This window comes from Coregonus lavaretus, assembly GCF_964263955.1.
Source record: "Coregonus lavaretus genome assembly, chromosome: 25".
In the NCBI taxonomy this organism is placed as follows: domain Eukaryota; kingdom Metazoa; phylum Chordata; class Actinopteri; order Salmoniformes; family Salmonidae; genus Coregonus; species Coregonus lavaretus.
Genome location: NC_140012.1, coordinates 37419001 through 37478491, shown reverse-complemented (window position 1 = coordinate 37478491; position 59491 = coordinate 37419001). Strand labels below are relative to the sequence as shown.

Genomic DNA, 59491 nt, shown 5'->3' with positions numbered 1-59491 from the left:
TTTTGTTGAAGTTTTCTCCAGTGCTCCGCTTAAATCCAATGTCTCACTGTCACATGTTTCAAAACAGGCGCATCACATGTGGAATTGTGACTTTCTCTCGCACCTACACAATAACATGCAGGTACGCCCATAAAAGTCGAAAAAGCCCAACGCTTTCATTGAATAGGAACATAAAAGCCCCTTTGAGTGGAAATCAGTAGACTATATAATAGCACCCGTTGCCACTAGTTGCAACGTTTTTTGGAAAATGTGTTGAATCTTGTTTTCTATCCAATGAGTCTATCCCATCCAGGAACAAGTTTTTGCATCTACCTCTAGCGGCCGCAATAAAACTTAACCGACATGAAGATGAATGTGGCAGCTCAAATGTGTAAGGGGAGACACTTGAAATCTGAAACCTGTCTTAACAAGTCAAAGAATAACGACACGGCCATTTAATTACCACTACAGGTTTGGCCATATCCGTGCGATTTAGGAGAGGACATTTGGACAAATGCGTAATTTTAGTTTCCAAACTCAAATCTGTACATTCATTGAATCTAGAAATCTATCAATCAAAGTTCATTTTTGACCACCTACAACATTATGTTGATGGTGTTTTTTGGATAGGCCCATCTATACCGAATAAAAATATAAATGCAACATGTAAAGTTTTTGTCCCATGTTTCATGAGCTGAAATAAAAGATCCCAGAAATGTTCCATACACACAAAGCTTATTTCTCTCAAATGTTGTGCACAAATTTGTTTACATCCCTGTTAGTGAGCATTTCTCATTTGTCAAGATAATCCATCCACCTGACAGGTGTGGCATATTAATAAACTGATTAAACAGCATGATCATTACACAGGTGCACCTTGTGCTGGGGACAATAAAAGGCCACTTACAATGCCACAGATCTCTCAAGTATTGAGGGAGCGTGCAATTGGCATGCTGACTGCAGGAATTTGTTGCTAGTGAATTGAATGTTCATTTCTCTACCATAAGCTGCCTCCAACGTTGTTTTAGAGAATTTGGCAGTACGTCCAACCGGCCTAACAACCGCAGACCATATGTAACCAAGCCAGCCCAGGACCTCCACATCTGGCTTCTTCACCTGCGGGATCGTCTGAGACCAGCCACCTGACAGCTGATGAAACTGAGGAGTATTTCTGTCTGTAATAAAGCCTTTTTGTGGGGTAAAACCTATTCTGATTGGCTGGGCTTGGCTCCCCAGTGGGTGGGACTGGCTCCCAAGTGGGTGGGCGCAGCCATGGGTGGGCATGGGCCCACCCACTTGGGAGCCAGTCCCACCCACTGGGGAGCCATGCCCACCCATGGCTGCGCCCCTGCCCAGTCATGTGAAATCGAGAGATTAGGGCCTAATGAATTTATTTCATTGACTGATTTCCTTCTATGAACTGAAATTGTTGCATGTTACGTTTATATTTTTTGTTGAGTATATTTCCAAAAGGTTAAAAAAAATCTGATTCCCTGAAAAAACAACAGTGATTCTCGTTTTAGCTCCACAAAGTTGCGAATAATTTTTTACTTAATGAGAAGACAATAGCCTGGTGAGGTGTGACATGCGCGAGTTATCCTAACGCTTCACCGACACCTGAGGCTGTATGGTCGTCATCATTGGACAATGGTGTTCTAAGGGGATTTCTTCATTTAGCAGACGCTGTTATCCAGAGCAACTTTATAGTGAGTGCATTTTTTATATACAACCCTGTCAACCACCATGCTCTATCAACTGAGCCACATAAGCCCCAGGCATGTGTTAGCCTATGTATGCAGGGACGAATGGGCTTTTGATATTGCTGCTAAGCTCTTTTGCCAGGTTTACAATAGTATATTGATTGGGTATATAATTATATAAATATCCTATCATTCATTTACTTCAAAGGCAACACAATTGCTTCTACAATTATGTTCAGACCTTATGGAGGACTAAAAGTGCCACAATTAAATAAATAAATACACCATTAAATAATTACTTAAATGTGTCATTAATTAATTAAAATTAGAATTAAATACATAAATGTGTTATTAAATGTGTCATTAATTAATTCAAATACTGATTCATTTTATGTAAAATACATATATAATAATTTCACTATTTACATTTACATTTCATGGTCCTGCGTTGGAGTGCTTCCTGAATTACTTAAAACTGTCAAACTGACCCATCAAAAGTTGGTAGGCGGAACCTAACGCCTGATTGGTTACCCTCTGCATCAAGCCAAGACAAATCAATTCCGGCTAATGTCAGCAGGTCCTGCTTCTACATCCTCTGCTAAGTTTAAAATGTCTCTAACCAACTCCCTGGAAAGTTCACGGAGATCCTCCATTGTCTCTATCCAGGTTGGCCTACTCTACTTCAGACCAAAGCAATGGATCAGACTAGATTCGCGTTAGCCCCGCCCACTGACTTTGATGGGTCAGTTTGACAGTTTTAAGTAATTCATGAATCACTGCAATGCAGGATCATGAAATGTAAATATAAATAGTGAAATAATTATATATGTATTTTACATAAAATGAATCGGTATTTGAATTAATTAATGATACATTTAATTACACATTTATGTATTTAATTCTAATTTGAATTAATTAATGACACATTTAAGTAATTATTTAATGGTGTATTTATTTATTTAATTGTGGCACTTTTAGTCCTCCATAAGACCTAGCCATACACTACTAAAATGTTAACTTTTCATAGTTACATGCAAGAACAACCTGATGTATTATCCAAGTGTCCAAGCTATCAGTCATTGGTTGGCTCAGGTGCAGGTTAGCTGTGCTGTCAATATTATCCTCAAGACATGTAGCAGCATAAACTGTCCTTCTCTATCTTTGGAGGATGCATGCACTCAAAGATTTGGCCTCTATTGGTTGACTTCACTATAGCTAGGCTACTTCTGATGGTGTATTGCTTGTTTGTTTTTTGCCTTTGAAGCTGAGATTCTTCTGAAAAGCGCTATAGAAATTGTATAAATTATTATTATTATTATTATTAGGAATCTATAAAGTATTTATTTTTCATTCAATTGACTAAGCATCCCCATTGATGAAATTATTTCACAGTTCAGTTGCAGAGTTGTAATCCCATTGCGCCATCTAGTGTAAGATGTGTACATCACCTGTTAATGCAGACAACCATAGACAGACACACAGACATGCACACGCACACGCGCGCGCGCACACACAAACACACACACACACACACACACACAAATTCAGGCTGAGTCATCTGGCAACTGTGAAAGGACAGTTGATCAAGATCGGTCAAAGATGTGAGAGGGTGAGAGTGTTAGGACCATCATTTATCATCCCCAACTACCCCAATGACAATTCTGTACTTAAAGGGAAATTCCACCACTTTTTAACCTGATGTTATCTCCAGAACCATAGAAGTGTCTACATATGTGAAAACGGCACATTTCTACATGCTGTATGTAAAAATATAAGAAGAAAAGCTCCCATTATGATGTCATCAAAAGTTATTTTTGAAAACTGTTATTGTGAAACAGAGGGAAATTAATAATATGAGGTAAAAAGTGGTGGAATTTCCTTTTTAATTTTCATGACAAACACACACACACAAAAAAAACTTCACGTCATAAAAAAGTTGTAATTAATGATACCAAAAGTCAATACAAAAGTCACAATTACACATACAAAATGTAATAAAATTAGACACAGCAAAAAAACGACCAAGCTCTCACAGGTAAAGCCCATCAATACACAGTAAATTAGTTCCGTTTTATAAATAACCAAAAATACTTAAACTTGATAGGCTAAGGTAAGATAAGGTACGGTAAGGTAAAGTAAGGTACTCAGGCACGTAAATGTCATATATGCGCAAACAGCAAATCATTTGAAACAGAGCAAACTTCAGATTAAGTCAAGATGTCAACATGTTTCTTTTAGCCCTCACTCTTTTGACAGAAATTTGCTAGGATTTCCCAGGTTTACATTTGTTATAGTAGGTAGGCCTATCCTCTACTCAAGTTACAAAAATACTTTTTTTCTGTATTTTTCATACAATACATGAACTAGTTATTGTAAAAAAAATAAAAAATAAAGGAATATAAGCTGAAATAGCATTGCAGTAATGCGCACAAGGTTTTAGATGATGGCTTTAATATGTTTATTCATGAAAATGAAAATAGCAGCCTCCATTATAGAGATAGCAAGCTCACAGATTTGCCCTGAAATTTTGTAATAATTCTTTAGACGTTGTTTACAACAACTTTTTTTGTCAAATTACAAATTATAATACATTACAGGGTCTATAAACATTTCATAAATAACTACAAACAAATTTGGTAACAAATTGAGGGGTGACCAATGAAAAAGTATGGTGCAAAAAATCAACAACAGGGGGCAGTATATAGCAAGAAAATGTACCATCAGCATTGTCTAAGTGGAGCGCCAACCATTCCTGTGTACTTGTGTGAGCAGTGCAGAATTCTTTACATTGGATGCTTTGTATTGATATTTGGCCCAGAATCCAACCAATGCCAACCAAAGCCATCCAAATGTAGGAGCAATTACTATCATTCTTTAAAGGGACAGTGCACATCTTTTTCATGCTAGCTGTTCCTGTAGCTTTTCCTGTAGACTTCCAGTCATTGTGCTAACGCTAGTTAGCAATGGCTCCAGAAACTACTTTCAAACTGCCTGCAGAGACATACAAGTGGTATCCATGAGTTCATCTGACTCTGGGTAAGTACAAAAAAGCCAAAATGTTGCACTATCCCTTTAAAGCAAAATGGAGCCCATGACATAACAATGCAGAATGTGAGAAGAACAGAATTAATATGTTTTTTTCCACTCTAAAGCCCGGTTTATACCTGGCGCTAATATGGGTCCTGTGTCCTGATCTTGTCCACATTTTAAGAAATGTAATCTCTTATCCGTCCACTGTGCATGCATTGTGACTGGATTTCCTGGCCCCTACCTGTATGCAAATTATTTCACAGCTATTCTTTCAAAATAATATTTATTTATTTATTTTAAGACACATATTGATGACATAAGTCAATGGTGCCATCTGTCCAGATCCGTCTACACGTATACAGTGGGGAAAAAAGTATTTAGTCAGCCACCAATTGTGTAGTTCTCCCACTTAAAAAGATGAGAGAGGCCTGTAATTTTCATCATAGGTACACGTCAACTATGACAGACAAATTGAGATTTTCTCTCTCCAGAAAATCACATTGTAGGATTTTTAATGAATTTATTTGCAAATTATGGTGGAAAATAAGTATTTGGTCACCTACAAACAAGCAAGATTTCTGGCTCTCACAGACCTGTAACTTCTTCTTTAAGAGGCTCCTCTGTCCTCCACTCGTTACCTGTATTAATGGCACCTGTTTGAACTTGTTATCAGTATAAAAGACACCTGTCCACAACCTCAAACAGTCACACTCCAAACTCCACTATGGCCAAGACCAAAGAGCTGTCAAAGGACACCAGAAACGAAATTGTAGACCTGCACCAGGCTGGGAAGACTGAATCTGCAATAGGTAAGCAGCTTGGTCAGATGAAACCAAAATAGAACTTTTTGTTAAAAACTAAACTCGTCGTGTTTGGAGGACAAAGAATGCTGAGTTGCATCCAAAGAACACCATACCTACTGTGAAGCATGGGGGTGGAAACATCATGCTTTGGGGCTGTTTTTCTGCAAAGGGACCAGGACGACTGATCCGTGTAAAGGAAAGAATGAATGGGGCCATGTATCGTGAGATTTTGAGTGAAAACCTCCTTCCATCAGCAAGGGCATTGAAGATGAAACGTGGCTGGGTCTTTCAGCATGACAATGATCCCAAACACACCGCCCGGGCAACGTAGGAGTGGCTTCGTAAGAAGCATTTCAAGGTCCTGGAGTGGCCTAGCCAGTCTCCAGATCTCAACCCCATAGAAAATCTTTGGAGGGAGTTGAAAGTCCATGTTGCCCAGCGACAGCCCCAAAACATCACTGCTCTAGAGGAGATCTGCATGGAGGAATGGGCCAAAATATCAGCAACAGTGTGTGAAAACCTTGTGAAGACTTACAGAAAACGTTTGACCTGTGTCATTGCCAACAAAGGGTATATAACAAAGTATTGACAAACTTTTGTTATTGACCAAATACTTATTTTCCAAAATAATTTGCTAATAAATGTATAAAAAATCCTACAATGTGATTTTCTGGAATTTTTTTCCTAATTTTGTCTGTCATAGTTGACGTGTACCTATGATGAAAATTACAGGCCTCTCTCATCTTTTTAAGTGGGAGAACTTGCACAATTGGTGGCTGACTAAATACTTTTCCCCCCCACCGTATATCCAAACCCAATGTGTGCCTGACTACCTAAGGAGGTGGTCAGGAAGATCCGATCACAATCAGATCACAATGCATCTTATAAATGTCTACACCTGTCTAAAACTGTGGCCGCTATCAGAATGTGGAGAAGATCAGGACAAATGACCAGGTTATAACCAGGTATAAACGGGGCTTGAGAAAGGTCATGAAAGGATGCACATGGGTATCTTTGCTATATACATGTTTAGAGGTACTTCCTGTTTCCGTGACTGATGGGAAACACTGTAAAATGTGATCTTCCTGAGATTGGAAAGATTTGCTGTTTTTCTTTGAGATTTACGCATCAACTCCAGACTGTTTGATTGCCTGCCTGCTGCCATGTTGGGTCAATAGTTTGGTCCTTTACTGAAAGGATCCCTGCTCCTCATCATGACACCGTAACACATGGATAGATGACACACCCCCGGCTGGCCCGGGACCCCAGGGTTACCTCTCTTCCCCTCCTCCCCGTTTAAGCCAGGGGGTCCTGGCTTCCCTGGATGACCTGGTTTACTATACCCCTGGGGACCCATCGGACCTGGGAAAGTAGACAATTACAAATGAGGTGTATCTCTTGTGGTTCCAAAACATGTCCTACTGGTTTGCCAACAATTCCTAATCCTGTTATTTGATCACTTTTGATTGAAAAGGGGTAGCTAAGGTCCCAAAAGGCTTACAATGTGTTTATCTGCAGAAGAGGGAAAAATGGTTGCAATAGTTCTGAAATGAATCCCAGAAAGTATTCTCAAACAGCTTGGACTGAGGACATGATTGGATTACTGTGCTGTGACCCAGATGCATCAATCTTAAGAACATTTTCCTGATTCCATTTCTATCTTGACTAAATAACTGAATAGACATAGTTACACTGAGTGTACAAAACATGAAGAACACCTTCCTAATATTGATTTGCACCCCTCCTTTTGCCCTCAGAACAGCCTACATTTGTTGGGGTATGGACTCTACAAGGTGTCGAAAGCTGTTGATTCCATTGCTTCCCACAGTTGTGTCAAGTTGGTTGGATGTCCTTTGGGTGGTGGACCATTCTTGATACACATGGGAAACAGTTGAGCGTGAAAAACCCAGCAACGTTGCAGTTCTTGACACAAATCGGTGTGCCGGGCACCTACTACCATACCGTTCAAAGGCACTCACATATTTTGTCTTGCCCATTCACCCTCTGAATGGCACACATACACAATCCATGTCTCAATTGTCTCAAGGCTTAAAAACCCTTCTTTAACTGGTCTCCTCCCCTTCATCTACACTGCTTGAAGTGGATTTAACAGGTGACATCAATAAGGGATCATATGTCATGGAAAGACTAGGTGTTCATAATGTTTTGTACACTCAGATTAGATGTACAGTAGCGTACCATACATAGTAAACATGTTTTATATTCCTATTATTACCTGGAGGCCCTGGTGTTCCCGGATCTCCAATCTCTGTTCTTCCTTGACTCCCCTTCTCACCCTTTAATCCTGGATCTCCTGAAAACACAAATAGAATGCAGTGTGTTCCAGACAGTACAAATAGAATGCAATGTGTTCCAGACAGTACAAATAGAATGCAATGTGTTCCAGACTGAACAAATAGAATGCAATGTGTTCCAGACAGACAACTAGAATGCAATGTGTTCCAGACAGTACAAATAGAATGCAATGTGTTCCAGACAGTACAAATCTATTTTTACATTTAACTTGACTACAGGAAAAAGCTAGGCCTTTGTTTACATTTTACTGGTACAGTGTCCTGGAGAAGATCTCAATTACTCCTCTCTCCTGCAACACCACCACTAGAGGCAGTGCTGTAACACCACCACTAGAGGCAATACATTCTACTGTTTACCTGTACATACTGCACAGATGAAATTAGTCCTAAAGCCTATTTATTACCTTTCAAGCCAAGCATCCCAGGATGCCCAGGCCGACCTGGATGGCCCGGCTGTCCACTGGAACCAGGGTTCCCAGGAAAGCCTGTAGATCCCTTGGGCCCAACCGGGCCTGGTGCCCCCGAAGTCCCATCCCTGGTCTGGCAGTGGTCACAGTTACTCAGCTGCTGGTTACTGAGGAGTAGCGAAGGCATCTCCACTGGGATGAAAACACAATGGAGAAGGCTCAGATAATGTGTACTCTACAGAGTACAGCAATGATCAAACATAATCAATACTCACATCTAAGTACCTCTCTGCATATTTCCTGAATGATTTGCTTGGACATCTCCCTTCCCTGTGGAAATGTGACATGATTGATGGCATCATGCAAAATGTATGAGTCAATTAATACAGACGGCATAGACATTGATGGAACAGTTAACGATTGTTGTTGAAAAGTGACATGTTGGGTAGTTGTTGGTGACCAAGCATGGTCAATGTACTGGTGGGGTACTGGTGAGTGTACTGGTGGGGTACATACAGGTCTCCCCTCTAGTCCAGGTGGCCCAAGAGGGCCAACGTCCCCGCTCTGTCCTCGAGGCCCAGGCGGGCCAGTCTGCCCTGATAGTCCTGGCTGGCCTTGGTGACCTCCCAGTCCCCTCTGACCGGGGTCTCCTGTTGTTCCTTTCTGGCTTCCACAAGAGCATAGTATAAGTACACACACTGCTCTAGATGGGGACGTATGCTTGGCTATTCAGGGCTACAGCTACTTACAGTAGTCAATGACAGACTTACCTCCCCTTTTTGTCCCGATGAGCCAATAGAGCCCTGTCAATCAAAGTCATAATGGCTGAGTATTAGTCATGTTGATTAATTATAATGTAATTGGGTTTGAATGAGATGGAAATACAACTAACTTCCATATCCTCTGGATGTGGATAAAGGGAAAACATGCTGTTTAAATTGATATTCTCAATGGAAAAGTGATAGTCAGAAGTCAATTTGAGAGTTGTTCCGACACTTCCAAATTCACAATCCAACTTCTGTACATGAATGTATTAGAACAGGGGTGTCAAACGTACGGCCCGCGGGCCGGATCAGGCCCACAAACGGGTTTAATCCGGCCCGCGAGATGATTTAAAAAAATAAAAAAATAAAAATAAAAACGTGATTTTTTGACTTTTCACTGTATTTTGCACCAGGAGGCTTTGTGTTGCAAGTCATTAAAGATGGATAACGTCATGAAGGTGGTCATCCAAACTGTTAATTTCATCCGATCCAGAAGCCTGAATCACCGTCAGTTTGACAGCCTTCTCAGAGAGAAAGACCACATCTATGGCCTGCCATACCACACAGAGGTAAGATGGTTAAGCCGAGGTGCTGTGCTGAGGCGTTTCTTTGATTTACGAGAAGAAATTGAACAGTTCATGGAAGAAAAGGGCAAACCAGTGTTAGAATTTCATTCCGCAGAATGGATGCAGGACCTTGCATTTATGGTGGATGTTACAGAGCACCTGAATAACTTGAACAAACAGCTGCAAGGGCGCAACAAAGTTGTCACGCAGTATTATGACAGCATACGTTCTTTCAAGTTGAAGCTGTCATTGTGGGAGACGCAACTTGCCGGTGGTGATGCAGCTCACTTCCCCTGTCTGAAAAATGTGTGCGTGACCCAACATGTGGCAGACATGAAGCGGTTCAAAGATAAAATAACGGGACTGTTACGGGAGTTTGAGCAACGCTTTCAGATTTATGTTTATATGTTTTTATGTTGATGTGCTATTGTTTTTAATTGATTTTATTTTATTTGTATATTTAACCTATTCTTGACTCTGTGGTTCTTGCACTTGTTTGGGGAACAGGATTTCATTATTTTTATCTACATTTCTGCCTGAGAAATGACACCCTGATATAGTTCTGTGATCTGTGATATACTTCTGTGAATCACTGAGGCATTGTGTGTTTGTGTGTTCTTTGTCCTCAGAACTTTCAAATAACTTGAGGTGTTTTATGATTAATAGTGATGTTGTGCTTTTGGACACTGTCCTCAGGCTCCAGCTTTATGTTTATATGTTTTTATGTTGATGTGCTATTGTTTTTAATTGTTTTTATTTTATTTGTATATTTAACCTATTCTTGACTCTGTGGTTCTTGCACTTGTTTGGGGAACAGGATTTCATTATTTTTATCTACATTTCTGCCTGAGAAATGACACCCTGATATAGTTCTGTGATCTGTGAAACAGTTCTGTTAATCACTGAGGCATTGTGTGTTTGTGTGTTCTTTTTCTTTAGAATTTTCAAATAAACTTGACGTGTTTTATGATTAATAGTGATGTTGTGCTTGTACTATTTTGGACACACTGTCCTCAGGCTCCAGCTTTATGTTGTATGTTGATCGTATTAAAACAAAGAAAACAATCTGAAGTTGTTGTTTTTAAGTTATATATACCATGATTTTTCCGGTCCGGCCCACTTGGGAATAGATTTTCCTCCATGTGGCCCCTGAGCTAAAATGAGTTTGACACCCCTGTATTAGAACATAGTTGGACTGCAAAATTCATATCAGTGCTAGTCTACAATATGAAAGAAATACATTGTGACAAGAGGAACATATTCCCAGTTACGAATGATTTAGGCAATGGAAGAACCACTGTAATGTGGTTAGAAAAGTTTCCCATAGAAAAAGTATACTGTAGCACTTGCAAGCAGTAAGTACTATGTAACTGGGCTTCCGAGGCTGCTGGACAATCAACTGTCCAACTGGACAAAATGCTTTTGTAGAGCCATTACGGAATTCATTCATTGATGTAAATAATATGAGATGTAATCATAGGAAGGGGAACTTACATGATTCCCTGGAATTCCCAAATCTCCTTTTTCACCTCTCAATCCCTGTAGAGAAAATTAAACGAGCAATAATGGTTTTTGTTTTTAGTCATTCTGCTTGTGATTAAATGTGAGGTCTTCAGTAATCAAATTAGTGTCCTTCAGAGCAGAGTTAAAATTGACTGCGATTTTACAAGAAGGTTAATGATATTTCCATCCAGAAACTCAGTACAAGTGACTTCTTAACCGCAGTCCTGTGGTGACATTGTCATTTGACTCGATACGCTTCCTAGTTCCCCTCCCAAAGATCATAGCTGTCCCTGTTTTCCATGACTTTTGAATTAAGCAGTTGTTCAACATGATTCCACTCTGGCTAAATGAAAGCAACCACATTTGGAAGGAGATAGTGAGCCAAGCATCAGATTATACTTGAAGCGGTCTTATGTACATGGAAACGTAGCAACCTATATACAGTGGGGGAAAAAAGTATTTAGTCAGCCACCAATTGTGCAAGTTCTCCCACTTAAAAAGATGAGAGAGGCCTGTAATTTTCACCATAGGTACACGTCAACTATGACAGACAAATTGAGATTTTTTTTCTCCAGAAAATCACATTATAGGATTCCTTATGAATATATTTGCAAATTATGGTGGAAAATAAGTATTTGGTCACCTACAACAAGCAAGATTTCTGGCTCTCACAGACCTGTAACTTCTTCTTTAAGAGGCTCCTCTGTCCTCCACTCGTTACCTGTATTAATGGCACCTGTTTGAACTTGTTATCAGTATAAAAGACACCTGTCCACAACCTCAAACAGTCACACTCCAAACTCCACTATGGCCAAGACCAAAGAGCTGTCAAAGGACACCAGAAACAAAATTGTAGACCTGCACCAGGCTGGGAAGACTGAATCTGCAATAGGTAAGCAGCTTGGTTTGAAGAAATCAACTGTGGGAGCAATTATTAGGAAATGGAAGACATACAAGACCACTGATAATCTCCCTCGATCTGGGGCTCCACGCAAGATCTCACCCCGTGGGGTCAAAATGATCACAAGAACGGTGAGCAAAAATCCCAGAACCACACGGGGGGACCTAGTGAATGACCTGCAGAGAGCTGGGACCAAAGTAACAAAGCCTACCATCAGTAACACACTACGCCGCCAGGGACTCAAACCCTGCAGTGCCAGACGTGTCCCCCTGCTTAAGCCAGTATGTGCCCAGGCCCGTCTGAAGTTTGCTAGAGTGCATTTGGATGATCCAGAAGAGGATTGGGAGAATGTCATATGGTCAGATGAAACCAAAATAGAACTTTTTGGTAAAAACTCAACTCGTCGTGTTTGGAGGACAAAGAATGCTGAGTTGCATCCAAAGAACACCATAGCATGGGGGTGGAAACATCATGCTTTGGGGCTGTTTTTCTGCAAAGGGACCAGGACGACTGATCCGTGTAAAGGAAAGAATGAATGGGGCCATGTATCGTGAGATTTTGAGTGAAAACCTCCTTCCATCAGCAAGGGCATTGAATATGAAACGTGGCTGGGTCTTTCAGCATGACAATGATCCCAAACACACCGCCCGGGCAACGAAGGAGTGGCTTCGTAAGAAGCATTTCAAGGTCCTGGAGTGGCCTAGCCAGTCTCCAGATCTCAACCCCTTAGAAAATCTTTGGAGGGAGTTGAAAGTCCGTGTTGCCCAGCGACAGCCCCAAAACATCACTGCTCTAGAGGAGATCTGCATGGAGGAATGGGCCAAAATACCAGCAACAGTGTATGAAAACCTTATGAAGACTTACAGAAAACGTTTGACCCGTGTCATTGCCAACAAAGGGTATATAACAAAGTATTGAGAAACTTTTGTTATTGACCAAATACTTATTTTCCACCATAATTTGCAAATAAATTCATAAAAAATCCTACAATGTGATTTTCTGGATTTTTTTCCCTCATTTTGTCTGTCATAGTTGACGTGTACCTATGATGAAAATTACAGGCCTCTCTCATCTTTTTAAGTGGGAGAACTTGCACAATTGGTGGCTGACTAAATACTTTTTCCCCCACTGTATATGTTTCCCAAAGCAACCTCTGGTCCATAAGTCAAATGAAAGTTTGATATGTTCATCAGTTACAGTATATTCAATTTCATTTTTTAGCTGTTTACCATTATTTGCTCTCTTGGACTGAACAACATGGCAAAATATAACCAAACTGAATACTTGAAACATCAGGAATTCCACCTGAAATCCCCTGAGAAGACAGACGCTCCATACAAAGCATCAAGGGTAGCTAATGGATTTGAATTGTCATCAGGAGTTATTAAATGAATACCTTCCCTCCTCGTTCACCTGGATCTCCCCTTTGTCCCTGGTGAGATAGAAATGACACAACAATCACATGTTATGATATTGTTATAATAGGAGAAGACAGAGTTACAGTTCCAAATGTTTCAACTTCAATACCCACATACTGCATCACGTCTATGGCACAGGCTATGGATATGCCAGATGACAGTATGTTAAACATTCTACAAGCCTCTTGTAGTGTTTCACTGTTTAAAAAATATATATATTTTGTTGTAAGATTGCAAGTTTTCCTGAAATGGTAGAAATGAAACGAAAGGCAAACTGAAAAGTTCCTGTAAAAAATACTGTTATAGATCAATTATGTATTTTATTGCATTTGATTAACCCTCACCTGTAAATTGCAGTCCTTGGGGTAATTAATTAATTTCATCCCATGAAAGATTTGCTTGGTTGCTGTAGTATAAATTATTATTCTTTATTGAAGTTAATGGAGGTAAATCTGGAAACACAGCTCACTATAAAGTAGCTTTCTGGCTCCTACTTCTTCATCAAAATGCAACGTCAGTGTTTTTCCTCACTCATTAAATAAACAAAATGTGATCGGGATGGAAACACTGAAAACATTTGCAGAAAACATTCTTAATGCTCAATCCCAGCTCAATCATACACTACGCCTCAGAAAAAATAAATAATTATACCAATTTCAAAAGACCTTTTTGAGCAGAACATTTAGTGAAAATGAGTATAATTGCTAATTCCAATAATTCCAGTAATTGCTAAATAAGTAAATCCCTATCGAACAGTATAGACACAGTATTTTCACAGAAGTTAAAAGTGATTTTGTAGGAGCCTGTAAGTACCTTAGGTCCTGTCAGGCCTGGCATTCCTGGGTGTCCTGGCTGACCTGCTCCACCGAGGTCACCTGACTTGCCCTGGAATAACATTAATTCAATCAGCATTATGCTGTACATGTACATTTCAGCCATTTAGCAGACACTCTTATTACAGCGACTTACAGTCTTCAGATAGCTGGGTGAGACAACCACATATCTGTGCATAGTAAGAACCCATAGTAGGACACTTTGTCTCTTAGACGTTCTGTGGCTTACGTCACACTGTAAGGGTTCTTCAATGACTCACACAGCCTTCTTAAAACAGATCATAATGATGTAATGTATCACCTTTACTGTCTATTTACATTCAGAATATATATAATATAAACAGATATAAAACTTAAAATGTTGACCTCCTGTCCTGGAACCCCTGGTTGACCTTGCAGTCCACTTTCACCTTTGCTGCCCTTTATTTGAGAAAAGTTAATTAGTTGAAGGAGGTACTTTATAAAAGACATAGCAGATGCTTATTTGGAAATGAAATCATGAAATACTGCTGTGAAAAAATAAAAATAAATGCTCATAATCAACATTAGAGTTTTAGGGAACCATAAGGAGACATGACCATAATGCTAGAAATTAGATCTAGGGCGGGATTCAATCCGATCACGCTTTGTCGGATATGCACCTTTTAAATGCATTGTTTCCGCATTGGCAGAGACCACATTCAAGGTAAATGCTGCACATGTCGGCTCAATCGGAAATGACCTTTAAATGTCAAGCGCGCTATTACGTTTTCTAGTGCTGATTGGATTGAATCCCAGCCCTAGTTTGTGTTTTTTCTTTTTCTAAACAAATGTCCTCTCCCTAATAACTACTGTTTGAAACTAAGACATTAATATGAAAACCCTGCTCATGTCCATAAACTGCTATTTCAGTCCTGTGCCATTAACCAATACACATTGGCTCTTGTTAAAGGGATATCAGCTAATGAAAAGTGATTGGGAGACAGAGAGTGGAGACCAGTGAATGGGAGACAGAGAGAGGAGACCAGAGAACCAGAGTACCATCCCGCTTTTGATTTCCATCCCAAAATTCCACTGACGAAGGCAATAGTAGTAAGCTTGGATCACCATTTCATTTGGCGTCTCTAGTATAGCTATGGTACTGCTCTAAACAACATACTCGCTAGAAGTTATATCACTGCAGAAAATGCTAACCCAAGCACTATATGCATCTACAATAATGCTGAGTTTTGTTGCATGTCTCGGTAGGCACTATAACACGACTAGAGGAACTGATTTCAAACACCAATAGACAAGGGACTGATATGCACAGCGCAACAATAAACCCTTGTATGGACAGATGAGGTAATGTAACCGGCAGTATTTGGGATTTCATAACACTGCTCAACGTCATTAAGGGTTTTAAAGTTGCTCTGTGTGGTCATCACTGCCTCTAGTGATATTGTTACAGCACTGCCTCTAGTGGTGGTGTTGCAGCACTGCCTCTAGTGTTGGTGTTGCAGCACTGCATCTAGTGCTGGTGTTGCAGCACTGCCTCTAGTGGTGGTGTTGCAGCACTGTCTCTAGTGGTGGTGTTGCAGCACTGCCTCTAGTGGTGGCGTTGCAGGAGAGAGGAGTAGTTGAGATCTTCTCCAAGACACTGTACTAGTACTAGTAAATGGCCAGAACACTCAAATTGCTCCAACACATTACAGATGTAGGATCTTAATTTGAGCCAGTTTGCTACAGCAGGAAAAGAATCCTGTAACAACAGGAAATGTGAATTATTATGTAGATTATAATTAATGGTAGGCTGGACAAAAGAACGAGTCAAAATTCACCCAAGGCTGAAAAACGTCAATAGAACGTTGGCTAAGCTGGAACACTAGCAAATTAATTGAATCGAACGTTCGCAGAGCCTATTTTGACTGGAATGATGCTTAGAATTCCATTTCACCTAAATGGCACAAAAAAATGTATCTCTTTTCATATTACCACTACAATCTGTTCTTAGGATGAAGAAGAAGAAAAAAACCTGTGTACAAAGTAAACATCCGCACCCCGATGGTGTCAACTGTGCTTATGTCTGCGTAATGAAGAAATAGGGAAAAAATGAAAACTTCTGACTATTTCTGGTCTAGTGATCGATGACAACCGAGCTTGCTGCCCAGACTTACATAATTACAAAGAGGACATTCTCCTGATTAAAATGGTGTCCAACTTGAAAAAATCTAAATATACACATTGAGAGATATTTGGCGAAATAGACCGGCATGCTTCTCCATAGGAAAACAATGGGCGGAGCTCAGGGTACCAAGGGAAAAAAGTATTTTGGGGCTAGCATTTGATGACAACTGAGCTCGCTGATGATTACAAAGAGGAGATTCTCATGATTAAAATGGTGGCCGACTTGAAAAAATTTTAATATACACATTGCAAGATATTTTACGAAATAGACTGACATACCTATATTTCCCCTTTATAAAACAATGGGACGACCTCCAAGTTTTTTTTTTGTTGTTGCCATTTTAACTACCAGCATAGGCAGGTCTCATTGCCAACAATAGCAAAGCAGCCATTGTGACGTAGAACAATGGGCTGGGAATAGAACGTTCTGAAGGTGAGTTGGTGCCACAGTGCTTAATAGAAGTAATAGGAGCTGGCAGGCTGAAAAATGCCCTATAATAAGACCTGTCTTTTCGTGATTACTTCGAAACTACGACAAGCAGCTGGGACATATGGTAATATTATGAAACTGGGCTCCACAAGATGCAATGAACTAGTTTTTGTCAGAAAAAAGCGATGTTAAAAATGTGCTGGAAAATTCTCAGCAACAAAACAGTGATCAAATTAAGATCCTACATCTGTACCTTTATTGGTTCACAACGTTTCAATGCTAAAATTGTGTATTAAGGTATGTGGTGGAGCAATCTTTACTATTACTATTTACTATATTTACCCAAGTTATTGAGATGTTCTCAGCCCCCCCAAGAAAAGTACATTTGACTACTTCTGCAAATAGTACTCACATGGACGTTGGGCAAAAGAAAATCGACATCATCCCTGATCGACATCATCCCATTGACATGATGTTACATTTCTGGAACAGAAGAGAAATCACTGTTACCTTAGGTCCAGGTTGCCCTGATGATCCAGGTTCACCAGGCAATCCATTGTCCCCCTAAATAAGAAAAACAAGAAAACAACATCAGTTTCGATGTTCCCCGTATCTCTACACATCTGTATTTGTAATTATTATGGATCACTGAGTAAGTGTGAAAATGACTTCCATACGTATTTAAGCCAAATATACTACTGTAAGTGTGATCCTGAATACATTTGGACAAATTGAAACTGGATCTATTGGCTGCAGCCAACTTACAGATGTTCCAGTTGAACCTTTGGCTCCCTTCGGTCCTGGCAAACCAGCTTCACCCTGTAATTATAGAATCATATAATTAATAACATATGTAGTCGCTTTTTTATACTGTAATTTAACGCAACGGTTGGTCAATTTGGAAATATATTTTGATAAGAAATACAAGTATAACAACTCTCCTGATTGATTGCATGTTGCTCTTTCTCTCTGTCAGTTAAATATTATTTATGTATTTCAATATCAAAATATAAAAGTCTAATGTTATGGGGATAGGGTACTGAGTCCAGTCCGCAGAGGACTTTTTAAAATGTACTTATTTGCGGGCAAGACTGAAGTCTTTTCAAATCTTAGTAATCCCAACATCATTTGTGGATTTTCCAAAAGCCATCACACGCACTTACATTTTAGTCATTTAGCAGACACTCTTATCCAGAGCAATTAGTGTTAAGTGCCTTGCTCAAGGGCACATTTTTCACCTAGTCGACTCTGGGATTCGAACCGGTTACTGGCCCAACACTTTAACCACTAGGCTACCCTTTCCTTTATTATATTCCTATTTATTTTAGTCTATACTTTATAACGGTGCATGTAAAATGTGGTTGAACACAGTATAATGTTCATAAATCATTTTAGACATAGAATACAATAAGGGAATGTCAAATAAAGTACAATAACATTATAGCCTTTCTTACCAGCACAAAAGTTTACTATAAAAAAACTTGCCGGGAAGGAGATTGTGAATTTGAATCAATATTGAATGAAAATGTAATAAACAGTATAGGCATGTCCTAATATAAGGGCAGACCTTTATGAGAATAACAAGAGCTCACCTTAGTTCCACTCAGGCCCTCATTTCCAGGCACGCCAGGCATACCCTGGAAACAAAGACAGAGTATGTAGCCTACTCTATATGACAGCACACAATCACAATGCTAACATACTGTACATGGTTTACGGATGGTTTGGTTTTCTTTCTTCTGAGTGTCTGGATTATTCACATATCAAATGTCTTTCCCCTGAGCTTCGCTGGCTCTATCAGACAGCGGGTTTAATAGCTTTCACAGGATGTTGTAAAAAACAAACACAAATACCGCCCTAATGCAGAGAGCAGTGGTACTAGATAGCATTGGGTATCACAATGAATGGACAGGGCGAATGCGGCTTGAAACCTCATTGCATTTACAATTCATCAGAGAGATTGTTGTACCAATCTAAATAACATACAATATGTGTGTGTTAGCTTTTGGCTATCTAGTCATAACATGTTGATTGATTTTATATGAATAACTGGTTGACCCCTAACAAAGATAGACCTAATAGTACAAATAGGTTTGTTGTCCAATAAATATACTTCCTAAGGTTTGTATAAAAGAAAATACACAACTTTATGTGGACCTATAAGTGATCTCTGCACACAATAGATCTCCCACTAATCAGTCATTTCAACATGGAACATGTATCTAGGACACCTCCAGAGTCTCATTCCGACATAAAGCCTCATACCTAATAGCTCTTAAAGCCACAGTATATGGCTTGGTTTAAATTAATAGTAACAGTCACAAAAATATTACTAATTGAAAAAAGCAATAGGTGTTTCAAATGCTTGAGGATGTGTTCCATGAAGTGGAATGGATGCATTCAATTTCTGTGAAAGCTTGCCCATTTTGTCTGACCACTCAGTGTCAGAAATCAGGAGTTCATAATAAGAAGCATGTATGTAGTGAACAAATATGCCATGTTTATGGAAGTACTAAACAAGGACTACTGCATTTAGTGATACCAAATATCTCTGATAATTCACTGTGGTGTAACCCTGTGAACAATGAGACTAACAGGAGACTATTCTATACAGGCCAAAGGTCAGTTGATACATCATCTTTAAGTAGTCCCAGAGATGACTGTGTTTCCTTTTTCAAGTATGATCTATGTTCATGGCTGCACGCATATTATCTGTTGAAAAAATGTCCACCTCTTCAAAGACCTTCAACAGACACATCTCTGTCACACTTCAAACAAAGAATAACGTTGAAGGTTATAAGGATATGGGTGACATTGCAGGTCCTTACGTAGTGGTTGGCGGCAAATGTAGAATAACCAACAATGTCACATCCTAAACAGGGATTGTCACATCCTACGCCAAATTCTGCATATTCCATTACACCTCACAGCATAATCTGATCTCCTCATTGGTCTTGCACTCTAAAAGCCATAGATCTATGTTTGGCAGTTGAGAGACACAATATTTGTTGTTAATTAATGGACAAATGGGAACAGTCCCTAACGTTTACAACCCTCCTGGGGACATAAATGGTCGTAAATAGTAAATCTGTTATTTTGTGAATGTTTAGTTGAGTAAATAAACAGTTTATAATTGTTGAGCATATCCAACAAAACTACCTTGAAATGGCTCTTTAGTCAGTTTTTCATGATAAACGGGTACAGATGTTTGGAAAACGGCAGAGAATTTATCTTGAGGGGATTGTAAAGAACATGGAAACATGGAAAATAACTCATCAAGAATCCTCCGATGCTGCAAATATATTAAAATCTCTTCCCTAGACGAGGCTATTGACCACTAGCCACTTCAGTTAAGACACCATGGAAATCTATTTGTGTGTTAAATAAGACAGGGAATCAGATGAGCCAAAGCTTATTTATGTGTTAAACAGCAAAGACGTTCTTGGAATAGGCAGAGGAGTACATCGTGGTCAACTATAGTTATGTATTCTTGGATCATTGATGGGAGTATGGGGGGATAAGTGTGACTGTGAGGCTTATTATGGCTCATTGGATAAAGGATTTCATATAGTATTTTATTCTAATAGAATTCATTCAATTATTTGCATATCAAAGAGTTGCCTAACTATGAAAGTGTCCAAGAACAGCCTTTGTTTCATTCTCTTTACATTGTGTTCTACTCATTAGAAATGTGACTGCAAAGAACATCAACATCCTTTCAATTCCGAACACTAAATACCTAAATAAGGACCTTTAACCAATTTTTGGCAAGAACACCGCATGAGCTATGTCATCTTCAAACCGTTATGTGCAATGCTTAAATCCTGCTTGGTCAGCAAAATGCTCACATGCAGGTTTTGCAATACTGCATCCATCTGTTGCAGAGGAGGCTGGTGGGAAGAGCTTTAGGAGGACGGGCTCATTGTAATGGCTGGAATGGAATTATTGGAACGGTATCAAACACATCAAACATATGGAAACCACATGTTTGACTCCGTTCCATATATTCCATTCCAGCCATTACAATGAGCCCGTCCTCCTATAGCTCCTCCCACCAGCCTTCTCTGATCTGTTGGCATCTATCTGTTGGCTTTGGATAGGGCCTGAAAGTGGTTTTGAAGGGCCAATAGAGGGTGCTCATCCATCTAATCTAAAAACACCAATGACTCAAGGTGACGTATTTTGGATACAGCACTTTTGACTCTCAATTGGTTATTCAAAATCCCATGACACTTGTCTCAAGAGTAGGGCTGTTAACCCTGGTGTCCTGGCTACAATTACTTTGGTCACCCAAAACAGTACGTCCATAGCCACCTAATCTTCCACAGCATCCAACTGGCTCATTCAACCCATTCCTCTTCCCATTGCCATTATCAACGCATCAGGTAAAATAACAAGTAAATAAATAGAAAATAAATAGAATAAAGTCTCAAAATATAATAAAGACAATAGCTTTGAGGGGGTTACAGGCAACTACAACTATTGTGTAATTTAGTCCATAAAGACATAGCTCATTGGATGTTCTGGCAAACCAAATGGCTTACAGCCCTGTGGAGCAACTGACTCATTCTAGAACATCGTAGTTCCACCACTCAGCTTGTGTGGCCATATCTGCAGAACTCCCCAGATTAATGGGGATGCCCTTGTGTAACACTCTCTTTCAGATGTATTTTTCTGTCCCCAAATGACTACAACCTTTTTCCAATCAGCTGTGTTCCCTGCATCACATGAAGTCACCAAAGTATTGCCTTAATAGGGTTTATATCCTGGGATGAACTGGAGGGAAACCACTCCAAATTTACTAGCTGTCAGAAATACTGTCATGATCCATGATGTCTGCTGTGATTCAAGTAGATCCAGATGACCAAGACTGTTTTGGATATCCCCTGCTAAAGTCAAGGAATTCATTTTATTTGAGGGGGCGGAGGGCATTCTTGCATTGTTCATATTTGATAGAAACCCAAGCATAAAATAAAGTAGACCATCTAGAGTGCACGGAATGTAGAATATAATCAATGGTTATAGAAAGTATAGAAGTGTTCATGACTTACAGGATGGCCCTCCCTTCCGTCTAGACCAGGGATGCCAGCTGCTCCAACCTCTCCCTATTGATGAAAAGAATGCATTAAAATATCATAAACACAGACATTATGCTTGATGATTTAGTGTACCGGTTACAGGTACAGTTCAAAAGAGATAGCAGCACCGCACCATGTATTTGCTCATTGGATGCTGTTGAAACTATCTTACATCAAGTCAGCAGCAGAGGCGGCAGGTAGCCTAGCGGTAAACAGTGTTGGGCCAGCAACCGACAGGTCACTGGTTCGGCTCCCCAAGCCAACTATGTGAAAAATCTGTAGATGTGCCCTTGAGCAAGGCACTTAGCCCTAATTGCTCCTGTAAGTCACTCTGGATAAGAGCATCTGCTAAATGGCATATTATTATTATTATTAACCCAGCTTGTCAAGCCATGATTTGCAACAAACTGGCAATCTAAAGACATTAAGAACATGCAATAAGGCACTACTTTTTCTATTTTCCATGGTGTAGAAGGGAAGAAACCAACTGTGAACATTTGGAAGGTGCTACATGTGGAAGAAAATATCATATAAATCCAGAATTTATAACGCAGACACAACCACCTAGATGGTGATGAACTGCTGTTAAGATAATGAAAACCATGTGTCAGAAAAGCCTGAGCTGAGCTGAGAAAGAACAAGAGGAAACAATGGTCTTAACCCCCTTATAGATCACAATGTGTGCTAACAGCAGTAATATATTTCCACTGTTGGGGAACTGCCAGACAATAACAGTAGTTCAGTTCAGGCCGACTACGCCAAGTCAACCTTAAGGTACATTTTGTCATACGTCAATCCCATCCATCAGTGAGTTAACTTTCCTTTGATTAGTCACACTGAAAACCAACCTTTTGACCGATTTGTCCTGGAACTCCGTTCTTTCCATCTCTTCCAGGTAAACCCTGAGTTGAAGAATGGAAGAAAGAGAGATTTTTTCAAACTTAAAGCCATGTCAGCTCCTGGTTTGAGACCAGAGTATCTATACTGTACATACTGGTACTCCTGGATGTCCTGCTGGCCCAGAGAGTCCCCTGGCTCCTTTTTCTCCCTGAAATTGTCAAATCATCAAGATTACCAAGATTGATATTTAGTATTTAGTATTTTATTAGGATCCCCAATAGCTGCTGCCAAGGCAGCCACTACTCTTCCTGGGGTCCATACCGGAACAAAACAACACATCACAACAAAACAGTCTACATCATCAATAAAACAATACATCACACAATACAACTTCACACTTATCCATCATTACAAATGTACAATATAACATTTACAATATTACAACAATACAATACTACAGTATATTGGTCAGAGGTCAATATACTGTATACATTTGTCAATATGTTTGTCAACTTGAAAGCATTAGCAAGTGGCCAGTTAACTACTACCTAACCTATGCTGTTTACTTGGCAACTAATGTACATAACCGTGTGATTAATAACAGTATTGTGATATTCTTACCACTTGGCCATCTTTGCCGGCAAGTCCTGGCCCCCCTGAAAGACCCATAGAGCCCTGGGAAAGAAATTAAAGATATAAAAAGTTTAATAACAAGTTATTACCATGCAATTCGCCTTGCCTACCTTTCTCTGAAAACATTTCATTAAGTGCCTCCGGAAGATGAGGCAGCGAAAGTATTTGAAACTTTACCGGTAACAGCTGCATCAGCTAAAGTACAAAGTGTGTGATGATTTTTAAAAAACAGACACTGCCTCATCAAAAGAGCTAGTACACAGTACCAGTCAAAAGTTTGGACACATCTACTCATTCCAGGGTTTTTCTTTCTATTTACTATTTTCTACATTGTAGACTAATAGTGAAGACATCAAAACTATGAAATAACACATATGGAATCATGTAGAAACCAAAAAAGTGTTAAACAAATCAAACTACATTTTCTATTTGAGATTCTTCAAAGTAGCCACCCTTTGCCTTGATGACAGCTTTGCACACTCTTGGCATTCTCTTAACCCACTTCATGAGGTAGTCACCTGGAATGCATTAAAATTAACAGGTGTGCCTTGTTAAAAGTAAATTTGTGGAATTTCTTTCCTTCTTAATGTATTTGAGCCAATCAGTTGTGTTGTGACAAGGTAGGGGTTGGTATACAGAAGATTCCCTATTTGGTAAAAGACCAAGTCCATATTATGGCAAGAACAGCTCAAATAAGCAAAGAGAAACAACAGTCCATCATTACTTTAAGACATGAAGGTCAGTCAATACGGAAAATTTCACGAACTTTGAAAGGTTCTTCAAGTGCAGTCGCAATAACCATCAAGCGCTATGATGAAACTGGCTCTCATGAAGACCGCCACAGGAAAGGAAGACCCAGAGTTACCTCTGCTGCAGAGGATAAGTTCATTAGAGTTACCAGTCTCAGAAATCGGCAATGAACTGCACCTCAGATTGCAGCCCAAATTTACATTTACATTTACATTTTAGTCATTTAGCAGACACTCTTATCCAGAGCGACTTACAGTTAGTGCATACATATATATATATATTTTTTTATTTTTCATACTGGCCCCCCATGGGAATCGAACCCACAACCCTGGCGTTGCAAACGCCATGCTCTACCAACTGAGCTACATCCCTGCCGGCCATTCCCTCCCCTACCCTGGACGAATTGTGCGCCGCCCCATGGGTCTCCCGGTCGCGGCCGGCTACGACAGAGCCTGGATTCGAACCAGGATCTCTAGTGGCACAGCTAGCACTGCGATGCAGTGCCTTAGACCACTGCGCCACTCGGGAGACAAATAAATGCTTCACAGAGTTCAAGTAACAGACACATCTCAACATCAACTGTTAAGAGGAGACTGTGTGAATCAGGCCTTCATGGTCGAATTGCTGCAAAGAAACCACTACTAAAGGACACCAATAAGAAGTAGAGACTTGCTTGGGCCAAGAAACACGAGCAATGGACATTAGACCGGTGGAAGTCTGTCCTTTGGTCTGATGAGTCCAAATTTGAGATTTTTGGTTCCAACTGCCGTGTCTTTGTGAGACGCAGAGTAGGTGAACGGATGATCTCCGCATGTGTGGTTCCCACCGTGAAGCATGGAGGAGGAGGTGTGATGGTGCTTTGCTGGTGACACTGTCAGTGATTTATTTAGAATTCAAGGCACACTTAACCAGCATGGCTCCCACAGCATTCTGCAGCGATACGCCATCCCATCTGGTTTGCGCTTAGTGGGACTATCATTTGTTTTTCAACAGGACAATGACCCAACACACCTCCAGGCTGTGTAAGGGCTATTTGACCAAGAAGGAGAGTGATGAAGTGCTGCATCAGATGACCTGGCCTCCACAATCCGACCTCCACCCAATTGAGATGATTTGGGACCACAGACAGAAGGAAAAGCAGCCAACAAGTGCTCAGCATATGTGGGAACTCCTTCAAGACTCCTTCAAGACTGTTGGAAAAGCATTCCAGGTGAAGCTGGTTGAGAGAATGCCAAGAGTGTGCAAAGCTGTCATCAAGGCAAATTGTAGCTACTTTAAAGAATCTAAAATCTTAAATATATTTTGATTTGTTTAATAATTCTTTGGTTACTACATGATTCCTTATGTGTTATTTCATAGTTTTGATGTCTTCACTATTATTCTACAATGTAGAAAATAGTAAACATAAAGAAAACCCATTGAATGAGTAGGTGTGTCCAAACTTTTGACTTGTACTGTATGTTAACAATATCAGAGGTAAACTCCATCTGTACATGCAATAATAGTCATCAGATGAGTTATATATACTATTATAGGCCTATAACATACTGCATGTGGTTCAGATTCAAAGATCCTGTGGTGTACCTAGGAATATCCCGGGAAACCATCCTGCTGTTTTCAAATCAAATCACATTTTATTTGTCACATGCTTCGTAAACAACAGGTGTAGACGAACAGTGAAATGCTTACTTACGGGCCCTTCCCAACAATGCAGAGAAATAATAGAAAAGTAATAACACATAATAATAACAGCAATAATAAATTAAGTACAGAGTCAATGTCTATGTTCCATATAAACTACAAATGTTTCATCCAAGTCATGTTTTTTCTTATTTCCTTTGGTCTGCTCTCATAGAATACAAGGCGTATTGTTTTATTTTATGTGGGATTCATGCCGTTCAGTTCACCAGCTGTTTATTTCCATTAAAGACGGTTCTATTATGACACTTCCAAGAGTGTATTTATCACTATGGATTACCAATAGCTATCTTTCCTGTTCATAATTTGACCAAAATAATGAATCAATACAACAAATGTAATCTGCCCAGGATGTAGGACATTTAGGGAGATGGATTACTGATTATATACAAAAGTCATTGAAAAACCTGGCTTATAATGTGCATGCAAAGAGTTGATATTCTATAGAGATTTATACATTTGATAACCTCATTCAGTGAAACCAGTGTTATGGCTTACCTTTTCACCTGCTTGGCCCAATGGCCCAGGTAATCCCGGAACCCCTCTTTCACCCTAAAAAGACAAGAGATTTATACATAAAATGTGTGTCTGATAAAAGTGATTGTAGATAATTAGAAGTAGAGCTTTTGATCAGTTGGCTTGAATCCAAGCATTGGTTATAATGCTTCAAAGCGGGTCTTCTACAGTGTCATAAAATAAATCATGCTGAATCGATAAAAAGTCATACTAATGCCCTTTTTTGACCTTCCTACCGAATCACCAGGCCGTCCTTGTTCTCCCTTGTTACCACTAACCCCGCGACGCCCCTGAAAGAGAGAACAGAAAGAGCAGCTCCATTGATTTGACATCAAAAGCACTACTCTGAAACAGAATTTGTTTTAAAATTCAGCTGATACCTCTGTCCCAGTTGGACCCTGTGGTCCAGGAATCCCTCGGTTACCAGGAATACCCTTCAATTTAAAAAGAGGAGAGATGAGAAGTCATGAGTTATTCACCCTTTTTATTAATGTTGCTCATAGATAAAACACGTTCATCAGCTGTGTGTTAAATTAAAGTAGTCTCACTTAAAGCGACAATCAGCAGTTGAAACATTAACAAAGCGTGCTCCCAGCCTGTGTTTCGCTAAAATGCTGAGGGATGGGTCTGGAGAAACGTAACCAAGCTCAAATGCATAGACAGAGCTATGGATGCATAAATAAAAATTATAGGTAACGATTTACTTTGACTACATAGCCATAACGCATTTCTACACATCTGTAAACATTTCATGAACGTGTTATACAGGTCCCAAATGCATTATTAAAGGTTAATGAAATATATCCATAGCATATCTATAGCGCATATCTATAGCGCATTCATGTCATGCTAGCCCCGTGTGGCTCACTTGAAAGAGCATAGCACTTGCAACGCCAGGGTTGTTGGTTTGATTCCCACGGAGGACCAGTATGAAAATGTATGCACGCACTACTGCAAGTTGGTCTGGATAAGAGCATCTGCTAAATGTAAAATAATTTAAATGCTATGCAAGAGCTCATATTTAGGTATCTTTATAGATGTGTCATAGGGTGGACTTTAGCTTTCCTAGTTACATTTTCACTGACCTATGCATGCTCTCACACATTATTGACCTTAATTGATGGCATGTGTGGGCTGTGATTTTCTGTACTTAATTAACCACCCTCCTCCTGTGATTGGAGCAACCCTTACACTACTGTCTCTCTTTCATTGCTTTTCACATCCTCTGCCTCCTTTATAACCTGTGGTGCACCTGTGTTCGAGGTCAAGCAACTCTGTTAGGGCAGCGCGGGGAGTACAAGATGCAAGTTGTTGGTCCAAACTACAAAGGTTTGAGCTGCGTAGCTCTGGTTGAAGCTAGCTCATAGTGGCGTCCGTCCTAAACATAGTTTTCCCTGCGTTCAGGGTTTTCGTCTATCGTTAGTTTTTTTGTAGTTCTTGCTCCAAGCGCCACTCCCCGTGCTGCCCCATACTCGTGGTGATGGTGTCTTCACCAGGTAGATTTGTCTTGATTAAATAATTGACAATGTAATCTATTTGCTCTTAAAGGGAAAGTAAAGGGAAAGCTGCTCTGCTGTTTGTTGCTACTTGGCTACCTGCCAAACTATTCACGTTTTACTTTTAATAAACGTTTAATCAATCTCTGTGTTCAACAAATTTACCAACTTTTTAGTTTTGTCCTCACTCATCTTTTTTCGTTAAACTTTTTCACCCCGGACGTTTATCCCGAGACAGAAGAGTCATTTTCCTGTGCGTTTTAGCTGCCAACTTTACGTTATTTTCCGTTTTTCCATCGCAACTTTTTTTCCCTTATTCAACTTTTTCACTCCGGACGCTTTATCTGGACATGGCTCATCAACATCTTCAACAGCCGAAGCTAAGTAGTAACATTAACATGATGTCTTTTAATTGCAGTCGCTGTACTCATAATATACAGGAGAATTCTCGCCTTACGGCGAGAATAGCTGTGCTACAAGCCCAGCTTCAGACGCAATCGTTAGGCAAGAGTATTATCAGTGTAGGAAAGGAAGAAACAGCGTCTGTGCCACCAGTAAGTACAGACAGTAACGTTAGTATAACTCCCCCCGCACAGTCCCTGCAGCCGGACAACTTTCTCATGGCTTCTGGAGGGAAATACTGTTGGAATGCTCAACCGGTGTCGCTCATTCAGCCGACAGAAACCTTCAACCGGTTTTCCCCATTATGTAGCGAGTCGGAGTCTGAGTCTGAGTCTTCTCTAGTCTCTACTCCTCCCGTTACGGGGTCTGAGACGCCGAAGGCTCCCACCATTAGCTCTGACAAATTGAAAACCCTAGTCATTGGCGACTCCATTACCCGCAGTATTAGACTTAAAACGAATCACCCAGCGATCATACACTGTTTACCAGGGGGCAGGGCTACCGACGTTAAGGCTAATCTAAAGATGGTGCTGGCTAAAGCTAAAACTGGCGAGTGTAGAGAGTATAGAGATATTGTTATCCACGTCGGCACCAACGATGTTAGGATGAAACAGTCAGAGGTCACCAAGTGCAACATAGCTTCAGCGTGTAAATCAGCTAGAAAGATGTGTCGGCATCGAGTAATTGTCTCTGGCCCCCTCCCAGTTAGGGGAAGTGACGAGCTCTACAGCAGAGTCTCAGCACTTAATCGCTGGTTGAAAACTGTTTTCTGCCCCTCCCAAAAGATAACATTTGTGGATAATTGGCCCTCTTTCTGGGACTCACCCACAAACAGGATCAAGCCTGACCTGCTGAGGAGTGACGGACTCCATCCTAGCTGGAGGGGTGCTCTCCTCTTATCTACCAACATAGATAGGGCTCTAACTCCTTTAGCCCCACAGTGAAATAGGGTGCAGGCCAGGCAGCAGGCTGTTAGCCAACCTGCCAGCTTAGTGGAGTCTGCCAATAGTATAGTCAGTGTAGTCAGCTCAGCCATACCCATTGAGACTGTGTCTGTGCCTCGACCTAGGTTGGGCAAAACTAAACATGGTGGTGTCCACCCTAGCAATCTTATTAGGATAAAGACCTCCTCCATTCCTGCCATTATTGAAAGAGATCGTGATACCTCACATCTCAAAATAGGGTTACTTAATGTTAGATCCCTCACTTCAAAGGCAGTCATAGTCAATGAACTAATCACTGATCATAATCTTGATGTGATTGGCCTGACTGAAACATGGCTTAAGCCTGATGAATTTGCTGTGTTAAATGAGGCCTCACCTCCTGGTTACACTAGTGACCATATTCCCCGTGCATCCCGCAAAGGCGGAGGTGTTGCTAACATTTACGATAGCAAATTTCAATTTACAAAAAAAAAAATGACGTTTTCATCTTTCGAGCTTCTAGTCATGAAATCTATGCAGCCTACTCAATCACTTTTTATAGCTACTGTTTACAGGCCTCCTGGGCCATATACAGCGTTCCTCTCTGAGTTTCCTGAATTCCTATCAGACCTTGTAGTCATAGCAGATCATATTCTAATTTTTGGTGATTTTAATATTCACATGGAGAAGTCCACAGACCCACTCCAAAAGTCCTTCGGAGCCATTATCGACTCAGTGGGTTTTGTCCAACATGTCTCTGGACCTACTCACTGCCACAGTCATACTCTGGACCTAGTTTTGTCCCATGGAATAAATGTTGTAGATCTTAATGTTTTTCCACAAAATCCTGGACTATCGGACCACCATTTTATTACGTTTGCAATCGCAACAAATAATCTGCTCAGACCCCAACCAAGGAGCATCAAAAGTCGTGCTATAAATTCTCAGACAACACAAAAATTCATTGATGCCCTTCCAGACCCCTTCTGCCTACCCAAGGACGTCAGAGGACAAAAATCAGTTAACCACTTAACTGAGGAACTAAATTTAACCTTGCACAATACCCTAGATGCAGTTGCACCCCTAAAAACGAAAAACATTTGTCATAAGAAACTAGCTCCCTGGTATACAGAAAATACCCGAGCTTTGAAGCAAGCTTCCAGGAAATTGGAACGGAAATGGCGCCACACCAAACTGGAAGTCTTCCGACTAGCTTGGAAAGACAGTACCGTGCAGTACCGAAGAGCCCTCACTGCTGCTCGATCATCCTACTTTTCCAAATTAATCGAGGAAAATAAGAACAATCCAAAATTTCTTTTTGATACTGTTGCAAAGCTAACTAAAAAGCAGCATTCCCCAAGAGAGGATGGTTTTCACTTCAGCAGTGATAAATTCATGAACTTCTTTGAGGAAAAGATCATGACCATTAGAAAGCAAATTACGGACTCCTCTTTGAATCTGCGTATTCCTCCAGGGCTTAGCTGTCCTGGATCTGCACAGCTCTGCGAGGGCCTGGGATCGGGAGAGACACTTAAGTGTTTTAGTACTATATCTCTTGACACAATGATGAAAATAATCATGGCCTCTAAACCTTCAAGCTGCATACTGGATCCTATTCCTACTAAACTGCTGAAGGAGCTGCTTCCTGTGCTTGGCCCTCCTATGTTGAACATAATAAACAGCTCTCTATCCACCGGATGTGTACCAAACTCACTAAAAGTGGCAGTGATAAAGCCTCTCTTGAAAAAGCCAAACCTTGACCCGGAAAATATAAAAAACTATCGGCCAATATCGAATCTTCCATTCCTCTCAAAAATTTTAGAAAAAGCTGTTGCGCAGCAACTCACTGCCTTTCTGAAGACAAACAATGTATACGAAATGCTTCAGTCTGGTTTTAGACCCCATCATAGCACTGAGACTGCACTTGTGAAGGTGGTAAATGACCTTTTAATGGCGTCAGACCGAGGCTCTGCATCTGTCCTCGTGCTACTAGACCTTAGTGCTGCCTTTGACACCATCGATCACCACATTCTTTTGGAGAGACTGGAAACCCAAATTGGTCTACACGGACAAGTTCTGGCCTGGTTTAGATCCTACCTGTCGGAAAGATATCAGTTTGTCTCTGTGAATGGTCTGTCCTCCGACAAATCAACTGTACATTTCGGTGTTCCTCAAGGTTCCGTTTTAGGACCACTATTGTTTTCACTATATATTTTACCTCTTGGGGATGTTATTCGAAAACATAATGTTAACTTTCACTGCTATGCGGATGACACACAGCTGTACATTTCAATGAAGCATGGTGAAGCCCCAAAATTGCCCTCGCTAGAAGCCTGTGTTTCAGACATAAGGAAGTGGATGGCTGAAAACTTTTTACTTTTAAACTCGGACAAAACAGAGATGCTTGTTCTAGGTCCCAAGAAACAAAGAGATCTTCTGTTAAATCTGACAATTCATCTTGATGGTTGTAAAGTCGTCTCAAATAAAACTGTGAAGGACCTAGGCGTTACTCTTGACCCTGATCTCTCTTTTGACGAACATATCAAGACTGTTTCAAGGACAGCTTTTTTCCATCTACGTAACATTGCAAAAATCAGAAATTTTCTGTCCAAAAATGATGCAGAAAAATTAATCCATGCATTTGTTACTTCTAGATTAGACTACTGCAATGCTCTATTTTCCGGCTACCCGGATAAAGCACTAAATAAACTTCAGTTAGTGCTAAATACGGCTGCTAGAATCCTGACTAGAACCAAGAAATTTGATCATATTACTCCAGTGCTAGCTTCCCTACACTGGCTTCCTGTTAAGGCAAGGGCTGATTTCAAGGTTTTACTGTTAACCTATAAAGCGTTACATGGGCTTGCTCCTACCTATCTTTCCGAGTTGGTCCTGCCGTACATACCAATACGTACGCTACGGTCACAAGACGCAGGCCTCCTAATTGTCCCTAGAATTTCTAAGCAAACAGCGGGAGGCAGGGCTTTCTCCTATAGATCTCCATTTCTATGGAACAGTCTGCCTACCCATGTGAGAGACGCAGACTCGGTCTCAACCTTTAAGTCTTTACTGAATACTTATCTCTTCAGTAGGTCATATGATTGAGTGTAGTCTGGCCCAGGAGTGTGAAGGTGAACGGAAAGGCTGGAGCAACGAACAGCCCTTGCTGTCTCTGCCAGGCCGGTTCCCCTCTCCACTGGGGTTCTCTGCCTCTAACCCTGTTGCAGGGGCTGAGTCACTGGCCTGCTGGTGCTCTTTCATGCCGTCCCTGGGAGGGGTACGTCAATTGAGTGGGTTGAGTTACTGACGTGATCTTCCTGTCTGGGTTGGCGACCCCCCCCCCCCTTGGTTTGTGCTGTGGTGGAGACCTCTGTGGGCTATACTCGGCCTTGTCTCAGGATTGTAAGTTGGTGGTTGGGGATATCCCTCTAGTGGTGCGGGGGCTGTGCTTTGGCGGAGTGGGTGGGGTTATATCCTTCCTGTTTGGCCCTGTCCGGGGGTTTCTTCGGATGGGGCCACAGTGTCTCCGGACCGCTCCTGTCTCAGCCTCCAGTATTTATGCTGCAGTAGTTTATGTGTCGGGGGGCTGGGGTTAGTTGGTTATACCTGGAGTACTTCTCCTGTCTTATCCAGTGTCCTGTGTGAATTTAAGTATGCTCTCTCTAATTCTCTCGTTCTCTCTTTCTCTCTGAGAACCTGAGCCCTAGGACCATACGTCAGGACTACCGGGCATGATGACACCCTGCTGCCCCCAGTCCGCCTGGCCTTGCTGCTATTCCAGTTTCAACTGTTCTGCCTGCGGCTACGAAACCCCTACCTGTCCCAGACCTGCTGTTTTCAACTCTAAATGATCGGCTATGAAAAGCCAACTGAGAGACCTGAGCCCTAGGACCATACGTCGGGACTACCGGCCGTGGTGACTCCTTGCTATCCCCAGTCCGCCTGGCCTTGCTGCTATTCCAGTTTAAACTGTTCTGCCTGCGGTTATGGAACCCCTACCTGTCCCAGACCTGCTGTTTTAAACTCTAATGATCGGCTATGAAAAGCCAACTGAGATTTATTCCTGATTATTATTTGACCATGCTTGTCACTTATGAACATTTTTGAACATCTTGGCATGGTTCTGTTATAATCTCCACCCGGCACAGCCAGAAGAGGACTGGCCACCCCTCATAGCCTGGTTCCTCTCTAGGTTTCTTCCTAGGTTTTGCCTTTCTAGGGAGTTTTTCCTAGCCACCGTGCTTCTACACCTGCATTACTAGCTGTTTGGGGTTTTAGGCTGGGTTTCTGTACAGCACTTCGAGATATTAGCTGATGTAAGAAGGGCTATATAAAATAAAATTGATTGAAGTAATGTAGTCCTATGCATTATTATTGTCTGAGTAGTGCGCAAGCCACCATCCGGGTATCTATTGATTGAAGATTGTTGTTATACTGGCTTGAAGAAATTAGATTGCCAGTTGTATTTTAACCTGTAACTGAAAAAAACTGAAATAACTTATTTACATACGTATTCAGACCCTTTGCTATGAGACTCGAAATTGAGCTCAGGTGCATCCTGTTTCCATTGATCATCCTTGAGATGTTTCTACAACTTGATTGGAGTCCACCTGTGGTAAATTCAATTGATTGGACATGATTTGGAAAGACCCACACCTGTCTATATAAGGTCCCACAGTTGACAGTGCATGTCAGAGCAAAAACCAAGCTTTGAGATCGAAGGAATTGTCCGTAGAGCTCCGAGACAGGATTGTGTCTCTGGGAAAGGGTAACTAAATAATTCTGCAGCATTGAAGGTCCCCAAGAACACAGTGGCCTCCATCATTCTTAAATGGAAGAAGTTTGGAACCACCGCCCGCCCGGCCAAACTGAGCAATCGGGAGGGAAGGGGCTTGGTCAGGGAGGTGACCAAGAACCCGATGGTCACTCTGACAAAGCCCCAGAGTTCCTCTGTGGAGTTGGGAGAACCTTCCAGAAGGACAACCATCTCTGCAGCACTCCACCAATCAGGCTTTTATGGTAGAGTGGCCAGACAGAAGCCACTCCTCAGTAAAAGGCACATGACAGCCCACTTGGAGTTCACCAAAAGGCACCTAAACAACTCTCAGACCATGAGAAACAAGATACTCTGGTCTGATGAAACCAAGATTGAACTCTTTGGGCTGAATGCCAAGCGTCACGTCTGGAGGAAACCAGGCACCGCTCATCACCTGGCCAATACCATCCCTACGGTGAAGCATGGTGGTGGCAGCTTCATGCTGTGGGGATGTTTTTCAGTGGCAGGGACTGGGAGACTAGTCAGGGTCGAGGGAAAGATGAACGGAGCAAAGTACAGAGAGATCCTTTATGAAAACCTGCTCCAGAGCGCTCAGGACCTCAGACTGGGGCGAAGGTTCACCTTCCAACAGGACAATGACCCTAAGCACAGAGCCAAGACAACGCAGGAGTGGCTTTGTAAAAAGTCTCTGAATATCCTTGAGTGGCCCAGCCAGAGCCCGGACATGACCCCGATCGAACATCTCTGGAGAGACCTGAAAATAGCTGTGCAGCGACGCTCCCCATCCAACCTGACAGAGCTTGAGAGGATCTGCAGAGAAGAATGGGAGAAACTCTCCAAATAAAGGTGTGCCAAGCTTTTAGCGTCATACCCAAGAAGACTCAATGTTTTCACTGCACAAAGTACTGAGTAAAGGGTCTGAATACTTATGTAAATGTTATATTTCATTTTTTCATTTTTAATACATTTGGAAACATTTCTAAAAACCTGTTTTTGCTTTGTCATTATGGGGTATTGTGTGTAGATTGATGAGGCGGAAAAAAAACAATTTAATCCATTTCAGAATAAGGCTGTAACGTAACAAAATGTGGAAAAGGTCAAGCGGTCTAAATACTTTTTCGAATGCACTGTATTTCATTAACCTTTAACAATGTGGTTGGGACCTGTTATAACATGTTCCTGAAATGCTTATAGATGTGTAATGAATGCGTTATCACTATATAGTCAATGTAAATGTTAGCTAATTATAGTTTTAACCTATACAGGCTATACAGTGTTTGTTTACATTTACTTTGTTTACAAATATTGGAGTAAAACAAGATACCATTTTGGGTTCTGATGGGGTATGACAGTTTAACTAAGCTCATGAGGCATTTATAACTTATATTCTTCAAGAATCAATGGGGACATATCATTCATTTCTATGCAGATTGCCCCTTTAAAACAAAACAACTTTTAAAACCTTCATACATACACACTTTATAAGCCTTCATGAGCCCTTTATAAGGCCCATATAGATGCTTCAGAAGTAATTCATAATCAAATGATATATGAAGGGTCCCAAAAGGGATTTGATACATTTGACGAAGCAGATGTAAGGACATTTTATATCACTCTTTATGTAGAATGACCTTGCTTATAAAGGATTTGTAAGACCTCTATGTAGTGATTATGAATATTTTATAAATGCTCTATAAAGCCTTTATAAGTTGAAACATGTTTCTGGTTTACTTAAGTCAAGGTAGTTGGTATCCTGTAAAAGTAAAGGTTATAAGGTTATTGGTAAACAATGACATTGTCCTCACAGCAGGGCAACCAAAATGTATATGAGGACATGACCTCCAGCCAGCTTTCAATTGCTTTCATGGCTGGGCTCCCTGCCTGTTGAAAAATGCTAATCAGTTTAATCAAACATCAGGCAATGTATTTTCTCCAAATCTTATTCCTACATTGCCATGAAAGAGGGTGAACCCCTTTTTCCATTGCTTTTAGGAGGCGTACTTTTATGATCGTGAGAGTCGTGAGCGCCGCCGCCAAGCACCATACACTTCATAATTTTACGTCAAGCGAGCATATTAAACTTATTAATGAATTAGCGCTCATGCTGCTGCTTTGCAGCTGTTATGGAAAACTTGAGCCTCTGCCCTAGATATGAAGTACTACATACAGTTGAAGTCGGAACTTTACATACACTTAGGTTGGAGTCATGAAAAATCCTTTTTCAACCACTCCACAAATTTCTTGTTAACAAACTATAGTTTTGGCAAGTCTGTTAGGACATTTACTTTGTGCATGGCACAAGCAATTTTTCCAACAATTGTTTACAGACAAATTATTTCACTTATAATTCACTGTATCACAATTCCAGTGGGTCAGAAGTTTACATACACTAAGTTGACTGCGCCTTTAAACAGCTTGGACAATTCCAGAAAGTTATGTCATGGCTTTAGAAGCTTCTGATAGGCAAATTGACATCAACTGAGTCAATTGGAGGTGTACCTGTGGATGTATTTCAAGGCCTACCTTCAAACTCAGTGCCTCTTTGCTTGACCTCATGGGAAAATGAAAAGAAAAAAATGTGTAGACCTCCACAAGTCTGATTCATCCTTGGGAGCAATTTCCAAACGCCTGAAGGTACCACGTTCATCTGTACAAACAATAGTACGCAAGTATAAACACCATGGTACACGCAGCCGTCATACCACTCAGGAAGGAGACGCGTTCTGTCTCCTAGAGGTGAACGTACTTTGGTGCGAAAAGTGAAAATCAATCCCAGAACAACAGCAAAGGACCTTGTGAAGATGCTGGAGGAAACAGGTACAAAAGTATCTATATCCACAGTAAAACGAGTCCTATATCGACATAACCTGAAAGGCCGCTCAGCAAGGAAGAAGCCAGTGCTCCAAAACTGCCATAAAAAAGCCAGACTACGGTTTGCAACTGCACATGGGGACAAAGATCGTACTTTTTGGAGAAATGTCCTCTGGTCTGATGAAACAAAAATAGAACTGTTTGGCCATAATGACCATCATTATGTTTGGAGGAAAAAGGGGGTGAAGCACGGGGATGGCAGTATCATGCTGTGGGGGTGCTTTGCTGCAGGAGGGACTGGTGCACTTCACAAAATAGATGGCATCATGAGGAAGGGAAATTATGTGGATATATTGAAGCAACATCTCAAGACATCAGTCAGGAAGTTAAAGCTTGGTCGCAAATGGGTCTTCCTAATGGACAATGACCCCAAGCATACTTCCAAAGTTCTGGCAAAATGGCTTAAGGACAACAAAGTCAAGGTATTGGAGTGGCCATCACAAAGCCCTGACCTCAATTCTATAGAAAATGTGTGGGCAGAACTGAAAAAGAGTGTGCGAGCAAGGAGGCCTACAAACCTGACTCAGTTACACCATCTCTGTCAGGAGGAATGGGCCAAAATTCACCCAACTTATTGTGGGAAGCTTGTGGAAGGCTACCTGAAAGGTTTGACCCAAGTTAAACAATTTAAAGGCAATGCTACCAAATACTAATTGAGTGTATGTAAACTTTTGACCCACTAGGAATGTGATGAAAGAAATAAAAGCTGAAATAAATCATTCTCTCTACTATTTTTCTGACATTTCACATTCTTAAAATAAAGTGGTGATCCTAACTGACATAGGACAGGGAAGTTTTACTAGGATTAAATATCATGAATTGTGAAAAACTGAGTTTAAATATATTTGGCTAAGGTGCATGTAAACTTCCGACTTCAACTGTAGGCCTAAGGCCGAGACAAGAAGAAGACACAGTGGCAGAATAAATTCAACCACACCTTTGTTTCATCACAAAACCGGAGAGCAACATCTGTCCTGTGAAGTCCACAAAGCATATTGCATGTAACATTGCATGAATTGTGAAAAACTGAGTTTTAATGTATTTGGCTAAGGTGTATGTAAACTTCAAACTTCAACTGTAGATAGCTGTTGGCTGGGCTCCCTGCCTGTGCCATTAAACCCCTACAACTCATCCAGAATGCTGCAGCCCGTCTGGTGTTCAACCTTCCCAAGTTCTCTCACGTCACCCTGCTCCTCCGCACACTGCACTGGCTTCCAGTTGAAGCTCGCATCTGCTACAATATCATGGTGCTTGCCTATGTTGCTGTGAGGGGAATGGCACCTCCTTACCTTCAGGCTCTGATCAGTCCCTACACCCAAACGAGGACATTGCGTTCTTCCACCTCTGGCCTGCTGGTCCCCCTACCTCTGCAGAAGCACAGTTCCCGCTCAGCCCAGTCAAAACTGTTCGCTGCTCTGGCACCCCAATGGTGGAACAAGCTCCCTCACGACGCCAGGACAGCGGAGTCACTGACCACTGAGACACTTGAAACCCTACCTCTTTAAGGAATACCTGGGATAGTATAAAAGTAATCATTCTACCCCCCCCCCTCTAACCCCCCCCCCCATCATAGATATTTGCCCTATTTGTATGATGGGAAACTAGGTTACTGTACAGGATATGGTTCCAATTCTGTAAGTCCTTTCATACTTCCACACCCATACTTGATTACCCTGCAAGTGGGCGCCATTTGTTTATTCAATGAACTGTAAGTGTGCTGACAAATTCATTGCGGAAAATTTGAGGGCTGTCCAATTAAGATAATTATTACATTCTATTTAATGACTCAAACCACTAGAGGATGTTTACTGGGAACTCAAAGATTCTCGGTTGCTACGGACGTTAGCATTTGAAATAAAACAGCCTCCATATTTTGTGATAAACCCAAATGTAACATCTGCCCTGACTTCAGTGGGAGGATGACATGTAGTAGGATGACATGTACGGCTTTCATTGTTACGTAGTGTAGGGTTTGAACTAAACTGATATCTTTCCTCTGATTACAAAGGAAATACTTCACAAGATACTTATGAAAGACACTCTCTCATCACATTATGGTACTTTGGAGGAAGATTTGCTCCAACAATGCACTGCCAGTATTTAAAGGCCACAACATGTTCACAAATAATTCATCTTTGTATTGTAAACTGGTCTACACTTCTCGTGACCTCAGTCATCAGTAGAGATCAGTATCGAGTGCAAGTTGAACACCCCACACAGACCAATGTACTGTCCTTCCAACCATACAGTATTTCAAAGCCTCTAATTTTATTACATTTACATTTTAGTCATTTAGCAGACGCTCTTATCCAGAGTGCATACATTTTTCTAATGGAACAAGCTATGAAAATATAGGACTTCAAAATGTCATCCGAACAGCTAGTTGATAAAGAGTTCATTGATAGATAACAATGAACAAATTGAGTTCATAAAAATTACTGAAACAATGGGTATTTTGTCCATGATATACAGTAGTTTAGGCAGAAAATGACACAACAGACTTTGCTACATGACTATTTACAAGAGTAATGATGATTTTCAAAATTGAATTCATATGCCCCTTTAGGCAAACATTACTAAGTCATTACGGGGAGGTTTCCCGGACACAGATTCAGCCTAGTCCTGAACTAAAAATAACTTTTATTGAGAGATTCTCCACTGAGCTTGCTTTTTAGTCCAGGACTAGGTTTAATCTGTGTCCGGGAAACCACCCCTACAAGTTCAAAGTGATAGTAGAAATGGTACAAGCAAACAAGCAATATCAGCAAATGTGCCACGTGTTTTCTGTTACTGAATTTCAAGGTTCTGATGTAAGTATTCATACAGACACTCTTACCACCTGCTTAACAAATTCAGTGAAATCTGACTCATACCACACAAAAAAATGCCAAGAAAGCCAAACCCTCTAATGCACAAACGCCTACTAAATCAGTTAACTGCTTCTGTAAGATTTATCCTGTTACAGTGACAGTCCCCTGCGAGGTAAGATGTATCCTGTTACAGTGACAGTCCCCTGCGAGGTAAGATGTACTGTACTGTTTCATGGAAACAATGACCATGCATCCTCCTAAAACATTTGTCAGATTTCCAAAAACATTTGCTTCATGGCATGAAGTCTAGCCCTTAGAAATGAATATTCCCCTAAAGGTCTTCATCATGATTAAATCATAGCTAGCAAGGTTAACACTCTCTAAGGGTCTACTCAATCAATTCTGGTAAGACAATTCAGCTATAACATAAAGAAATGAAACACCAACATAAAACGAAGATATGTAGGCACTTTATCATAAAGCTATACACTGTCCTGTAGATTAAAGAGACATTCACCTTCACAAATTACATGACATGCAAATCCCTCTCTTTTTCTTTCGGTTAAATATTAGGGAGGACTTGCTCCATGACTATCTTAATGGTCTGTTTCATAATCATTATATTCTGACTATAAGCCACGTAACATATAATCAGGTGACTATCCAATATGCTTCAGCATCTTCAGTGGCAACCAGATCATTATATCAAAGTCTACACTCTTAGAAAAAAGGGTTCCAAAAGGATAGCCCTTTTTGGTTCCAGGAATAACCTTTTTTGGTTCCACTTACAACCCTTTAGGTTTTCATGTAGAACCCTCTGTGGAAAGGGTCCTACATGGAACCCAAAAGGGATATACGTGGAACCAAAAAGGGTTCTTCAAAGGGTTATCCTATGGAGACAGCCGAAGAACCCTTTCTGGTTCTAGATAGCACTTTTTTCTAAATCTACTCTCTGCATATGTTAGAAACTGTGGCAGCAGTGATTACTTACGTCTGAGTACAATCTAGTCTAGAAATAGTAGATATGGGCCTGTATCCACAAAGCGTCTCAAAGGTAGGAGTGCTGATCTAGGATCTGTCCATATAATCTTAATCATTATGATCTAAATCTTAATCGTTATGATCTAAATCTTAATCGTTATGATCTAAATCTTAATCATTATGATCCAAATCTTAATCGTTATGATCTAAATCTTAATCATTATGATCAGCACTCCTACTCCGATACGCTTTGTGGATACGGGCCCTGGACTTATTAAGCATATTTAACACAAAGCTTTCCTGCAAATAATGAAATATTAACGATCTCCATCGGGGCCGCCTCGTGTGCCCAGTTATCACACTGGCAGGAGTCATAAAGTTTTTCTCCTGCCACCCAGTAGGAAGAAACAGGTACTGCACTTAACACTCAGACATAAACCTCTTTTCCCTTTCCTTTTAAATGTGTGAAAATGCCCTGAAATCCCTGTAAGGTCAATCCTGTTGGAGAAAGGGTATCATTAGCACCACTATGTACTCTATCCCAGGCGCTGATGACATGGGCGTTGATTAAGGCAGCCCGCCCCCCCCGCCCCCCCCCCCCCCCCACACCTCTTTGATTCAGAGGGGTTGGGTTAAATGCGGAAGACACGTTTCGGTTGAATGCATTCAGTTGTACAACTGACTAGGTATCCTCCTTTCCCTTTCTCTCCAAGCTCTTTAACTGTTATAACGTGAAAGGGAATTATCTTGACATCCAAAACATCCAATTGGCATCCAACTGATTTGAATGCCCATTCAGCAATGTCCCGAATAGCAATGAATCCATTATCGATGCATTTATTTTCTCCAAAAGTGTTGGATTCTGATGGGTGATAAGTGAGTGGATGTTTGTATATTAAACTATGTAGTACTCACAGTCTTACCGTCAGCACCAGCAGGACCAGCTTGACCGGGGTTCCCCATTGTTCCTGCTTCCCCCTGACAGAGAACACAGCATGTTATTGACTGGACCATTTAGATTTTTAAACAATGCAAGTGCACCACTCATGAAACCGCTGAACTACTCAGAAACCAAGCAGCACTACTCAGAAACCAAGCAGCACCGATGTGATTTTAAAACATGTTCTTTGTGAGGAGCTTCAAACAGAAATGCTTTTTACCTTTCCTGGAAAAAAACTTTCAAGGCTTTACAGACTTTAAGAGTACAAAAGATCATTCTGAGTTCATGTCTCAGCAGGACATGTTTAACTTTACTTGATTCAAGATGCCCTTTATTACAATTCCTGGTAATATATCAGCCCCAGAGGAGGCTGGTGGGAGGAGCTATAGGAGGACAGGCTCATTGTAATGGCTTGAATGGAGTAAATGGAATAGTAAGAAACACTTCAAACAAATGGAAACAACGTTTGACTCCATTCCATTGATTCCTCCTATAGCTTCTGTAGCTCCTCCCACCAGTTTCCTCTGATTCAGCCCAAAAGGTCTATCTGCGAACCAGCCATGCTTGTAGCCTTTTGGATGTATTATTAAAGCCTTTAAGAGTAATATTTTCCTGTTGAAAAACAGGATTTGTACCAATGCATGACTATGGCCTTATAAACACAAACACGCCTGCAACCTTGTACACTTTTACAGAATAAAAGGACCTGTTGCTATGGTAATATTGCTTAAAGGTAGGCTACTTCGTGAAACGTTTTAGTGTTAGTTTTAACATCTTATAAATTCTTTGGCATATGCTCTGTGAACAATGAAATGTGTCACACAGCACTTTATTTTGTGGCCCATTTCAGTACACTTTATTTTGCCTAGGAGTCAGTCTGTTTCTACTTTTAGTCAACTTGACATTCTCTTGACAAACAGTCTGGAACAAGTCCCTATTTCAATGGTTAGTTCTTTCCATCAATAAAGACGTTGGGCAGTGGGGCGGGTCTTATTGATAACATCTTCCAACCACAACCCAATCACATGCATTGCCGTCACCGTGACGTACTGTAGGCACAAAGCCACATCCGTTTGAACCGCATCTTTCAATTTGGCTGTACGTTCGGCATCTTGGATGAATTGGTCATGCAAGTTGTGGGGAGACAAAACAATTTACGTCACAAAACTGTTCAAAAGTTAAACACTTTCAGAAGTGTATTTGATTTGCACAGCAGCGTGTCCTGATGGAAGGAGTTGACACTTGATTTAGAAACTGGCAAGTGCCGTGGTGTAACCCTTCTGACTGACCTTCATGCCTGGAAAACCAGGAGGTCCGGGAGGACAGGTACAGGGTTCTGGAGTGGGCTCCACGTCGATGTCACCAGGGCCGTTGGCGCACTGGAATAAACAAGAAACACGCACACCATTCACTAATGACATGTAGCCCTTTCATGCAGTCAAATTACCAAATCGCCCTCTAGTGGCCTCATGGGTGGAACGTTATTAATATTTTTCATAATTTCATAATTAATCAACATTATTTTTTTTAAACAGCCGGAAATCCAGTGTTTCTATATCAAATGTTTTTTTTATTTTTTATATTTCTGTCTTCTGTTACGTATATAAAGTGTACTATTGGGATGCAAACTCAAAATTGAATACATTTCAACTCTATATCTGACATGGTACAGGTGTCTTCTTTTTTTAAGCCCATAGCCAGGTGTGTGAGGTGTATACTTTTGTTTCAAAGTAGACTACTTTGTGTGACCCTGATTTAGCCCAATGCAGTAAAAGGTTTTAACATAGTGTTCACTAAGCCATACTCTTGTCATATGGAAGACATTCGAGCAATGAATCAATGATATGTCTGATTTCCTGCTAACAGACACTCTCAGACAACTGAAGCCAAGGGAGTGCATTCAGTTCATGTCTTTTAGCAGCCTAATCATTTAGCATTTAGCAGCACAGTAGCATTCACACAGCAGACACTTCCAGCAAAACAACTTTGTAAACGTAGTTCTAGAGACAAAGGGTTATATTACATGTTCATAGCAAGAGACAAAAAACCTTGACTGCATATTAGTTCAAATATGTATGCTAGCTTGACACAAGGGAAGATTATTACCTTCGACTTACCCTGAAATCCGTAAAATGTAACTATAGGTATGTTCAACATAAAGCCACTACCATGTGATTACTTTGTTATTACTGGTAGCCTAGCTGTTAAGAGTGTTGGGCCAGTAACCGAAAGGTCGATGATCCGAATCCCCAAGCCGGCAAGGTGGTAAAAATCTGACGTTCTGCCCTTGAGCAAGGCAGTTAACCCACAACAACAACTGCTCCCCAGGCGCCGGAAGCCCACCACACCTCTCTGATTCAGAGGGGTTGGGTTAAATGCGGAAGACACATTTCGGTTGACTGCATTTAGTTGTGCAACTAACTAGGTATCCCCCCTTTACCTTCCCTCCCCTATTACAATGTTGTAACTACAGTTATTGCCATATTGATATAGTTCCAAAATCTTTTTCATGTCAGCAATCACATTTTCAAGATACTGTATATAACTTTCAAAATACAGAAATACAGCCGGTATGATGCATTTTGCATTATATGATGCTGCGTATTGCATCATATGATGCAAAATGCATCATACCGGCTGTAAGTTACATATCTTGAAAACTTGATTGCTGACATGCAAAACAAATTGGGATTATATCCGCAATGGACTAATAAAATAAATACCAAAAGATAGCTGTTGGGTGGAATTTTCCTTTAAGGTAAAGTGTTACCTATACATTGCACAACCCCTAGCAGATTAGTGACACTGCAAAAGACCATAGAATAAAGTATAGTCTTACCTCTAGCGATGAAAATGAAACTAGGGTTTACTTTGTAAGCGAGCAAAGCCATCAGCCAAAATACATACCTCTCCGTCCTGGAAATAAAAGGAGCGAGATTATGTAATGGAAGCGCCTGGCAACCTGTAATCTCACACTAATAGACTAATCTGTTAAAACAATAACACTGGTTGAAGGTAAATGAAATAATGCAAACATGCAGAGAGAGAGATGTTGGCATGCGGTTGTGTGTTTTCAGAGCCTCTCTCTCCCTCGCTTTGTTTCTCCCAAACTGATATCCAGAAACCACATATGCAAAACAATGGTCTGGCATCGTGGGTTAGTAGTGAAAGCAATAGCCAAGCCAATGCAGCATTTGGCCACTGCTTCACAAACAGATTTGCCGTCAGATGGTAAAATAACAGGGAGAGCAATGTGCATGAGGCAAGCAGAGGTAAAGACGCTCCACCACATCACACAGAAAGCAGGATGAGGTCAAACACAAGTGATAATAATAATGTAATAATCTATAAAACAAAGGTCATATATTGTGAATCATATTCCCCAGTACCATATGATTCAATGCACAACTGAAAGAGGAGAAAGAAGAAAGGAAAAACGTATATTTTTGAGAAATTTCATCATATTTCAAAATAAACATCGTATGGATTTCCCCCGATACTAAGTCATGGTGGTGATATGGTGGCATATAGTATAGTGGTGCATTGTGATCAAGAACAGGAAAATATGTGATCCTTCAAACATGTACTACAAGGACAGATCCAAACAGGTGTTTGTACTCACAACTCCAGGTATTTCACAGGCAGTCTCACGGTTGTTCTGCCCGGGGTCGCAGTAGATCCTGAGTTTCATAATCTCAAACTGTTAAAGAAAGGAATTATCATGAGGTCGGGGAAAAAGCATTTCAATCCTAACACGTGGCTACTTTATCTTTCTAAAAGTTTTATAATGATTAATGAAGTCCTAAGTCCCTCTCATCACCATACCAGGAAGTTATTTCTCTAGACTTAAGTGACACCTTCTTTATATTTAAGATAACTTGTAAGGATTTACTTGCAGGTCATTTTCAAGTTTTATGCGTTCGAAAACAAATCCAGCAACATTCTGGTTGCACGTCTCAAATTAGCTTAGCCTAAAGTAGTTCATTAAAACACAACATCATTATGATTGATTGCAGGTTGAGGATGTTTGGCCCAAGTACACCAAGTATCAACATCGCCAAATAAAGCAAAGACTAAATAAAACATAGAAGACAGAGAGGTTCTTTGTGGCAAGATTTTCTAATCCACTGAGGTCAGTATGTTTTAAAGGACAATGAAGACTCTTGACTCTTCACATCCTACTGTTAAAAGGTTAGACCAATAGCTGCGTAAATGTGATCCAATATACAGATGTAGGATCTTAATTTGATCACCATGTTGCAGGAGAACTTTGTGAAACGTATAGTTTATTTTAGGTTTAAAAAGGCTTCTGAAGATTGTAATTTCCCTTATAAAAAATGTATCAACCCCTACAAAAATGCCAATTAATTATAATCCACATATTAATTCACATTTCCTGTTGCAGAAGGATTATTTTCCTGTTGTAGCAAACTGGCTCAAATTAAGATCCTACATCTGTAGACAGTTGTCTTGCACAAACGCACATTATTGGTTCTGAAAATGTTGCCTCCGGATAAACTTACTGGTACAGTTGTCTCTTTGCTGACATACTTTCCGATCTGGGTCTTCCCATTAATGAAGATACCAACAGGAGGTTCCAATGGCAAGGTTTCAATTTCCAGGTCATCAACATACAGGGTAACATCCTGCTCGGTGACCAGTAGGCGAAGCTGATGCCAGTTCTCATCAAATAGTTTCTATTTGACAAGAAAACAGGATAAGGAAGGATTATTTATACAAAGGTCAACAAGGTCTAGGAAAATGTAACAACTTGCCTACTAGAGAGTGCAATGGATATTAAATTGTTGTGCAATCACAAAACATTGATAGAAAGAACATTGGAGAAACAAACAAACACACAGAGCCGAGAACAGCCTCAGCTTTAGAACATCAGTTTTCTTTTCTTTTTTGTTAAAATCACTTATCCACATGGTCAGAATGTAAGGAATCAAAGGCTGCATTTATACACGTACCCCAATGCTGATGTTTTTTCCACTAATCTAATTTAAACTAATCACATCAGATATTTTCACATCAGATATTTTTCAGAGCTGATCTGATTGGTCAAAACACCAATTAGTGAAAAAAATATCAGAATTGGGCTGCCTGTCTAAACGCAGACCAAGACACTTAACTCAGGCATGTCAGGAAGCCATTGTAAAGTAGGCCTCAGCTAGCACATGGCCAGTAGGAAAACTTTGGATGATTTCAAATAGTCTGATATGGTGACTGATCTCTAGGAAGTTTGATTATCTAACCATATTGAATCATTATTCTTTCAATTCACTACATTCCATTCTCCTCAAATGTCACAGTCTTCAATCCCACCACCTCCCAATCCTTAGAAAGTCATGCAAGTTAGTTATTTTGCTCTTTTTGGAATATAATGTAGTTTGCTGTAATATCATTAGTGTGTGCAGTAATAAACCCTATCACTGTTTTATGAGCTCTCTCTGTGTTTCATGGATTGTAGAGACTGTACATCTGCCTCAGAGATTTTCATGATGATTGCCAGTTCTGGTGAGAAAGCTTCGTGATTTACATAAATTAACTGAAAACCCACGCTAACAGATGGTTATAGTAACAGTATTCCACTTTTCATGTAGGCTCATTTTGACCAGCTAACAGCCTAACCACCGATCAAGCAGAATTATGGACTAAACGTTCAAATCTTGTTGCTGCAACAATACAGGTAAAATCAAATCAAATTGTATGTCAAATGCGCCGAATATAACCGGTGTACACTTTACAGTGAAATGCTTACTTACGGTCCCTTAACCAACAACGCAGAGATAAAAAGTAAGAAAATTAGCAAATAGAAATACAACAAAGCTATATACAAGGAGTACCAGTACCGAGTCAATATGCAGGGGTATGAGGTAGTTGAGATAATACTCACATTTTTACAGACGCTCTTATCCAGAGCAATTTACAGTTTGTGATTGCATACACAAATTTTTTTTTTCATCATACTGGCCCCCCATGGGAATCAAACCCACAACCCTGGCGTTGCAAACGGCATGCTCTAACAACTGAGCTACATCCCTGCCTGCCATTCCCTCCCTACCCTTGGCCAATTGTGCACCGCCCCATGGGTCTCCCGGTCACAGCCAGCTACGACAGAGCCTGGATTCGAACCAGGATCTCTAGTGGCACAGCTAGCACTGGATGCAGTGCCTCAGACCACTGCGCCACTCGGGAGGTTACATGTAGGTAGGGGTAAAAGTGACTAGGCAATCAGGATAAATAATAAACAGAGTACTAATAAACAGAAGAAGATCCTACATTTGTAAAGTACTATCATGTCATGTGTCTGTTTTGGTGATTTGGAAGACTCATGGTGTTGAGGTACCTTGGCAGGTTCTTGTTGGAAGACCACTGTCTGAGTATCACCTGGTGCTACACTGGTTGTAGTGAACTTGACACTGCGTTCAAATCCATTTAGTGTGACAGCCATTTGTGGTTTCCCGTTATTGGTCTGTATCCTCCATAGGTCCCACTCTTCCCTGAGCAGAGACCCCTTGTACCTCAGCGTGGACACAAAGACATAGGATGGAGGCAGGCCATCTGGAAACAAGTTCCTGTGGGCCAAAATTAAACAACCAGTCAATCACATCACTATGAAACAACCAGTCAGTCACATCACTATGAAACAACCAGTCAATCACATCACTATGGAACAACCAGTCAGTCACATCACTATGAAACAACCAGTCAGTCACATCACTATGAAACAACCAGTCAATCACATCACTATGAAACAACCAGTCAGTCACATCACTATGAAACAACCAGTCAATCACATCACTATGAAACCAGAGTGATAAAGTAGACATGGCAATATTGACATGACCACTGGCGTAGCACACAGCCCCGCAGACCCCCCACTGAGGTAGAAAAAAATTATCTTACCATGAAAGAAATGTTTAGAATTACAGGAAAGTAGCTTAAAAACTACAACATTTTCTCTCAGCCTCATGGCAAAATGTGTAGAATAGCAGTAAATTAGCTCAGAGATTCTTGAAAGTCGGGACAATTGTTGTTATTTTTCTACTACAAAAAAAAAGGATTTTGTTTTATTTATTTTTATTTGAGCTTAAAATGTACATTTATGAGAATCTTATAAGGGACAAGATTTGTTTTAGGAATTTTCTAAAAACTTTCTAAATGCCCTTGACTGGATCCCAATTTCAAACTCTACAAAAAAGTGTTTAAAATAAAAAAGAACCTGGCAATAATTGTTATAACTGGAAAATGATCTTATTGTGTTTTCATTAAATAGCCATCTTTGACTTTAAAAACCCCTAAAGTCGATTGATGCACCCCAGTGTCATTTTGGATATTGAGTAGCACCCTGTGTGTTTATGTTAGAGACTTGGCTGCAGCTCAATCCCCTCTTTCCAGAGATATAAAGTTGGCGCATATTCCATAACACGGGGCTTATGAAAGCAACCTTTTTCTACACAAATCGTCACAAATTTGTCCGTAAAACCTGAACCGTGTGAGCTACAAACTAATAAGCTTCAGGGAAAAGGTCTGAGAAAATCAAGTAACAGGCTGCAAAAAGTGCATAGGTAAAATGTGCCAAAAATAACGTGACCAAACATGGGTCTAAGTTTTCTTATGTCTCTCAGATATAGGACAGACACTTCAAAACCTTGTTCCTTATGATTTATATTTTGTCTTTCTGTTTTGCCATTTATGAATGTATTATTCAATGTGTTTCTATGGGCTATAGCAGTAAAGGCCAAATTCAATGTTTCATCCCCAATTTCATTTTTATTTTGGCCTTAAAATACTTGTTGGACAATAATTATAGAAATACAATTCCTTTTATGGTGTCTGATGGGGTTGGCATAAATCCAGTTAGTTGCATTTTATGAAAACATTAAAAGAAATTGGAGGTTGTTCCTTTACATGCTGTTATAGCTGATACTTTGGTCTATCAAAATATATCTATTTTATTTTTTATTTAGGCAAATATTTGTGGAAAAAAAGTTGAGATTGTCCTGCCTTTCAAGAATGCCTGAGCTCTAAAACAGCAACAATTTTTCTCAACCTCATGCAAAATGTGTAAAATAGCATGAAATTAGCTATAATACTGCACATTTTTATCTCTTCCCACATGAAAAATGGGGGGCCCCATGCGCTACGCCACTGGACATGACATGGTGTTTTAAGCTTACGTTGTGCTTTCACTCAGGTCGACTCGAGATGTCACCTGGAAGGCTTTGGAGCCATAGAAAGACCCTTGAGTTTTTTTGACCTTTTTGGCCAAATTAAGATAATGTAGAATATCGAAGCCCTTCACGTCACCGTTATCGACTGAGATTCTGCTTGGACAAACAGTCTCTGAAATAAAGAGAATGAAAGAATTAAGAACACGGCATAGTACGTATTTTTGTGTGACTGGTTGAACATCACAAACACATTTTCATAGAAGTACCACCATCTTTTTTTTCTGGTTGGGCTGCATGTTACATTTAGAGTAAATCCAATGAACGCAATAATTTATTTAATTTGACCTGGAAACCGAAGTGTCAAATAATCTATAGTAAAATACATTGGAATGGAATACCGGACATTTTGCAAATATGCAGTCTGTATATAGAACATCCCTCCCATCGGGAAAACCAGACAGAATTTGACCATTACACCCATACCTTAATCACTCATCTTAATTATTCCAGTAGGCTATTCATTTACATGGGATCAGACATCAGATACAACCTCTCAAATAGGTCCGATTGTCCTAGCTATTGTTTCATGTTTTGTTCTGGGTGTTGTTTTTCCTCTTGTTCTTGATGAAACCCTTTTGTTTTAAAACGTCTTTTCAACAAGGCTGTAAGCATCCAGTACGTATTCTTGCTATGTTGACTACCAGGATGCATTGCCAAGTGCCGAAAGCCATGCACATACCCCTTCAGTTTTACAAAGATTTGGTATAGATCATTAACAATTTCAGCTGTTTTCCTAGCAATAGCTTCACTAACCTTTACTTCACCCCGAAGCATGAACCAGTATCTGGGCAAAGGAGACAGTGAATATGACGAGATCTCCTCTCGGCACAGAACGCTACCATTCAAGCTACCATTCACCAGCTCTGGAAGCATTATAATGTCAGAATTACTCACCAAATATGCCTACCCTGCCTGCAACTATTGTAATTTACTGCCGTTACGCAATGTACTGTATGTACTTCCAAAAAAGGTCTAAATAAATATCTACAAGCAACCAAAAAAATCATAATGTATTGTTTTTTTACCAGAAGGTGCCTCTTCCGGTCAAAAACAATACATCAGGTTCTGTTGCTTGTACAATTTTACTTAGGCCTTGGGCAGAGAGGAGATCACGTCATATAATTATCTTCTTTGCCCAGATATTGGTTCACTTGAAGCACTAACATTACATTGACATTACTCTCTTGACACAGTTTGGCTAGTCATCCACAGTCAACAGCTTCAGAAAACGTTAGATTCCCAATCATTAGATCTTGAGAAAACATTAGATTCCCAAACATTAAATCTTTAGAAAACATTAGATTTTAAGACATTTCTTGGTTTTGAATAGCTTCAATGTTTGGCAATGTGCAAACATGTTAAATGAACCAAAGAGTCTTTAAAGGACTGCTCCTTCATTTTAACGAACAACAACAAAAATGGTTTGTTGTGAAGCTGAGGGATAGGGCTCATGAGGGTCCCCATTTTGTCATCACAAAAACGCCTACCTTCACACAACTTCTGCCTTATGGTCTCACGGATCTTGGAAATAGCTTTATAGTCATCGACGTAAAACACGTAGTTGGAGGAAGGCTTGTTTCCAATAGCGTTCAACTCCGCCTCTTCCGTCTCAGATCCCACACCAATGGCAAACATGATTATTCCTCTCCTCCGGGCTGCATCTGCCGCTGCTTTCACCTCATCTTGTGACTTCCCGTCTGTTAGGACCACAGCGATTCTAGCAATGCCCTTTGGGCCTCGCTCAGACAGGTTAAACAGTTTGTCGCTGGCAAACTGTATGGCCGTCCCAGTCCTTGTGTTTCCTCCCATGTAGTCAATGGATTCCATGGCTCTGATGAGATCCTTGATATGAAGGTGCTTCCCTAGTGGAATATTTATGATTGGATCATCACTGTATTGGACCACTCCAATCTGGGTGAACTTCTGTCCGATGTTAAAGCTTGTGGTGATATTGACGAGCCATCGCTTGACTATTTCAAAGTTCACATCGGCTACGCTCCACGAGCCGTCTAGGATAAAGACCAGATCGCTTGCCACAGTCTTACAACCTGTAAGAGAGATGATACACATGAGTGGTGTTACACAGCCTTGAAAAAAACATTAATGAAGAATATTCACTTCTTATAAAGGAATACCAATACAGTTCATAGAGCTTTCCTGAACATCCATTCTGTTTTTATAGTAAACGTGAGAGATAATAGACACCATGCAATGGAAATGTGTCACATATAACGATGAAGACAGAAGCACTCTTACTGAATCTCATGTCCTCATCTTGTGCTGTACAAGACAAGTGAAGAAGCATGAAGCACACACACCGCAAGACACAATGCATGGATCTTGTTTTGCAACCCATGATGCTGAAGTACCAAACTCCAATTGTGCCCCTATAGGGAAAGGGAAACAACACATGCATTGCTGAGATTGTCGTTACAATTGCTCATATCAGTTAACCAATCAAAGAACTGCATACCGTTTTTCTTACTTGTCACTGTTGTTACTTGAATTGCATGCAATGCATATCTTAATATTGAAAGTAGACATATCTGTGACAAAAGATGTAGGGTCAGTATATTGCATTTGTTGTAAACAAGATAAAGCAACTTAAGTCTGTGTTAGTGGCAATGAAACATGGAAGAGCATTCTGAAGTCTATCTCTTTCTCTCTCTCTCTCTCTCTCTCTCTCTCTCTCTCTCTCTCTCTCTCTCACTCTCTCTCTCTCTCTCTCTCTCTCTCTCTCTCTCTCTCTCTCTCTCTCTCTCTCTCTCTATATATATATATATATATATATATATATATATATATATATATATATATATATATATATATATATATACAGTACCAGTCAAAAGTTTGGACACACCTACTCATTCCAGGGTTTTTCTTTATCTGGAATGCATTTCAATTAACAGGTGTGCCTTGTTAAAAGTTAATTTGTTGAATTTATTTCGTTCTTAATGCGTTTGACCCAATCAGTTGTGTCGTGACAAGGTAGGGGTGGTATACAGAAGATAGCCCTATTTGGTAAAAGACTCAAATAAGTAAAGAGAAACGACAGCCCATCATTACTTTAAGACATGAAGGTCAGTCAATCCGGAGAATTTCAAGAACTTTGAAAGTTTCTTAAAGTGCAGTCGCAAAAACCATCAAGCACTATGAAGAAACAGGCTGTCATGAGGACCGCCACAGGATAGGAAGACCCAGAGTTACCTCTGCTGCAGAGGATAAGTTCATTAGAGTTACCGGCCTCAGATTGCAGCCCAAATAAATGCTTCACAGAGTTCAAGTAACAGACACATCTCAACATCAACTGTTCTGAGGAGACTGCGTGAATCAGGCCTTCATGGACGGATTGCTACAAAGAAACCACTACTAAAGGACACCAATAATAAGAAGAGACTTGCTTGGGTCAAGAAACACGAGCAATGGACATTTGTCCAAATTTGTCTTTGTGAGACGCAAAGTAGGTGAACGGATGATCTCCGCATGTGTGGTTCCCACCGTGAAGCATGGAGGAGGAGGTATGATGGTGTGGGGGTGCTTTGCTGGTGACAATGTCTGTGATTTATTTAGAATTCAAGGCACACTGATCCAAAACAATGACAATGACTCAAAACACACCTCCAGGCTGTGTAAGGGCTATTTGACCAAGGAGAGCGATGGATTGCTGTTTAACACTTTTTTGGTTACTACATGATTCCGTGTGTTATTTCATAGTTTTGATGTCTTCACTATTATTCTACAATGTAGAAAATAATACAAATAAAGAAAAACCCTTGAATGAGTAGGTGTGTCCAAACTTTTGACTGGTACTCTACAGTTGAAGTCGGAAGTTTACATACACTTAGGTTGGAGTCATTAAAACAACATTTACAACCACTCCACAAATTTCTTGTTAACAAACTATCGTTTTGGCAAGTCGGTTAAGACATCTACTTTGTGCATGACAGCAGTAATTTTTTCAACAATTGTTTACAGACAGATTATTTCACTTATAATTCACGGTATCACAATTCCAGTGGGTCAGAAGTTTACATACACTAAGTTGACTGTGCCTTTAAACAGTTTGGAAAATTCCAGAAAATGATGTCATGGCTTTTGAAACTTCTGATAGGCTGATTTACATAATTTGAGTCAATTGGAGGTGTACCTGTGGATGTATTTCAAGGCCTACCTTCAAACTCAGTGACTCTTTGCTTGACATCATGGGAAAATCTAAAGAAATCAGCCAAGACCTCAGAAAAAAATGTGTAGACCTCCACAAGTCTGGTTCATCCTTGGGAGCAATTTCCAAACGCCTGAAGGTACCACGTTCATCCGTACAAACAATAGTATGCAAGTATAAACACCATGGCACCACGCAGCCGTCATACCGCTCAGGAAGGAGACACGTTCTGTCTCCTAGAGATGAACGTACTTTGGTTTGAAAAGTGCAAATCAATCCCAGAACAACAGCAAAGGACCTTGTGAAGATGCTTGAGGAAACAGGTACAAAAGTATCTATATACTCAGTAAAACGAGTCCTATATCGACATAACCTGAAAGGCCGCTCAGCAAGGAAGAAGCCACTGCTCCAAAACCGCCATAAAAAAGCCAGACTACGGTTTGCAACTGCACATGGGGACAAAGATCGTACTGTCCTCTGGTCTGATGAAACAAAAATAGAACTGTTTGGCCATAATGACCATCGTTATGTTTGGAGGAAAAAGGGGGTTGCTTGCAAGCCGAAGAACACCATCCCAACCGTGAAGCACAGGGGTGGCAGCATCATGCTGTGGGGATGCTTTGCTGCAAGAGGGACTGGTGCACTTCAAAAAATAGATGGCATCATGAGGAAGGAAAATTATGTGGATATATTGAAGCAACATCTCAAGACATCAGTCATGAAGTTAAAGCTTGGATGCAAATGGGTCTTCCAAATGCACAATGACCCCAAGCATGCTTCCAAAGTTGTGGCAAAATGGCTTAAGGACAACAAAGTCAAGGTATTGGAGTGGCCATCACAAAGCCCTGACTTCAATCCTATAGAAAATGTGTGGGCAGAACTGAAAAAGTGTGTGCGAGCAAGGAGGCCAACAAACCTGACTCAGTTACACCAGCTCTGTCAGGAGGAATGGCCCAAAATTCACCCAACTTATCGTGGGAAGCTTGTGGAAGACTACCCGAAATGTTTGACCCAAGTTAAACAATTTAAAGGCAATGCTACCAAATACTAATTGAGTGTATGTAAACTTCTGACCCACTGGGAATATGATTAAATAAATAAACGCTGAAAGAAATAATTCTCTCTACTATTATCTCACATTTCACATTCTTAAAATAAAGTGGTGATCCTAACTGACCTAAGACAGGGAATTTTTATTAGGATTAAATGTCAGGAATAGTGAAAAACTGAGTTTAAATGTATTTGGCTAAGGCATATGTAAACTTCAGATTTCAACTGTATATTTATCTCTCCCACTCTCTCTCTCTCTCTCTCTCTCTCTCTCTCTCTCTCTCTCGCTCTCTCTCCGTCTGTGTGAATACTCAGAAGAGTTTTGATCATACTTCTTTGTTTCCCTCTGGCTTCTTTAGGAAACTGTATATTTTATTGCAGTTTCCAGCCAGTGAAATGTAGAAACTGCAGACATTATAAAAAGATACAGCTATAAATGAGGAACAGATATGTTCCATAGAAAGCATTTGTGGAAGGAAGGAAGGAAGGAAGGAAGGAAGGAAGGAAGGAAGGAAGGAAGGAAGGAAGGAAGGAAGGACCTTTGGTCATCTCAGTCAATCAATCCAATCAACTTAAAGCAGTGGGTTTTCCAGAGACAATGACCAGACTTGGGTAGGTCAGTTCTGCAATGACCGAGATCTAACCCGCGTCCACCATATGTAACTGTGCAGTCAGTTTGTTGTCACAGCTATAACATGACTGGGTTTTTCCACTCCCTGACCTGGGATTTGTGGCACAGCTCAGTGAGGCTCCAAAATGCCATGGTAGAGCCGGCCATTTTGTTCCGGTCCTTTCCCCCCAATCAGTCCAGAGCACTTGGGGAGGTTGCTGGAAAAGCAGCACCGTGACATGGGCAATTCTGTATGTTCAGTACTATCCGGGATCCCTGGGACGTCCCTACCCTGAACCCTAACCTTAACCCCTACCCTTACCCTTAACCCTTACCTTAACCATTTTAAATTTCAACTTCAATGAGGTGACGTCAGAGTTGTACGTCCCAAGGATCCCAGATAGTAAAATCCCAGTCACTATGGCTTTCCTTCTATAGATTTTCCCCCAAACTGGATATTTCAAAATTTCTGCCTAAGCCACATGGAATTCATTTACAGACAGTGAAATTCCAGATCTGGACAGTGACCAAACACATGTAGTCATGACGAATGGATGGCAACCATTGTCCAAGACACAAAGAGACCTGGTTGTGATTGGACTACACAGTTAAAGCAATGTTACACATTCTTGAATGGGCTATATTAAAGATTGATGGTGTAAGCACCACCTGGGAATGCATGCCACAAAATTCTCTCAAATAACCCATGCACTTGTTTTGTAGGTCAGTGCAATGCCGTTCACCATATGTTTTTATTTTATTTATTTTTTATGACCCAGTCATTGACCTCTGACGTTATTGGGGCAGTGCAGACACTTTGTAGCTCTCCACCTTGGTCAAGATGACGGGTCGCTGGTATGCAGTTTATTATAACCCCCACCCCCGCTTAGAAAAGACAATATCCAACAAAAATAAATACAAATCTCAGACATATTGCCTAAAACTTGAACCCGAAACATGACTTCCAAGTTTGAGTTATTCATCTAGTTTGCAGCAATACTTTGTAAAATATTTATATCATGCCTGATGGGTTGCATCCAGCTGGACATGGGAGTCAGGAAGCTCATGTTGAACAGCTGATTCCTCCCACTTTTCCAGAAAAGGTGTTACCAACAGATTTAACCTGTTCGTGGTTTGGGCCGAAAACACAAACTTATATAGATGATTAATTAATGGATTTTCTGGTTCCTTGATCTGGTTCTTGCCCTGACCTATTTGGTTGCTATGTTCTTCTGTTTCATAGAGTTGTTGTTAGGGAGAAACTTGAGATGTTGTTTTCACAACTCCAAAGCTATTTGGTGCAGTTAATGTGCACCTACTAGAATAACTATTTAAAGATTAGCACCTGCTGTCTTAAATTACTGTGTTTAATATGTCAACCATGGCATTTTGGACTTAACTGCTTTAAAAAATGCAATAAAAAGTCCTTCCATCCCAAAATCAACAACTGCTGTTCCGCATGTACTACAACCAATGATTTATACAGTTTATACCCTAGATTACTTACTAGCTGTTTTGAAGTCACCGCCCCTCCATCTTGGCACTCCCCCAACATTGTATAACATATTTTGGAGCTATAGAAATGCATTTATTCATGTCTACATTTGTTTTTGCCAGCGTTATTCTATTACAAACACCTACATTTTATTATGTGAGCTAAACATTTTTTTAAATGAAAAAAATATTTAGAAATATTCTTTAAAGTATAATTTGTTACTGTCCCCACTACAACAACCAAACTACTTACTGCCCAGTGCAGTAAAAAAACACTTGATTTTCCTTTGTTTTATATATATTTCTACACTATGAGGTTGGAATAATAATTTGGAATTGTGAAAATTATGATAATGCCATTTTAGTGTAAGAGCTTTCTGACCACTTTAATTGAAAAAAATCACAGTAAGGTACTTAATTATTACCCAGAAATGATTTGATATTGAGATAAAAATGGCTGCATTGATGTAATTTTGTCCTTAAAACGTTTAATAGAAATACTGTAGAATTCCATTCATTCCTACGGAGGACTGCTCCTACTGGGGAGTGCCAATATGGCCGACCGGTTGCTTCAAAGCCTCTCGTTCGCCAATACATAGCATCAGCAATCCAGGGTTTATATACATAACTGACTACAACTTTTCCAAGGTAAGGGGAAAGGTAATTACTGCCAAGTTACTCAGGCACCAAGGGAATAGCCTAAACATTATATCAGCTCTTCCTTGAAATCAAATCAAATAATCAAAACCATGAACCCATATCATCACAGTCGACTAAACCACTTGGAGCCTGGGAGGGCTATATCATCGTCCAATATGTTCCTATTTTAGAATGAACAGGCTAGGGGTTTACTTTTGGGATTACCTAACTTTTGTTTCATATAAATCTGTCACACTCACAGAAACTCATGAAAACAATTTATGCAAACCCCTGATCTTGGTATCTCTATGGATTTTGTTCCCCAAAACTTTTTATCTGTTTACGAGAGGAGTCTCAGTCGAGTGCCCAGCAGAGTTCAGTTAAATAATTCCATTCATTCTTTGCATATGACAGAGGCACAAACAAGGGACTGATAACTGCTCCTAATGTCTTCAGTATGCTACCTGCTGTCTGCTGCTGCAGCAGCTCAGCTCATAGGAATCTAAACACTAGTAGATTATCACATCTATTGAGACACTGATAAAGCACAAAGCTTCAGTGAAAGATACAACACACTAAAACACACCGAAACCAGAAAGATCTGAAATTGTACTGAAAGTTCATACTCAGCCTACATCCAAACAGGATGCAATAAGGTACTCCAACAGGTGCAACTTGCCTTACAATGCATTAAACAATTGAATAATAAACACATTTCAAACAAGAAACAATCAGTTTCCTAATTTAAACGTGAAACATTTTTAGCATACCGTAGATTAAAAAAAATATTGGCATCAAAGGCCCTTGCAGACCCAAAATCAAGAAGTGTACAAAATGTAGTTTTCCAAAAATGGCAAAAGCATCCCCCCCCCCCACCAAAAAAAAAAAAAGTTACCAGAGGTTAGTGTAGTCCGAGTGTCAGTCTCCCCCGTCACCTTCTCAAAGGTGTCCTGTGGCCATAGCCGTGGCGAGCTCAAGCAGTAGAACAAGCTGGGTTTGGGGAAGAAGTTTCAGCACTGCACCAAATGTTCCTCTTGTGACTGAAAGCCTGCCCTCTCCATTCACTTTCCAGTTCTCTCTCTCTCTCTCTCTCTCTCTCTCTCTCTCTCTCGCTCTCCCCCTCTCTTCCCTTCTCACTTTCTTCCTCTCACTCTCTCCCCCCCTCTCTCTACCCCTCTCTCTCCTCCTCTTTCTCTCTCTCTGCCTCTCTCTCTCTCTCTCTCTCTCTCTCTCTTCTCTGGGTCTTCTCAGACTTTTACTTACCAACAGCCACTCTTAATTATCCAGGCTAAAAGAGAGAGACAGATAAGAAATACTGAGAGAGACAGCTTCAGTGCCAGGGGAAAATAGTAGTCACAAGGTCAGGATTGTGTATGGTCGCTGAGGGTATAAATATGAAGTCTGAGGGTTCCAGGAACCAGGGTGGGTCCTAGATAAGGCTGCATGCTTTCACATGCTGGGACCAAACCTCGGGCTTGGCAACTGGCGTTCTGTTCCGTTGTTTTATATATGGGCCTCTATATCTCCATCTGCCCATTGTCATCTCCCCAATGTGTGCTCATGGAAAAGGCTTACCAAGGTGGACAGCAGGAGATCATGTTGTACAAGTGAGCAATGAACAAGATGCTTAAAATGACTGTGATATGGTACCGTTCCTAGTAGCCTAGTCTTACAGCTAAAACTCAACAGAAATGTCCAGCCAAATCTGATATCAGTTGAGAATGTTGTTATAGACTTCATTTCGTCATATTTGTTAGAGTTTCATAACTCTGCAGCATCCTGGC

The 59491-nt window shown here is 40.5% G+C and overlaps 1 protein-coding gene across 1 annotated transcript; it reads right to left on the bottom strand.

The window, feature by feature from the left end:
* Window positions 1–6204: 6204 nt before the first annotated feature.
* On the bottom strand, window positions 6205–58524 carry col21a1 (collagen, type XXI, alpha 1). The gene is made up of 29 exons (XM_084142300.1): window positions 58478–58524; window positions 52006–52136; window positions 51237–51797; window positions 49696–49861; window positions 47862–48090; window positions 46033–46206; window positions 45132–45209; window positions 42799–42888; window positions 41485–41547; window positions 26690–26743; window positions 26546–26599; window positions 26292–26345; window positions 23334–23387; window positions 22867–22920; window positions 22721–22774; window positions 21846–21899; window positions 18387–18431; window positions 17560–17613; window positions 17305–17358; window positions 14586–14639; window positions 14200–14271; window positions 13365–13400; window positions 11059–11103; window positions 9005–9037; window positions 8751–8897; window positions 8510–8564; window positions 8232–8426; window positions 7749–7826; window positions 6205–6874 (listed from the first exon to the last, which is right to left on the bottom strand). The coding sequence occupies exons 2-29, from the start codon at window positions 52103–52105 to the stop codon at window positions 6684–6686; spliced, it is 2898 nt and encodes a 965-aa protein (XP_083998426.1). The 5' UTR covers window positions 52106–52136; window positions 58478–58524; the 3' UTR covers window positions 6205–6683.
* Window positions 58525–59491: the final 967 nt, after the last annotated feature.

What these genes read in the sequence shown, in the direction of transcription:
- col21a1 (XM_084142300.1), bottom strand. Translation starts at nt 52,105, where the DNA reads ATGGGTTGCAAAACAAGATCCATGCATTGTGTCTTGCGGTGTGTGTGC. An exon ending in CAGGACATCCAGGAGTACCA is followed by an intron (nt 22,775 to 22,866) that starts GTATGTACAGTA and finishes TCTTCAACTCAG; the next exon opens with GGTTTACCTGGAAGAGATGG. An exon ending in CAGGGGTTCCAGGACAGGAG is followed by an intron (nt 14,272 to 14,585) that starts GTCAACATTTTA and finishes ATGTTATTCCAG; the next exon opens with GGCAAGTCAGGTGACCTCGG.